At 33.1% G+C, this 72,089-nt stretch overlaps 3 protein-coding genes across 4 annotated transcripts in view; 1 reads left to right on the top strand and 2 right to left on the bottom strand.

Annotated features, from left to right (window-relative positions):
• The window catches only part of LOC134692360 (acetylcholine receptor subunit alpha-like 2), a 1,164-nt gene extending 628 nt beyond the window's left edge, over positions 1-536 (bottom strand). Inside the window, exon 1 of the mRNA XM_063552815.1 lies at positions 1-536. This exon is cut by the window's left edge and continues 628 nt beyond it. Coding sequence (XP_063408885.1) covers positions 1-536 — 536 coding nt within the window.
• A 30,947-nt stretch (positions 537-31,483) lies between these two features.
• Positions 31,484-41,411, top strand: LOC134693807 (putative nuclease HARBI1). 2 transcript variants are annotated; one of them, XM_063554722.1, is made up of 4 exons: positions 31,484-31,885; positions 37,247-37,577; positions 38,016-38,339; positions 41,233-41,393. In XM_063554722.1, exons 1-4 carry the CDS (start codon positions 31,673-31,675, stop codon positions 41,391-41,393), a joined length of 1,029 nt encoding a protein of 342 aa, XP_063410792.1. In that variant the 5' UTR covers positions 31,484-31,672. The 2 variants fall into 2 exon arrangements, 1 of the variants encoding a protein (XP_063410792.1); XR_010102480.1 differs by lacking the exons at positions 31,484-31,885; positions 37,247-37,577; positions 38,016-38,339 and adding an exon at positions 39,197-39,405 and having other exon boundaries at positions 41,233-41,411.
• LOC134693809 (uncharacterized) lies at positions 41,401-45,854 on the bottom strand. Its single transcript, XM_063554724.1, has 3 exons — positions 45,396-45,854; positions 43,608-43,803; positions 41,401-42,568 (listed from the first exon to the last, which is right to left on the bottom strand). Exons 1-3 carry the CDS (start codon positions 45,823-45,825, stop codon positions 42,421-42,423), a joined length of 774 nt encoding a protein of 257 aa, XP_063410794.1. The 5' UTR covers positions 45,826-45,854; the 3' UTR covers positions 41,401-42,420.
• Between the last annotated feature and the right edge of the window lie 26,235 nt (positions 45,855-72,089).

The following is a 72,089-nucleotide window of genomic DNA, read 5'->3' as shown; positions in this document are numbered from 1 at the left end:
ACTTGTGATGATGACATACCCCAGGGAATAATTATTAATGTACAGGTTTGAGTATCAAATGGAAATTTCGAAACGTCCGTTGGACATTTTGCTGAAATTAGGCCACCAGGAGGATGTATCACCATTCCCGTATAAAACACAGTACATGGATATTTTGCATCACTGCCAATTGTATTCAAGTTTTCTGCACTATTTAACAAGAAGATTAATGGTGTCCATATATTGATCGAATCAAGGGTTGTCGACGTAATGTTTCCATATGAAGCAGGGTCCCAAACTAAAGAAGGATCTTTCCATGTAAGTGTTGTTCCCATTGTTAGAGATATTGTTTCGTCAACCTGGTTGAATGAATTAAATGAAGTTAAATAAAATGTCACATTTACATGTAACGATTCTGATTGGTTAAGAACTGGTCGGACACTTGGTTTGTAGTCCTTCAACAGATCGGAATGTAATAGTTTCGCCTCCTCTAAGTTTTGTCCTGTGATTGTAAAGACACACATTGTCAGGTAAACAGCTGCTGATTTTAGGTTCATCGCAAATTTTCGCTTAATCTACTAAGATGAGCTGTATCGAAATCAACGTGTTAATATTGCTATATGACTTTACAACAACAAAAATTTACGGAAACATGTGTGTTGAATTAAAAACGACTGAAATGATAACATAACATCTAGAAGCAAACATATCCTTATTCAAAGTGAAGGGAAACTCAACATTTCTTTCATGAAAAATATTAAATTTATCTTTTAAGTGCATTTCAATTTATAGTATTTGCATTCATTTACATAAGAGAATACTACTAATGCAAAAATATTGATTCAGCGCTTTTAATAAAGAAAAATATTGATTCATTAAGAGAAACGTTAAAAAAAAAGATTGTTATAATGACATTTTGATCACAATGTATGTTGATTGCTGAGTCAGGAACGCCCCAACTCATTACAATTACGAAGCTATGGCATTTGACTATCTAAATAAACTCATCATAGATACCAGGACTTAATTTAGTATATACGCCAGACGCGCGCTTCGTCTACAAAATACTCATCAGTGACGCTCGAATCCAAAAAGATTTAAAAGGCCAAATAAAGTACGAAGTTGCTAATGATTCATCTTTTATTATTGTAACATGTATAATAACATGTATCAGTATAAAAATAACAGTGTTTAACACAAGTATAAAACAACCCTTCGAAAACGGTATTGTATCTACACATTTGTTATTCACTAGGACGCAACATTGATAAATAATTCAACTGTCATACTTGGTCAAATGTGATAGGAGTAGAACATAACTGTCGGGTTCCAACTCAATTTCAATTTTTGACAGGCGACCGATTATTGCACATGAACTTCTTAAATTTCGCAGCCACTGAGGCCACCAAAAGGTTTAATGAGATTATGTTTTGCTATTATAAAAAATATTAACACAAATATTATATTTTGAAAGAAATGTGTACAAAACATATCGAAACAAACTTATACGTTTCCCCATTTCATTTATGGGTTCATACAATATTGATTTTTTTCAATTGTAATCTTAGGTCAATTTATTAGTTTGGTTAATTGCAACAAAGCATATTTACTATTACTTACGTATATGAGATACTTGTATTGTGATACAATTGATTTCTATTTTTTATTTAACATCAGACAGACCATTGACTATGACTGTAAAATTGATTTGAACAACAATGCCTTTTTTATTACATCATTTTCTAGGAGGACGCTTTTTTGTCCCATCTACAAAAGGTTCCATTGTTTCCCTTTTGAATTAGATTGCTATCAATATAAATGTTTACAGATTTTTTTTCCCTGTTGATTATTATTACTATAAGATTGTTGTTTATCTTATATTTTTATTGTTCCAAAGTATCAGGTAATAAAGTGTGGTTTGACATATCTGTGTTAAGTATAAATACTAGCTGATCAATGTTTTTTTTTTATTATTATTAATTTATGGGTTATGGCGTCTGGCGTATTAAATTATAATCCTGGTACCTTTGATAACTATTTAAAGGCGTTTTCGTATTGCATAATCTTTTGGTTACGGTATATATATAGGGTACCAGCTATTACTCGACTTATAATTGAAACATTCAGCTATCAAAAAAAGGGGCATGGGAGATAAAACCAATGAGACAGCATCATCATGATAAAATAACCTTAAAATGTTCAGCTGTTTGATCGAAGATGTAACATATCAATATTGGTTAATTTGATTTATGTTAAAAAAATGGAATTCCATATATTGTATGTTGTTAATGAGATAGATAGATTATAATGTATGTTTTGAATGATTATAGCCAGCGTGTTATACAAGGTATTTTGTAAACTCGCTCGATAAAATACTACAAAAATTGTGTTCAAACACCAAACAATTTGCTATGCATGTCTCACACACTAGTTTTAAAGAACAGTATATAGTACAAACTAATCATAAGAGTATCATATGACGTTGCACATTATAATTACTAACTGTAAACCAACTTTTTTTAACATATCCTTTAATACATGTAGGCGTAACGCCCTTACCGACCCATTTCACGATTCTCAACCTTGTTTGATGTAGTAAATATAAGAAAAGATCCAAGTTTTACATATTCGCGACGATTAAAATCTCGATATTTTAAATAAATTAAGTCGCATGCAAATTTTTTTTGGTTTAAAGTATTGGTGTAAATAAATGAGCAGGACCTGTCGACTCTGCTATTTCACATTAGTGACCGTCGTATTTAAAGGTGTTTACGTGTATTTTAATCTTATGATCTCGGTTGGACAATATGTGACTGAACTGACACTCGAAATTTGCTTATTTTGCTCTTATTATATAAAATCTCACAGCAACCCATAACAATATAAGGAGATGTTGTATGATTACCAATGAGAAAACTATTCACCAAATATTGTTTGCTTAGATACTTCTACTGTCAGATGAAACCAGAAAAAGTCTCTTTATGTTTTATCTACAAGAAGGATAAACAGAAACAAAATGAACAGAATTAATTAGAAGTTCAAACTAACATTAACCGCCAAACTCATTCGTTTCATAGACTCGTTATTTGCCACGCTATTACAAGAGAAGGTCCAATTCCACAATTATTTAGTAGTACATAAATTAAAATTAAAAAAATATCATTTGCATTTCCTGAATTTAAGTTTTACAGTGTATTGTACTTTAGGACAAATTATATCACAACTATAAACAACTTCATTGGCTCTAACTCAAAATAAGGAAAATTTTATGTAAAGGGGTCTTGAAATCTTTTGACAGCTTTCGAAGTGCTAATTTTTAATATTTTACAACTAGACCATATCACTACTTTACTCTAAAATTCATGAGCTAATTTTTTTTACAGTGTCATTTCATACATGGACATACTTTTTGTTGCATAACACATGGACAAATACATTTGGAGGGACTATATTAAGGGAAAGCAAGGAACGACAATTGTGGTCTCGGACCAGAAACATTATATAAACATAGTACCACCAATTCGGAAATTTTGAAATGTATCCCCAGTAATTTAATATTGAATTCAATGAAAGGAATTGTAAGAAGAAATTATTATATAATTATGTTATTGTTTTTTCTACAAAATGTGTTTTCAAAATATATTATCTATTACTTGCTATCTGTCAAGTTGGCCTATTTGTAAATTTCTTAAATTGCAAATTTATGTCTTTATTAAATGTTTTAAATTCATATCTGATTTGTCTTTAGAAATCACCCCCAAGGGAACTGGGGTATAGAAATATGGTCATTTGGTCTTCTCCCGACCGGCAGTAAAATGCTTGCCGAAGTGGGGCGTCCGTTTGGCTCTGCGAGATGTATCAAGTTCGCAGTCACGTCCATTAAGATTGGGGACGTTAAATCCGATGTCTCGTGTAAAGAGATTGCCACGTTCTTTGCACGTTAAGAACCCTTGACACAACTCTTTGAGGGGTCCGTATGTGGCCTGTTGCAAGGCAAAATTTCTGTCTCTATCCAATATACCCTCATTTTCCAGTGGGAGTCCAAATTTCCCCGACCATCAATCTAGATGGCCTCTATTACAACAACCTACCTAATGTATTGTATTTATTGTTAACTTGTTCTGATCCTGAATATGCATGAAATATTTGCCACTGGACGTTAAGCAATCAATCAATCTTTAGAAATCCTAATCTTTCATATATTAATCATTTAAGTACAATTGTAGCCCATCAACAATGAAAAACTTAAGGTCATGTGGCATTGTTTGAACTGTTTACAAACACAGTAGATTAGCACTTAATTTCTATACTGACCGCAAATACTTTCCAACTATGTAGTAAAGAAATTGCGTGCATTTAGCATTCGTTTTTTAAACTCTAGTTTTGATCCATCTATCACATTTCTTTTTACTACAAACATTATCTACCAATCCGAAGAGCACAGACATTCAAGTCTTATACAGAAAGTTCTCTTAATATGCGCAGTCTCTGATAAAGCATATGTATTTAATGAATTTACCCCTATAGCTCTTGTATTGAAGGTCACTTTAACTGTTTAAAGTTTATATCTATCAATTAAAGTATTTGAAAAAGTATAGAAATCCTTATGAAGAGTTGGTTGGTAAGTAGTGATATCTTGACCTATTTATAGATCTTATAGTGACAAACATTTGCTATTTCCTGTTCCTCTTTATATATAATATATATTGTAAATACAGGCAATAGTAGTATACCGTTTTTCAAAACTCATAAATCGATAGAAAAAAAATAATCAGGGTCAAAAACCAAAACCGAGGGAAACACATTAGACAAAATCCGATGAGAATAGCAAATATATGAAATCAAAACTTAATACATGAATTTGGGAAAGAAAAGTTTCACGTCTTATAATAATGAGAATTCACACTTAAATATAAGAGGAAACAAACGACACAAAAGAAACACACCGGTAAAATGTAACACAATCAGAAACGAACTTTAAAATAACACTGACCATACTCCTGACTTGGTGCAGGTAATTTTTATACAAAAAAACGTTTATAATGGGTACAAATTATCTTTGAGTGGCAATAACTCCTATTTTGGGTCAATTAACGCTTTTAATTAACATTAACTTACTTGAAGATTTTATTTTATTGAGAACAGAACTCCTCAAACAATTCATCCCAATCTATTACAGTTTCTGCAAAGAAATTCATATAATACAATGTAGGTCAATTCGGCAATGAAAACACACATTTGCCATAAAAGAGTAAACTTATAACATAAACGGTTTTAATTTGCTTGCAACAGCTTGACATTGTGTCTTGACAACAGATGTGTCTTGATTGATGGCCTACTATATAGTATATTATACATATAATTCATTGAAAAATTGTGATTAATTAACAAGAACATTAAACTAAATAGACGGTTAATAAAAAATACTTAGAATGCTATCAATATGTAAATGTCCATTGCGGTTTATTTGTTAACATAATTACATTTTATAATTTGGCGTAGTAAATACTGTAAAATATTTCCAGAAGATTTTAGGATAAACAAATACTTTTTGCTGATAATGGGAATCTTCAAAGACGCTTTAATGTATCAGTACAGATATGTTAGTTTATCTTTGAATGTATATATTTGCTTTTACTTAAATTATACTATAAAGTTATGGTATAGTGTTGGTAATCACCTTTAAAAATTGCATTGTTTTTCTTGTACCTAACCAAACATTAAGGCCGTACCTTGACCTTTAAAGGAGCGACGAAAGATACCAGAGACAAAGCCAAACTCATTAATAAACTAACAACGCCATGGCTAAAAATGACAAAAAAAGTACACTGATACAACAGTGTGCTGTATATCTTGACCTATAACGGTTAACTTTTATTAATTAATACTTGAACAGGGAGTGGTCTCATCATTGGCACTCAAACCACATCTTCCTATATCTATGATTATGTATTGGATGTATAATGGAATTCTATATACCCAGGCGAGAACGGATATTATCTTTTAATGTCAAATTTTTATATTACGTCATATTGTCATAATTTTAACCCTTTTTATATCTGTATAATTGTTAAATGCATAATATATTTGTCTGCAAGTATCATATGTTTATAATAAACGTGTATGTCATGCATGGAACTGATGAAGCATTTATAGTTGCTGCTCACAAGGAAGCTATTAAACCAAATGGTTGAAGTTGAAATCATCCCTTCGTAAATTTTACGGACGCCATCATGAGTTGGTTGACCGTTATGGAATAACCATTCCACAAATGATATCGTATAACGTTCCTAACGTCGTAATTGTATACAAGCTAAATGTGACATACCGAATTAGACTATTTACCGAATTGTTATAATATGAGCAACACGACGGAGTCACATGTGGAGCAGGATTTGTTTACCCTTCCGAAGCACCTGAGAAACACCCCTAGTTTTTGTGGGGTTAATGTTGCTTATATTTTAGTTGTCTATGTTATGTCATGTGTAATTTTGCTTGTCTGTTTGTGTTTTTCATTTTTAGCCATGGTGTTGTCAGTTTATTTTCGATGTATGAGTTTGACTGTTTCTCTGGTATCTTTTGTCCCTCTTTTAAGTAACTATTATACAATACTATAAATCATGTGACATAAAAGCATCTCACTATAAAGAATTTAAACATTGTTTCATTCCACTAGAAACTGAAATCAGATTTTATACTAGTTATATCCTGCAAAAGGTATGAAGATAATGTATGACACGCTCTACCTTGGAAGTATGTACTAATGACAAAACAAACATACACAATGTAATATCTTAAAAAAAGTTGAACATAATAGGTCCACTCCTTTGTTCTTAAGCACCAATATAGTGAAAAATAAAATGTACCTCGTTTAGAAAAGAATTCATTTTATGTTAGTAAGTATCATTAATTGTTATATTTTAAGAATGCATATGTTCATGATGGTGTAATAAACATAAACCGCTCTCTGAAAAGCAGAACCTTTTGTTAGATAAGATTCTTCAATTAATTATTGATTTTTTAATCCCGCATACAAGTGTATGTACAATTGTATATTGCTTTACATGTATGACCGCAAACGTCTCATTCTTTTTGTTAGGTTACGAAAACCAAATGCTTTTTTTTGTGTAATGAATTGATTTTTTTCTCCACCGTTTATTGTTTTAACATAATACAAGGAATACCGGTGCACATCCAATAATGCTTGTATAGTAGAATGGTGTAATGGTATCCCATTTAAACTATGGTATGATAGGTTCCTCTGGTCATGCTGGTTGAGTACCATCTCAAGTTCATTCATAGAAAGAGTAGAAAGTGAGGTTGAAATCATTCCTTCGATGATGTTTAGATGTATGATAATCCTCTGTCTTAGTTCAAACTTTTTTTTATGATTTATAAACATAGGATTCCCAAACACGCAACAAGTGTTGCCTGTCTTAATATGTATATGAACAACATACTCTATATATAAAATCTACTTTTATTGATTCTAAGATGCATTACAATATCAACAATGCATGTCGAACCGACTATTTAACACTGCATAGTTCTAAAAATCGGACATTCAAAATACATTACAATTCTATAGAAATATATGGTGTTTCAATTACATAGAAACACCATATGGTGACATTCAATACCAATGTGTTAACTTTTTGAAAATTTATCTTTGATAGGTTAAATGCAGAAATTTTGCCTTTTCTTTATTTACTAGACAAAAATATCGAAAATCGATGTTGACTAACATTTCTAATTGTATTTTTTTGTTAATTCAAAGTTTATTTAAAGGAATTTAATATGTGAAATGAATTCAAAAAATGCAACCCTTCTCATAACATAAGTTATTCACTATGTTCGAACAACTTAAAGATTAATTTAAAACGTGAAAACATGGAAAACAAAACTGCTCGTCCGGCTATGTAAACGATTAAATACAATCCTCACATCATGTTAACAAATTTAATTACAAAGTTCTGATTAGTCTTGCATTTTACATACATTTTTTTGGACCTAAGTCTACATGGCTGGTAACACAAACATCCATTTAGTGAGTAAATCTGGTTCTCTTCAACAAGTAAAATCACAAAAATACTGAACTCAGAGGAAAATCAATTTGGAAAGTCCATAATCACATGGCAAAATCAAATAACAAAACGCATCAAAAACGAATGGACAAGAACTGTCATATTCCTGACTTGGTACAGGCAATTTCAGATATAGAAAATGGTGGATTCAACCTAGTTCTATAGTGCTAAAATCTCACTTTAATAACAGTCTCATCAAATTCCGCTACATTTACATGATGCGTTAAATAAACAGTCACAATTAATCAAATAGTCAAAATATGGGTACATCAGTCATCATCGTATAACAGTTTTAAAAAGAACAATTTAACAGTCAAATTAAACAGTTGGTTAAGCGAAGACTGGTATCATAAGTGCGGTTTTTCGAATTTTAAATCAATTGGTGATGTTTAGTGATCAGCAAAGCTTTGTGGTTAGAGTTATGTAGTGACTAGTAATACGTATTTGAATTACATTTGTTATATTGTATTTGTCTAGCGCGAGACGTCCTACTTAAGGTAAATACATTTTGATCTTCACTAATGAGTTTCTTACAATCACAATTAAAGATTCATGGTCGTTATTATATAAACATAGGAATTTTGATTTATAAAAGTAAACCATAATAGGTCAAGGTACGGCGTTCAACACGGAGCCTGTGTTTATATATTAATCTTACCTCCCATACATTTCTAGGAATATGATAGGTTAAAAGCGTCCTCGTGGAAACCGTGTATATTTAATATTAGGTTAGTTGGAAGGCGGGACTTATTTCAAACACGGCTAGTAGTGGAGCTACGTCCCTTTATATTCCATATAAAGTAATTAGGAGGCGGGACTTATTTCATACACCGTTAGTAGTGGTGTTACGTCCCTTTAGCAAAACAGTACTGAGAAAATTTTTAAAGGTTTTGGCAGACGAAGAAAGTGATGATAAAGTCAAATAAATTCATAAAACATTTTTAAATATAAAAAGTTGTCATTGTTGGCATCTGTTTTGTTGGATCAAAGGAAGAAGTTTCTAAATCATGTTAATGCTAACTGTAATGAAGACTTGCTCATTTTGATAGGTCACTAGTCTAAATGTTACACATAAAGATAGTCGGTAAGATAAATTCGTTACATAGTGTGCTAGTGACGTAATACTGTTTATATGGGTCAGTAAATTCCATACGGGTATTCGAGCTTCGCTCTCACTCCATGTGGAATTTACTGACTCCATATATACCGTATTAGGTCATTATCACACTATGTAACTAATAATACACTGACTACCAATGTGAGGAATTCAAAAGTAGGTGATCAGACAAATGGAGTGAAAAGGAATTTTACAATAGCTAGTAGAGAGCATATACCAAACATATATTTCAAAATAATGCACAGTGTAAGCAATCTCTTTTTTTAAGACTAGGGATGAGTTTTACTTGTTGTGTTTAAAATTAAAGTCATAGCTTTGTTGAAGTGTGTTTCAAACATGTTGATATAATTGTGGACATATAAAGGATTTAATATTCCTCGTGTAAAAGTTTACCAATCCTGTACATTAAACCGTTATAGGTTGAAGGAATAAATGAATAGTTGCTGTATATGACATCTTTCTCGTGAATCTCAACAAGACGATATTTTCCACACTATGAACGATAACTCTTTTGAGTAATAAGACTAGGCACCGACGTGGGGCTTGGTTTTTGTGAATTGAGAAGACATTGTTTTTGCGGAATATTTGACTTTATGATTGTGCATCGTATTGTTAACAAAACTAAAGATTATTGGATATTTAAATTCGTGGTAAAGATATTATCATTACCTCTACGTAAATAAATAACCAACGAATAATATTGATTTTTTTAGTAAATCAAAAATGTGTATCAGGACAATAGTAGTCTTCAACCTAAGTCATCTTCAAACGAACGAAGATAATGTCGCTAATATAAAACTAATACCAGCGTGAACATGTATTTTTAATAGTGAACATGCTTACATCAACACTTGTTTATCACAGGACTGAATATAAAATTCATAAACATTTCATTAAATAACAAACTGCAACATGTATGTCCTCAAATTGATGTATTCAATTCAATTTAGTTTTGTATTAGTTTTTCCCCATCTTGACGATTGTATAATTAATAAGCAGATTACTACATTGTTTTCTTCGGTTATTGAAGTTTGTTTTTTTAATGTGGCTAGCAAAGGATTTTTTGCTATTTCTTCTAGTCGGGTGTTGTGAATCAGTATTGAAGGTGACACCAGAAACGAAGAAGACTGTCAAATATGAATGATTAATTCTTATAAATGTGATGTCGAGGTACAACAAAAAATACGAATTTCAAAGTAATGCGATTAATCAAATCTATTAAATACCTATTCATATAATCGAATAATAATTTACAATATGAGTCTTTTCCTGTATCCTCCGAATGTTCATTTAACCATTAACCTTGTTTATGTTGTTTTATGACACATCCGTAAAAAAACCACGTTGCTCATAAAAAAGTGTTCTCGCTACATTGAAGACCCATTGGTTGCCTTCGGCTGTTGTTTACTCTATGGTCGGGTGGTTGTCGCTTTGATATATTCACCATTACCTTTCTCAATTTTATTACTTTGCTATGGCATAATAATTTCACATAAATATCTTGGCCTCCGTCTGCTGTTGCAGTTGAAATCGGACAAAACAAAATTACTTGTAGAATCAAATCTAACACAATCTGCCTCGGGGTCACTTGCATATAAAGCATCATAATAATTTAGCTGTAAGTTAACTCCATATATATTCTCAAATGTTTGATTTGTCATCCACTGTTCTCCTTTCAAGCCAATCCACATGCCTGGCTTACCTGAAATTGTACAGCACTTTCTATTTTGTAAATACCAATACGAGTAGCAGTACCAATTATTTCGTTTTGTAAGAGATGTTTTACACACATACAAGTCAAATGTTATAATACTATTAAAAAAATAAAAAAAGATTTGGATTGCAGGGTCCCTTCTAGATCCTCATAATTATTAAATATCCACATCGCCAAATAAGTAGGTAGAATAAATGCTGATTGGCACGTGATAGACCATGCAAGCAATAGAACTAAAGATTATATGTAGTGTACACTTGGATACATAATTAGGATTTTTCAGTATATACTGCCCAAATTTAAACCAATTCATTTAATACACTGTTATTATTTTGGGTCAATCTTACATTATTCAAACGATACCGTTAACATAGAAAACGTATTGCACAAATGACAACTTGTATGCTACATAAAAATTGGGAGAACAGACATACCATATAAATAAATTGAATTGAATTGGACCATATATATATTTGTACTTACAGCTCGTAAAATTTAATGCAAAATCCCATTTCTCCTTTGATGTTAAACTAATCAAATCACCGCCATTATCTTGACAGTGTTGTCTAGCTTCATATGATGTTTTTGGCTTACTCTGATACTCATACATTTTCAAACATGTATTGACGTTTGGATCATAGTAATATCCTTTATTTGTACAACCTAAAATCAGATAATGGGTTAATAACAATACACAGTACTGAATGTGGAGACCTGTATTTTTGTCTTTTTCGTAATTATACCCCCGCTTTCAAAAAAAGGGGGATATACTGTTTTACCTCTGTCTGTCAGTCCGTCCGTCCGTCAGTCAATTCGTTCCATGAGACTTTCGTCACATTTTTCTCAGGAACTACACATCCACCCTTTCTGTAATTTGGTATCAACATTTATATATGTCAGCCATACCGTGTGATGCATTTTCAGATTCATCATTCATCTACTTCCTGTTTACCGAACACTTGTATGATTTTACACATGATAGCCAAGTTGAAAATTTTCGTCACATTTTTCTCAGGAACTACAATACAAGGATTTCTGAAATTTGGTTTCAGGATTTATATAAGTCAGTTATACCGTGTGATGCGTTTTCAGATTCATCACTCGACAACTTCCTGTTTATCGAACACTTGCATATTTTTATACTGTTTATTAATATTATCCACTTGCGGCGGGGGTATCATCAGTGAGCAGTAGCTCGCAGTTTCACTTGTTTACATTTAATTGTTCATTTGTTTTATTTTGAAATTATTTAGAAACTCGGGTTTTATCTACATTGTTGTACCTCAGGCAAATTGACCGATTGTTTGGCTATGATTTTGTCATATAGCTCTTTAACTGTTGCGGGTCAAATACATCATTGTTTTTCGAATATTCGACTTTGAGCTGTTCTTGGAAAGATCAGTACAAAATAAAAGCTCTGTATGTACATACGAAATTTAAAAAGGGTTGTTTTCCTTTTTCAAATACATTCGTAAATGTAATAATTTAAAAAAAAACATATCGTTTTCCCTATTGATTTCAGTCCAACCTAAAACTTGTTATCCTACTGGAGGAATACGCTTTTTACGTTTTAAAATGTTATTTTACAGGCATCTTTTAGTCTAATTGCATAAAGAAAAATGCTGCCATGTCAGATGTTGTTTTTTACACAAATGTGGGATGTTAACCTCATGGTACAAAACTTAATAAATACCAGCCACATCTTATTCAATAAACCAGATTTTTACCAGTACTGTTTGTTTTTCAGATATTTTGTCTTGAAAACGTATAATGCAAAAGTATTTGATACATCACATCGCTTAAGATTTTATCGTTTTGTATATCAAGACTACAAGTTGACATATGACGTCAAAAATACGCAGTATTTAAAAATAAAATATATAGGGTCAATAAACCACAAAAACAGAGAAGGTTTGTTTGAATAGCAAATTTATTGAGGACAGACTTTTTATTTGGAACTGAAAAATGCAAATCTTTGAAAATCTTCATTTGTTTGTCTGATATCAAGGGTTTCCAATCATCAACTACTGAACAGTTTTAGTTTAAACACATTTATTTATAGTGGATTGGAAAACAAGTTTTGCAACTTATATTACATGTATTATTCCCTTTCCATTTAGCGGGTACGAGTGCTGCCTTGTGGCGGCATTAGCTTACTCTTTTTCGAAATCTACAAGGGTGTCTTTAACGTGCAAGAGATATAGCTCTCTCTTAACACGGGTCAGTCATTTATCGTCCCCATCCGACGGACTATCATCGTTTCCTTTAAGACCATACTCGCAGATGGTAAATATCTACTGAACAGGTTTTGTCTGTCTTTCCACGAAATATTTATTAAAATTTGTTTTTAAATGTTTATGGATTTTCATGCTCTGTGAAAACTTGCGCAAACAATGTTAAATTTGCATTAAAAATCGAATAGGCACATGAATACAATGAAATAGGGATTACATAATACTACTTCTAGATAATAGCCAAAGTCTCTTATAATGCTCACTCATCTTCGTCATTGCTTAAGATAGCTGGTAAATAAGTTTAAAATATTCTAAAACTGAAGCTCTCAAACAATGCAGAACTAATGGAGTCATATTAGGTGATACACAGCTATAAACAGAAAAAAGAAAAAGTAAATAGAACATCTAAAAAAGAAGATGTAGTATAATTGGCAATGAGACAACTCTTCACAAGAAACCAAATGATACAGAAATCTACAACTATAGGTAAACGCACGGTCTTCAACAATGAGCAAAGTCCATTACGAATAGTCAGCTATAAAAGGCCCCGAAATTATAGATGTGAAACAATTGTAACGACCTAACTAACGGCCTAATTAATGCACAAAAATTGATAGAAAAACAAATATGTAATACATCAACATACGAAAACGACTGAATTACAGAAGTCTACTTACCTTCTTTGTTTACATTGTAAATTTCAACTTCAGATGTCATGGCATCAACACTTCTACGTATTCCTCCAAAAGTCATACATGTTTTACCTATTCTGTTCCAGATGAATGTGTTGCAAGGTTCACCTATATTAGATATGCAGTGTCTAGCACAGCGTGTGTCAGATTGAACATATATTTTCTCCATTTCAGGATTCGGAAGACACAGTGGATACATGCTTGAAAATTTTATATTTACCGCATTTACTTTTCGTTGTAAGGAATTCGCGTACGTAGAACTAAAGATTAAAAGTAACTCTATAACAAGGTTCATGTTTTGACCTTGTTAATGTAATATTTTGGTTGTATGCCCTTCCAACTCAGTACCGTCAATGTTAAGGACTTGCACTATTCATAAAGTGTTCATCTTAGGTAATTTACTATTTTCTGAGATGTTGTTATCAATTTGCAAGCTATGCAAAAATTATAATGTGATGTGGTATGGTTATTGATTCGCAAGCCTTCGATATACTAATGTCTTCACTTTGAAGAAGAGTCAGCTGATAAAGACAATTGAGCATTGTCAGGATACTTAATCCTTTTTACGACGTCCGACCTCAGTGGTGTATTATTACTTATCCCTTGGATTCAAAAAGCATCCTTTTTAAATTTTCCTCGGAGGTAAGTATTTTTGTGTTTTTACTTTTTACATACATTTATAAAGCGTGTTCACAAAGGTATAGAAGTGTGAAGCATCTTGACTGTCAATGACTAAAATTGGAATGAAGGATGCATAACATTTTGAGCTATATTTGCCCTGGATTTATAGCAAACAACTATAAAGCATAATTGACTATGCGAATATAAGGTTTCAACATACTTTATTGGAGGAATGACTTAAATATATGGTTTACGAAGAAATAACATAAAAAATGTAGTGTACAATAAATAACCCGCATGTTATTTCGAATTGAGAGAAAATAATAATATTAAAGTAATTCCTTGTAATTTTAAGCCGTAATAAATCATGAAAAAAACGTCTCGGTCACATGAAGACGCGTTATATATACTATTAAAAAAGGAACATCTCACCAATTGTATAGTAATTACACTGAGGTTTTCAACACTGTTGTTTTTACTTCAAATTAACCTGAACAAATATACAATGACATAAATGACAAAGGCCGTCGTAGAAAATGACAAAAAAGTAAAAATATACTATAAGAAAATTCCAATGTAGTTTGTGGGATCTTAGTTTAAATCGATACATTTTTTCAAAATTTACAAACATGTAGTAAATAAGGAGATTTTTCACATTATTATAATACATAATATGAGTTAGATGTGCTTTTAGTCAAGCATCAGCTTGTTAAGTCCTGTCAGATTAAATTTTGTTTGTTTGATAAAAAAAATATAATCAAACAATAATGTTGAGCTGAAGTATTAAAATATAGCTAATGTGTTTTTATGACAGGTATGGTTGTGTCAGGACTTTTATATTTGATAATCTCCTTATATGGCCAGGTGGAAAAAAAGTGCGTGTTTAATTTAATTCAAATAAACACATTAATAAAAATACAGCAACATAAATATTGTTATCGCTTAGTTGAAATACCTTACACATAAATGACGATTTTTTTCACAAAATTTGCAGTTTTAATGAGGATCTACACTGGTTGTGTTCTGAAACATTCAAAGATGCTAGTAATTAAACGTACCTGAAATTTGGAAAATCTTACAAAAATGTTTACAAAATTTGTTCAGACGTGATCAAAGTAATCATCAATGTAATTTTTAATTTTGTAATCGAAGTCATCTACAAAGAACCATTTTTTCTAACTTATGTAAATAAAATAATCCTTTAAAATGTAGCTAGTCTTCCATAATGCTTTAATGATAGGACTTTTAACTCTGTTAACTCAAATGTTTTAATTTGATGTGTTCATGCGATTCATCCTTTCATCCAAAAGATTTGCATCTAACTAATAGATTTTTTCATTTTATCAAATACATAAGGCTGGCATATTATGGAAATTTGAAACATCTTTAATATTTTAAGAGCCCGCGTCCTTCAATAGCAATTTTGCAGAAAAAAACTGTCCTAAAGTACACTTACCTTGAATGTGTTTGATCATTGTATTTACTATATAACCAAAAAAAAACATTATTTGACTATTTTTGGTTGTTGTGTTGCTGTTGTTCAATAACTAAATTATGTAAATCCAAAGGGCTTCTGTTTAGATATTTATCTATCTTGTATGTTTATGCTCTAATGGACGATAAAATAAAATTGAACTATATATATATATATATAAGTACGTCTGAGTAACAATAACATCTTCATGCCTTATATATCATGTACTGTAGTACGCCGCTAGATTCAAACTGACGTGGAAAGGTAACACATGCCCACCGAAAGCTCTTTTTTGAGAGCCCAGGTGGTCGTGTGGTCTAGCGGGACGGCTGCAGTGCAGGCGATTTGGTGTCACGATATCACAGTAGCATGGGTTCGAATCCCGGCGAGGGAAGAACCAAAAATTTGCGAAAGCAAACTTACAGATCTAACATTGTTGGGTTGATGTTTAGACGAGTTGTATATATATATATATATATATATATATCTATTAAGCATTGAATTTAAAAACAGAGACTACAGTACTATATAATATAAATGTATGTTACAATGGGATTAAATACCTTCCTGTGTTACTGTATTTAGGAAATACACACAACTAGTTGCAGTATAATGTTTTGCCGTAGACAGCATATATGCATATGTATACTTTGTTCGTGTTACTCGTGCGTATCATATTTAAAAAAGACGCCGCTCTTGGTTGATTTGCTTCATTAATTGTGATGGAGGTGTATACAAATTTGGTGAATTTTTATTTTTATTTCTATCGAAAATAATGAAAAGTATTACATTTTGTTCTGAAAGAGTGATAACTCAAAGAAGATCGACTACAAATGCGCTTCTTACTTTTCAAAGTCGACAAATTCAAAGTAATGTTTTTTTTCTATTTTCCTTGAATAATATATTAATCGTATACATAGAAAATATTTTGATTAGAAATATTCTACCGAGTCTCACATCACCTTGTATATGTAAATGTTTAACATGACAGTTAAGGATTTGTAGTGGGATCCTAATTTGTATCATGTTGTTCTCTGGATGTCATAGTATACAACCCTCCGTAAAGTTTATTGTGATGAAAAAAATATTTGATAACTAATTACATGTATATATAATGTAGCCTTAATAAACATGATAAATAATCGTAAAAAAAAACCTATACGTATATGTGTCTGATTTTAGCCCCCAAAAATTAATTTAATAACAAAAATAGTTTTATTATAATACGTTTACTTTGCACTATGCAGCTTATAATCTGTAATCACGTATTTTCACTTGAAGAATTTCACAAACGTAACACATTAAGAGGGCTCTGTTTAAGTGATACAAACCTTTTTCCTTTTACCGTTTTCCTTTTGTAGACACGACTGTTGATATTTCCTTTCATGTCTATCTTCTTAATGAAGCTGCAATTTGAACCTGCATTTCCCGGCAACTTTCTATCATATAGATGATTTACCGTATAGCGGGTTATATTCGCGGGTTGTAAATTTTCGCTTATTTTCGCGGATAGAAAAAAAACGCTAAAAGGAATTCCGCGAATTTAGAGGTTTCATTCAAAGGTATTTATACAAGTTTTCAATCCGCACAAAATAATAACCGCCAAAATATTTCGTTTACCTAATTCAATAAAAAAAATCCCGAAATTTTACACCCGCAAAAATAAACCGCTATACGGTATTATTTTTTTGTTTTGTTAAATCGTTCATTAAGGTTAATAATTTTATGGTAAATTTAATACATGTGTATGTGTATACATTTATATTTCTGTCCATTTATTAAAACACAACAGACATTTCCGTATCAGCACACTAATTACTTGAATTATATGGCTAAATTAACTTGAAAATCATGGAACTTTTAGAAAGATTATTTGATTTTCTCCGAAAAGAAATTTGTGTTCTTTTTTTGGCTTAAATGTTCAGTTTATAAGCATTTTGATTCCCTTAATATTTATTAAGAAAGTGGCCACTGAAACATCAAGTCACTAGGGAAGGCTGGCATATTATGGAAATTTGAAACATCTTTAATATTTTAAAAGCCCGCGTCCTTCTATAGCAATTTTGTAGAAAAAACTGTCCTAAGGAACACTTACCTTGAATGTAATTGATCATTGTATTTACAATATAACAAAATAAACATTATTTGACTATTTTTGGTTGTTGTGTTGCTGTTGTTCAATAACTAATCTAAATTCAAAGGGCTTCTGTTTAGATATTTATCTATCTTGTATGTTTATGCTCTATGGACGATAAAATAAAATACCAGATTAGAAGATGGGGTATAAACTCATCATAGATACTGATTTGTTGTATTTTTGGATATGATTGTTGATAAGCCAACTACCCATCGGTTACAAATGTAGTGAAGAAGAATATTTCATAACACCGGTACCATATAGTAAGAACATAGTGTATAGTTAACGTTATCACTTAAATTTATTTTCGCAGGCAGGTTACTTACATATAATATGCACGATCGTTTACAGTTTTTCTCAAATACTTGACACGATAGGTTGTATCGATCGATTGATTAATTGATTGGTGTGTAACGCCATTTTCAACACCATTGTGCCATTTCGTGGCTGTCAGTTTTTATCAATGGAGGAAGCCCGGATAGAACCACTGACCTTCGGTTAGAAAACTGACATTCATAATCAATTAAGATTGGAGTCGAGTGCACCAGCCAAGTTCGGGATTAGAACTCAAAACGTCAGTGCTCACAGGCTTTATAATTAGCTAGTGAAACATTAGTTCGACTACTTTTTTCTCCTAACTACTCAGTTCAAATGACCAATAAGGCCGAACTATATCTATTTAATCATTGCATTTAAAAACAGAGACTACAGTATCATAATATAAATGTATGTAACATTGGTGTTTAATACCTTCCATAGTGACTTAATGTTTCAGTAGCCACTTTCTTAGTAAATATTCAGGGGATCAAAATACTAATAACGTGCACATTCAAGCCAAAAAGAGAACACAAATTTCTTTTAGGAGAAAAATCAAATAATATTTCTCAAATCCCTGATTTTCTAGTTAATTCAGCCATATAATTTAAGTAGTTATTGTGCTGGTACAGAAATGTCTGTTGTGTTATAATAAATGGACAGACATATAAATGTATACACATACACATGTGATAAATTTTCCATAAAAATATTAACCTTAATGAACGATTTAACAAATAAAATGATACTGTCTACGTAACTAGGTTTCATAATACCGTATATCGGGTTATTTGTGTGGGTGCAAAATTTCGGGATTTACATTGAATAAGGTATACGAAATATTTTGGCGGTATTATTTTTGGCGGATTCAGAATTTTTATCAATACCTTTGAATAAACCTTTAAATTGGCTGAATTGCAATTAGCGATTTTGTTCTATGCGCGAAAAAAAAAGCGAAAATGTACACCCCGCGAATATAACCTGCTATACGGTATATCGTTTATATGATACAAAGTTTGCGGGAAACGAAGCTTCAAACTGCAGCGCTAGCTAGCTTCATTAAGAAAATAAACATGAAAGGAAAACTCAACAGTCGTGTCTTCAAAAGGAAAACGGTACATGAAAAAAAAGTTGTATCACTTAAACATAGCCATCTTAATGTGTTAAATATGTCAAATTCTTCAAGTGATAATATGTGATTACAGACTATAAGCTGCAAAGTGCTATAGTGCAAAGTAAACGTATTATAATAAAACTATTTTTTGTTATTCCATTATTTTTTAGGGGGTTAAATCAGACACATAAAGAGGGTTTTCCCGATTATTTATTAAGGCTACTTAATATATTCGTGTCATCGCATAAAACTTTACGGAGTGTTGTATACTGTAACGGTTATTGGGTTCGGGATTGTGAACTTGTTTTTATGTTGTTCGTTCTATAAATAAAGTTTGAGTACTGCAGACCCCTTTTTGTCACAGCCAAGCTTTTGTAGATCTCTCCTATTTGTACCAAATAGAACCCACGTTGCTTGAGAAGTGTTTCAGGCATCACACTGGTGTCAGAAGTGTCGACTATTGTGAATTTATTCGACTGAGAAGTTTGGAAATTCATCAAAAGTCGCCAGTTTGGAAAACCACGGGAGTCGACGATTGGGCAATCCAGAATCGGATCCCCGTCAATCACAACCCAAACATAATTACTCCGGTGAGATCGTATGAATTGTATACTTTAAATACTTTAAATTGGTTTAATTTTACAAAAAAATTAGCTGACGAAAATTTGTAATTGAGAAAAAAAAAATTCCGGTGGCTCCGACCTCGTCACCAAATTACCGGACATACAAAAAAATTAAATTATTTTTTTAATATTTTTTTTATTCAAAATTTGCATTTTGTATCATTATTATTTGCATATTATTGGATTGTTTCATGTAATACGTGTTTTTTTAAGTATTACAGATCGAAATTACAAAATAAAGGACTTATGAGTGAAACTGGTCTACACATCTATCTCAGGGCTAATCCACTCGTCATCCCACAGCGTGAGAGTGACCTGTTTGCTGTACTTCTGTCCGATAGTCAAGGAACTAAATTGGAGAAGGTCAATACAGACAACATATTAATTTTCACCTGCTAAGAGACGGGCTTCATCCGAAAAGAATATTGGCACAAAAGTTGTTGAGAAGGTTACAACTTGACATATGCCAAGAGTTGGTTAGATAGGGAATCATTTTCATTACACGTCGATCCACAGGAATTACAATCTTTATAAATTGCAATTGAATAATAAACATGAATGACGATACAGTAGTAGAGACGGGTTCTGATCGAACAGTCAGCGAAGATTCCCCGCTAAATGGTGATCAGTTAGGCATAAAAATGCTAAACGTGTTAGAAAGAATGGGTAACGATACGGGAACTTTGACTGACACCATGACTAATATGTTTGGAAAGCAGGAGGAGGTTTCTGCCAATACAATGCAGCTACTCTACCAACAAAGTAGAAGAATTGAACAGTACCTGTTTACAGAACCGGGATATATTGAAATTCGACATTAAGAGCACAGGAACTAATACTTCCGGTTACACAGATGACGATTTTTCTGGGTCTTCTATTTGTCGAAAGTATGGATTATATGATGGAAATAATGAACACCTAGACCCTGAGTTAGGTGAAAACAAACCAGTGGACAGTTTCAAGGTTGGCAAAGAGAACAGTCACAGACCATCTACGTTCGATCAAGATAGCAAGCCGAAATCGGATATACAGTTCGGTCGTGGGAACAGTCCCAGACCACCTTCATTTAGTTTAGATAATCAACAAATAGGATATTTGCAGTTCGGTCGAGAGAACAGTTCCAGGCCATCGTCCCAGAATTCAGATGATGACAGACAGACGGAAGTTTGCAGTTTGGTCGCAGGAATAGTCCCAAACTAAATGCTAATTCACACACAGCATTGTCATCAACAACAAGGGATACAACAACACAGAATTTAGATGATGACAGACAGACCGGGAGTTTGCAGTTTGGTCGTGGGAACAGTCCCAGACCAAATGCAAATTCACACACACCATTGTCATCAACACCAAGGGATACAACAACACTCCCCCCTTTTAGACCGGTGTTAAGCACTATAGAAAGATGGGAGTCTAGGGCGAGTCCCTCGGGGGGGGGGGGGGGGGGGGGCACTTCCTATGTAATAACTGGTAGGGATGAGCCGCTGGAATAGGTCACTATTTTATGCTTTATGATATATGAAAAGGGTGAGAAAATCAGATTAAATATATCAATAGGTTGATATTATCACTTGCTGGATTATATCATAAGTATCTGAATCTAATCAAATGTTCGTATTTATTTTTGATGCGGTTAAACCACAGTCGTAAATGCATTAGCTATTTGTCAACCCAATTAAACTCTATTTATACAATGTGGTATTTCCACTGAGGTTAGTTATAGATGCAATAAATCCAATCATTTTGACATTTCCACCTAATTAACATTGAAAAGTTTGTATACATGAAACATTTAAAGAAATTCCATAAAATAGTGTCAGCGTCCTTCAAGAGGGAACGGCAAATGTGACTTTTTATCAGTTTTTAAGTAATGTTAATCTCAGTAAAAGTGATACTATGTGAAGTGCTACTACGTTTATCTGACAAAACATATTTTATTGTCTTTTGAAATTGAAAATAAAAGATAAAAAAGGGGCAAATAGAGGAAAGTGTTTAAGATGTAACGAATTCATTGGAAAAGCAAGGTGTGATTATTGTGACTGTGTTGCTTCTAAACAAGAACGTAAAATGAGCGGGACCTAAACATTTATGCATATACTAATGTACAAGAAGATGAAAAATATCCAAATATGTGTATAGGTCTGTTTTTTGTTCATTAATATATGATAAGGTATATATTTTTAATAAACAAAATATATGAAAAGGGTGGGGTACTTGATGTCTCAGCTGCTCACCCCTACCAAAAAAAGTTTGAAGTGGCCCCCTGAGGCGAGTCCCATGAACACAAATAATAGACAAGATTTGATAAGAAACATACAACCTTCGTTTTCTAGTGATATTGAAGCTAGGCACAGTAGTAACAATACACAGCAGACAAGACAAAAAGTAACAAAGAGTGACGTTCCCCATCAAAAACTTCCAACATTTGACGGAAAAGATGATTATGAAGGGTTTATTATCCCATTCAACAGAGCAGCTAGGAGAAACGAATGGACAGAGGAGGAAAAGATAGATACATTGAATGCCTGCGAGGACAGGCGAGTAAATTTATGACAGCAATTCCTCGACAGGAAAGAGATAGTTTTGAATCCCTGTCGCGTCACCTGGAAAACAGGTTTAACCGAAAGAGCCCATCCTCTGCACGAAAAAAACTATCTGATTTAAGACAACACAATGAAAAGAATGAAGAGTTTGCTGAAGAAGTAAGACGATTAGTCTCAAGAGCATACCCAACAAGTAGTATCGAGTTACAAGAGGAACTTGCAGCGGAACACTTTTTGAAGGGCCACAAGAACGCCAAACTTGCATATGAAGCTTTAAACCGACAACCGAAGACTGTATCTTCAGCACTAGATATTGTTGTACAACTACAACACAATTATCATGCTACGTTGGGCAGGGGTGTTGATTATAATACAAAACAAAGGGCCAGACGCGTTACGTGGAAAGATGAAGAGGAAAACAGTAATGACCAATATGAAGGGATGGCCAGCGTTAGGCAGTAGGTAAATTCATTTCGGAAACCAGATAATCAAACATTACAGAATGAAATCAAAGCACTAAGATATCTTTTGGAAAGGGCCATGCTGCATAATTCAAAACCAGCTACCTTGACAGCACAGTCAATGGGATGTTATTTTTCTGGCGATAAAAGCCATTTCAAACGTGATTGTCCAAAAAGATCACGATCCCCCAGCCCTATAAGAAGACAAGATACTGGTGCTGATTGTGAAAGGAGATCTGTTTATCAAATTGGCCAAGAGGACAAGATTTACTCATCCCAATTCAAGTCAATGGCAATAAGGTCGATGCTATAGTCGATACAGGAGCAGATGTAATGGTACTTTCACGATCCTTTGCAAATTGTTTTGGTTTGAGCGGTACTACCGGTATAAAAGCTTGCTTATTGAATGCAGAAAATGGGAAATAATGGAGGCCGACATGAATATAGTTGCAAAGCTTCAACTGGGTAAAAAGGAGATACTTTGGAAAGTATGTATTGCTCCCATAAGAGATGATATTTTAATTGGAATAGACTTACTGAAAGAAGTAGATGGTATCATAATGGCCAGACAAGGTGATCTGCTGATAAATAATGAGCTGATACCAGGACGGTATCGAAAAGAAAATGATTGCCAAATATCAAGAGTGACGGCTGAAATGGAAACCACTTTATATACTTTAAAGCCCATGGACGAGAAAGATGTATTTGGAGGAGTTGATAGTCTAAAAGAAAGTATTGTTGATGTTTTAGACCCAGCTTCCTTACAAGACAACACTGGATCGGTTTTAGTGGAAACTCGCCTACAGGATAATCTTGAAAAAGATCATGTTTCATACATGGACGAGGTAAGTGCGATTGGTTCAAATGTACCACATGAGCCGAGGACACAGGCTCCAGACTCAGGTGGATTTGAGAACAAGAATATTAAGATATCGCAAGAATTTGTTGTCGACATTTCAGATGCTTATGATGCGGTTAACGACGATAAATCTGATAGTTCAAATAAAGAGAATTCACTATTTGAAGACTATATCATATGTTCATTAGAACAGACTATACAAAGTTTGGATTCGGGCAAGAATGCTACCGAAAATACGAATTCAACCAAACAAGATGATGAATCAGAACAGAAGGAGATTATATCACGTGATTCGGGGACACTGAGTCCAGTCTCAAGTGGTAGTAAGACCCATGCAAACGTAACCAAGAAGATAGGGTCTCTCAATGATGCCTTAAATCCAAAGATTTCACCCAAGATGGATGACAGTTCAGATTCCAGTGAGTCGAGGACACAGGCTCAAGACTTACCTGGGAATCATCAGATGACGAAAGAAAAGCACCCGCCAAAAATCAGTCGATATGGACGCAAAATAAAGCAACCCTTACGTTTCAAAGATTGACAAAAACATTTGTGCAAAAAAATAAGAGATATTCTTATTGAGAACTGTCTGTTTATAAAGAAAAGGGGAATAGTGTAACGGTTATTGGGTTCGGGATTGTGAACTTGTTTTTATGTTGTTCGTTCTATAAATAAAGTTTGAGTACTGCAGACGCCTTTTTGTCACAGACAAGTTTTTGTAGATCTCTGCTATTTGTGGTGCCAAATAGCACCCACGTTGCTTGAGAAGTGTTTCAGGCATCACAATACTATCACATCCAGAAAACATGATAAAAATTAGGATCCCAGTTAAAACCTTAACTGCCATGTTAAACATTTACATAAACAAGGTGATGTGAGACTCTGTACAATATTTCTAATTAAAATATCTTCTATGTATACGTTTTATATATAACTCAAGGAAAATAGAAAAAAAAACGTTATTTTTAATTTGTCGACTTTGAAAAGTAATAAGCGCATTTGTAGTCGATCTTTATTGAGTTATCGCTCTTTCAGTATTAAATGTAATACTTGTCATTATTTTCGATAGAAACCAAAATAATAATGCACCAAATTTGTATACACCTCCATCACAATTAATGAAGCAAATCAACCAAGAGCGGCTTCTTTTTTATTTAGATATGATACGCACGATTCACATGAACTAAGTAAACATACGCATCTATGCTGTCTATTGCAAACACTTTATACTGCAACTAGTTGTGTTTATTTCCTGAATACAGTAACACAGCTATATTTTGTGCAATGTCAATTTCTACATGGATCCCTTTTCCCACAATTAGGAATTCCTTAAAGAATGAAAATGAGCGTGAAATTAGTTTTACAATTTGAATATCTATCAATGTATTAATTTAAGTTGCAGTATAAAAACAACAGTCTTGACAGTAAATCAATGTCAGAAAAATATAAACTTTTTTGTATTCGGCTTGAGAAGGGTCCGATAGAACCTCGCCCTTCTCCAGTTTCCCAGCCTCATACTAAAAATATTTTTTGTGTTTATACATTGACCTAATATTGTATATGTATGATGCCCTCTAGATGTTATCTAGTTTGATTGTTTTATGTTTCCTTTTGGTTTCTCAGCCTAATACTAAACTTTTTTTTCTTTTTTGACATTGACCTAACATTGTATAATATGTATGCTGCCCTCTAGATGTTATCTAGTTTGATTGTTTTTTGTTTCCTTTTGGTTTCTTTGAGGGTATACCCTACATCTATTTTATATCAAAAAATATTACCTTTTAAATCCAATGCTACATAATACGAAATGGAAGAGGTACACAATGGTGTAGGTATGAAATGACTTTCTTCTAATGTTACTTGATAATCAAATAAAAAAAACTTCTCGAGTAAATGATAGTATTTAGTTACCAACTATATCATGCGTCTATATTGTCAAATTATCATTTTAACATTAGTTCAACGTTTTGCTTTAGCTTTTTGCCCTGACATTGTCATTTTTGGTTATCTTTTGACATTTTCAATATTTGTTCAGCACATTTCAGTCTTTCAGATTCATACTCCCTTTGAATTTTACTAAGCAAATAAAATATACAAAAGATCAATGAAATGGAGATGAGATTTTCGGCAACAAATAAAAAAAATCAGCAAACACCTTCAAAAACTGGTACAAGTAATGTTGCCGAGATTCAGAGAGATGATGCCTTTAAGGCTGTTGTCAATGAGTTAAAAACCGATGATAGATCCGTTCCTACTGTAATTCGTAATTATCCTTGACCAATTGAGGACCAGAAGGAAGCCATGGGCGAGATATAGGAAGATGCTGTCTTCTGACATCAGACTCGGACTTCCCTTGAACTGAATTTTAATGTGCGTATTGTTATGCGTTTACTTTTCTACATTGGTTAGAGGTATAGGGGGAGGGTTGAGATCTCACAAACATGTTTAATCCCGCCACATTTTTGCGCCTGTCCCAAGTCAGGAGCCTCTGGCCTTTGTTAGTCTTGTATTATTTTAATTTTAGTTTCTTGTGTACAATTTGGAAATTAGTGTGGCGTTCATTATCACTGAACTAGTATATATTTGTTTAGGGGCTAGCTGAAGGACGCCGCCAGGTGCGGGAACTTCTCGCTACATTGAAGACCTGTTGGTGACCTTCTGCTGTTATTTTTTTATTTGGTCAGGCTGTTGTCTCTTTGACACATTCACCATTTCCATTCTCAATTTTATCTATGGCCTTAGTCAACCTGTTCAAAATCAAGGATAGATCTGTGCCTACTGAAATTCGAGATGATCCTTGACCAATTGACCAGGAAGCCCTGGTCGAGATCTAGGAAGATGGTGTCCTGATGGCTGTAGTCAATGTGTTGAAAACTGAGGATAGATCTATGCCTACTGAAATTCGAGATGATCCTAGTCCAAATTGAGGACAAGCAGGAAGTCGACGTAAATCTAGCTGACGATCAGTATAACAGAACTACTATAATGTTGATAGTCCTAAGTATAAAGCTTTATTACAACTGTCACATAAACTTAACATTAACCAAGATATAAAACTAAATAAAGACCAATGAACCATGAGAAATTTCAGGACCAGCAGAAAGCCGACGTAAATCTAGCTGACGATCAGTATAACAGAACTACCATGCACATCAGCTTCCAAGAAAGAGGACAAATGTATAAGAGCAAAGCTTGTAAAGAACATTTCGTCATCTAGCTTATAGGTAACCACAGCAGAACCACACAAAATGAATAAAGAAAACTGGGAGAAGAAAAAATGCGACAATGGAATTGGACAGGCAAAACCAATTAGCCTATTAAAGATTTATAAATTAAAAGATGCCCAAAATTTTAAAGGCCATTGGTATTGAGTCAGATAGTAGTTATTCTGCTAAAAAAATAAGCTACTTCTATATCTGTTTCCAATTTTGTGTCAACCGAAGTTTTATAAATTAGCAGAATAACTCAGATGAAGCTTTTGCAAGAGCTACGGCAATCCTTTGAATGGCCAGAAAATAATAATAAATAAATAAAAGAACAAAACTAGAAAGTAAAGCTGAACAATATAAAAGAAAAATTAACATGTCCTGTAATCTAAAAAATATAATGAAAATTAGAAGAAACAAATAATAGATTAAATCATTTACCGTTCGTCATTCATTTATCATCAACCGAAAAATTAAATTATCTGATGAAGCTGAATTTCATTTTCAGTCGTGTGTTCATTTTTGTCATGACAACCAATGAAATATAAATCCAACAGATACAACATATCTGTCACGATCCAGATGAATTTTATAGAGTTATCCACATATTTTTTCAGTCAAACTTGTATAAAGATAACGATTTGTGAAATCGTCGTTATGATCAAAGAATTGCACTTGCAGTCTTTGAGCAGAATGCCTTTTTTCACAGGTTATTTTATACATAGTTTTAACATACGCTTTAATGTATATATTTCCGTTTGGCCTAACTTTGGTTCACCTGTGTTTAAACGCACACTGATTAGACTTTGACCTATTTACACACCTGTTGACTATTTTTAAATTGTGGTCAATCGAGTTCTTCCGACAGGTTTTGCTATTTTTAAACAGTGGTCAGATGAGTTCTTAGGACACGTTGTCATTTTATTTCTGCTTTGGATTTTCGTGTGGAAGGATGCCACACTCGTTAGAGCATTTCATATTTGACATCTAAATTTAACCTACAATAGTTCTATTGTATATAGTGCATCAATTCCGAGGTAAGTGTTTTATTCTCACATATATTTATACTGTTCTGTGTTTTTCTTTTTGTTATCAAATTTCCGAAACTTTCAGACTTCTGCAGACAATTTTCCGTTGTGTTATAAATTGTTCAATTGATAATGCTTTGTAAACGGATTTAAAGATATGAAAACAATGTTTTATATTAAGATATTTGCGGTAACCGTTTTACTAGTAAACAAGAACAAGATTGTTAATTACGGTTACAAATTGAATGTACGTGATATTTATGTGTACAAGGTTCTGAATTTCCTTATGTACGTGAAACTATCATGCAAATTATGATATTTATTACATTATGACACATTTTGCTCCATATAAAATGTTTGTTCGTATTTATCTTCGTAAGTTAATAGAATGCATATGTTCATTTTATGAATGTGAGATTATAGAGTTCATGTTTATGTTGCATGAACGTGCAAGTAAATGCATATCTAAATTGATAACCGTACTAAAGAGTTTGTACAATTATCTTATTATTAGGTTCCAGCTTACACCAGAGTAATACAATGCTGCGGTGTTAAGGATTGAACGCATTCATACATAATTCATCAAACAACATATCTACGTATTATAGTGGAACTGTCGTGCACGATACCATAATCGTCATAACGATACATAGGGAAGAAATCTGGATATACAAACTTCTGAAGCTGTTGGACTATTTGTTTGGTTTGTTCTAATCGTTGATTCTTTAGTCAATATTGTAAAAATAGCACTGAAAGACTTATCCATCCGTCCGTCCGTGACAATATCGATGATGAAAACAACTACTGTGGATTCATCAATATTCGTTGGATACCAATTTTTGTGGATTTCGTGGGTACAGGGGAACCACGAATTTAAATGTTCAACGAAATACTGATTTTCTAAGGGAATGTATGCATAATTTGCAAAAACAACGAATTTACATATCCACGAATATGGAAGTTTTCATCAATCCACGAAAATTGGTACCCACGAAAATAAAGGAATCCACAGTATGATAGATAACCGTGCGACTGTCAACACATTACAAAACCCCAGAATGCAAATTAAAGCAATCCATAACAGCACCAAAATTAAAAGACTGAGTATAAATCATTTCAAGCGAGTTAACAAAGCGAACGGACTGATGGACAGCAGTAATAAACAGACACAAGTGTTTCCTTTCTTTTTCGATATTCTAATTTGAACAATAATATTCGAAGTCTAAAAGAAGGACAAAAGATACCAGAGGGACAGGCAAACTAGAAAATAAACTGACAAATACCCACATGGCTAACAATTAAAAGACAAAAATACAAATAGAAGAACAGAAGACACATCATAGAAAACTAAAGACTAAGCAACACGAACACAACCAACCACTTGGGGTAATCTCAGGTGCTCCGGAAGGGAAAGCAGATCCTGATCGACATGTGGCACCCGTCGAGTTTATAATGTTATTAAAATCCGGTAAATAATCTTAATTTGGTAGGTAACATTCGTGAAAAGGGAAAGGTTATTGTAGTAACGATATCAGGAACTTATCCGATATCATCTGTGAAACGGTTATTTCCTAACGGTAAGTTGTAACAGCACAACACAATTAAAAACTTTAAAAAAAATTACCATTTGGAAATGGCTTGACTCATTTTAATGGCTGGAAGCACACAAACAACTAACATATAGACAGAAGACACGAATGATTAATGTTAGAGTTCTCGCAGTGACTGATAGCTCAAAGTCATTTTAAAATGGTTTCCGTGTGTATAAATCGGTTTTGATATATTTATGTGATATCAATGACTTTGAGCTAGCTTTCAGTAAATGTGACTTTTATAATCTATTAATAAAAAAAGTATGATTGTATAGGCACAGTTATTCAGTTAAGGATGGGTAAAACGAGATAACGGATTATCAATCTGAAATCACAATCAGCTATCCGATATTACGGATTGTAAATATCAGGGATCACGGATTACTAGTCCAATCTAACGAATTAAAAATCCGAGATCAAATAAGCAATCTGAAATATCGCATTTTCAATCCCAGTCACGAAAGCCGTAGGGTCCGAGGGGTGATATTGGTCGTTTTGTGATACAGCATGCGGTACGAATTTCGCCATGTACATGTACTGACCTGTTTATCATATATATTTACAAAATCATATATATGATATGTTAGGGGACATTAATTTGATTTAAGGGCGTGGACCTGACACCTTTCAAAACAAATATTCAGGCCCTCATTTAGATGACAGTTTGTATTTATAATACATAAATAATAAATATTCTGGTCCCAAGTACATTTTTGTATCCATTTACCCTGCAAATATATCCGATAGAAACAGAAAATACGGAAAGAAGTATTATCAATTGTTTTGAGTAATATTAATGAATATTCGCCCTCCTTTCACCTAAATAATTATAACTTCGTTCCTGATATCTAGAAATGTGTATTATAAAATGACTCGGATATAAGTAATCAGGTAAAATATATGTTACTTCATGATGTAGTTTACCATGATAGAGTTAATTTGTAAACAATGTTTAATATGTTTACAATGGTCAAGTATGACAAATTGTGTTACACGTGACGGTTCTGTACGTCTAATACAAATTATTAGAGATACATATCTTATCTGAATTGTTATTCACCCCTAGCTATTTATCACGTTAATATATCCAATTAGTAGTTCAGCTGCATATTTTTGTTTGAGGATTATCCCTTAATAAGCATTGGTATTACCAATTGGAGGTCGTTAATTGCGAATAATCCAATTGTCAATCATGTGGGTATGTCTTGGATTTAAAGAAAAATAATTGATGCTTTAAACTAATGAATAAATTCTTTAATTATCTTTTAATTGGTTCATACAATTGAAAATGGAAATGGGGAATGTGTCAAAGAGACAACAACCCGACTACAGAAAAAACAACAGCAGCAGGTCATCAACAGGTCTTCAATGTAGCGAGTAATTCCCGCACCCGGAGGCGTCCTTCAGCTGGCACCTAAACAAATATATACTAGTTCAGTGATAATGAACGTCATTTTAATTTCCAAATTGTACACTAGAAACTAAAATTAAAATATTACAGGACTAACAAAGGCCAGAGGTTCTTGTATCTTGTATAAATTTGAAATCTTGTAATTATCGCCTTATATCGTCTTATGAAATGTGAACGACTTGACGTGTACAATTTGGACTAAATAAATAAAAGATATAAGAAAAGTGAATAAAATGGTTGAGTTACAAATCTGAAAGTTCAGTGATTAGAAGTCAGCAGCCGGTTGTACGAACGTTTCATTAAAGTTAACGGCTCATTAAAGTGTCATTAGCGCATCATTAACTAATGTGTCATTAAATCTGTTGTACAAATATTTTAATGAAGTAAAAGTTCATTAAACTGTCATTAAAAATCAAATTATTTAATGATGCCCATGGGGCATCATTAAGCGTTCATTAGCAATTAAAGATGGCAGCCAATGTTTTATTTGACCAACTCGGACGCCAGCGAAATGACCGTGTGTACAGGGAAAGGATTGATCACTTAGATCAAATGCGCGACGAGGAAGTTAGGAAAAGATACAGATTCAACAAAGAAAGTATCAGGTTCATTTGTAACTTACTTAGAGACAAACTGCAGCAACCCACTAAGAGATCACAGGCTCTCTCTGTAGAGCTCCAGGTAAATTATGAAACAGTTTTCGCATACAAACACATTTCCACCTGTCAAAATACTGTTTACTAAATGACGTCATATATCTATAACATTGGGAGCGATAACGGGCACTATTTTGGTTCCCGATCCGGTTTCTTCCATCAAATAGTAAACCTAATTGTTACACCTGTACCCGATTATAAAAGTAAATAAACATATTGAATCAAATTCCAGGTATAACAAGATCACCATCTCCAAGAAGGGTGTTATAAAATTACTGGACAAGATTAATCCTAATAAAGCAACTGGTCCAGATCAAATTTGCGGAACAGTACTTAAAGAACTTAGTAGCGACATTTCAACTGCAATCACCTACATCTTCCAAAAACCACTCGACTCAGGAAAAATCCCAAAAGATTGGAAACATGCAAATGTCTGTCCTGTTTTTAAAAAAGGTGATAAACACAACGCAATAAATTATAGACCCATATCTCTCACATGCATACTTTGTAAGATCATGGAACATATAATAGCCAGTAGTATGATGGACCACCTAGAAAATAACAATATTTTGTACGACCTTCAACACGGATTTCGAGCAAATAGAACATGCGAAACCCAACTAGTATCATTCATCCAAGAACTAGCAAAAAATAACAACAGTAACATCCAAACCGACATAATTGTGATGGACTTTGCCAAAGCCTTTGACAAAGTTCCTCACAAAAGACTTCTCTACAAACTGAAACATTATGGCATTGATGACAACACCTTACAATGGATAGAAGATTTTCTCACATCTCGGACACAAACAGTGATTATTGATGGTGTTCAGTCAGACAAAATAAACGTAACATCTGGTGTTCCCCAAGGAACAGTTTTGGGTCCGATCCTTTTCCTTGTATACATAAATGACTTTAACGAATACATCAAACACAGTACCCTCAGATTATTTGCAGATGATAGTGTAACGGAGGGGGTCGGTGACGACACCTTCCGGGTCGTGTAGCGGCCAGTACTTCGCCCCTATTCGACCATTGGGATACCTGATATCAGATTATGGCTGAACAATAGACAATGAATCAAACGAAACTATGTTTTATTCACAAATGTACAATAATTGCATGTATTAAACAAAGTCGGAATTAAACAGGAGTCAGAAAACTTTCTAAACTGAAGTTCAAAAATAGAGTAATTTCAAAGGTAAAATGAAAAATGAATTGTTCCCAGAGTTAGTCCTAAAAGTAAAGTAAGTTTTCTTCGCGTTGTGTTTTAAAGTAGTAAAATTTGCACCATAAAGGGGTGACTAACTCTGGCGAACTGCACCGAAGTGGTGGCTAACTCTAAACTCAAGTGAACTGATACAGTCCGGCGAGTATTGGGAGGCCTGTGCGAGGCCGACTCCGACTGAATATCAAATGATATTCTAAACTTGTCATTAAACAGGGTAACTTTAACTAAAACGGTACTGAAGAAAAGTTGAATAAATAAATATTCATAAAACATTATAAAAACATCGAAAGTTAAATACTAAAACAGTTAAATTAACAATCCTTACTTTTATCTTATTGTGTTTAAATAAAATTGAACTTAAAATAACCATTTAAATACTAAATAATTAATCTGTCCAAATTAAGGGGAATTAACCTAGGCAAATCAAGGCACATCTATTACATTCCTCCCCCCTTAGGACAAATATTAAAGAAATTAATATTTGGGAAAAAAATATTTAAAATAGATGTGTTGAAAACAATAAATAATATAAAACAATGCAAATAAAATGTCAATTAATGTCACAAAAATGTCAAATAAACACACGGCCCAACCATCGGGAAAGTTCCACACGGTATAAACGTCCAGGAATAGGCGGTAAACACAGTTTATAAAGTACAATAATCCATAGCATATATATCCAACGGTAAATGGCCACAGCATATGTACAGCATTCCACAAATAGTCCTTCAAACGGAAACGGAATGTAAATACGGCTAATCTGCATGGTTCAAGTTGTACCAGGTATAGTCCACCAATTGTTGATCTCACAAAAAACACTTTTAACATGTGTTTTCGGGTTCTTAAAGTCCATCGTTGTACCAGGTTTAGTCCACCATTGTAGATCTCACAGAATCACATTAAACATATGATTCCGGGTTCAAGATGATCAAACGTTGTACCAAAAGTAAGAAAGGTGTTCTCGATACAAGAACGGCTTACTATATCAGCTGGTTGTCTTCACACATAAACTAACTGCCACTCAATAGATTTCTGCCATGACTTTAAAAAGTCACAAAAGGAATACCATAACCCAATGAAACAAATTCAAAACAATAAAACTTGTTCAGAGAGGTTAAAAATCCAAATAAATGAGCAAACTCATAAATAAAACTATTCCAACAAGAAACTACTCTACAATCTAAACAAACCAACATCTAAAGAAAACACAATCTAATCAAACAACGTTTTTGAGGGTGGTTTCGATAACAAAACCGGCTCATTAACGTGACCAAGAAAAACAACAATTGTCAAATCCAAAAACTTTGAAACCATACCTTCTAAACAATAATATAAACTGACAAAATAAGTAAAATACTAAATATACAAATTAAAACAAATAAAACATATTATATGAAAACTTTAACTGGCTTATCCTTCCAACAAGAAAAATCATCCATGCTAGAAATCAAATAATCAGATAAAGAACTACATGTATGCAAATCAGTTGGAAATAAACTTTGAACTCTTTTGACAACTCTACATGATTTTTTCACATTCTTATTACATGTTTTAACTGAAGTAGAAACTGGTTTTTCTGGTTCAACAACATGAACAGAATTGACACTTTTACAAACTTTATTGGGACACTTAGCTCTGATATGTCCAACTACCGAACAATTAAAACATTTTCTAACTTTAAACTTCCTACAAACCAGTTTCTTAAGAACTTTGACAATTTGATCAAAACCAGACTTCAAACAACTTAAATCTAAACTTTCTTCCCTTTCCTCAATTTCACATTCAACAGGTTCAACTGTCAACTTAAAAGACTCAAACTCTGTAGCCAAAAATATAGCATCATCAAAAGTTGCAGGATGCTTAAAACGAACAAACTCTCCCATTTCCTTCTCTAATTTGTCAATGAAAATGTCCATACCAAAAGGTTCCATACTATGGAAATTATCTGGATATGCACGATGGCATAAAAGTTTTAATCTATGTCCAAAATCAAACACAGATTCATCTGGCAAAATTGTACAATTTTTCAGTTGAAATTTATTAAAAAGTATCCTTTCCTTAGGATTAAAGCGTTGAATTAACAAACTTTTCAAAAAACTGTAGCTTTGCAACTTAACAGGAGTAAGAAGACGTAAAATAGTTCGTGCTTCTTCTCTTAAATTTATTACTAACTGAAGAGCCATTTCAGAAAAATTCCAGTTATTCCAAAAACTAACTGCTTCAAATTGAATAAAATAATCTTGTACATCAGCACTAACACCATCAAAAGTACAAGGTTTCTGTTCAAACTTTATCATTTTAAAAATCAAAAATTTAAACAAAATCAAAAATAAATGTAATTAAGATATTCAAACCAAAACCTGAGGGATCAGATATCCTGGTCACGGCACCATTTGTAACGGAGGGGGTCGGTGACGACACCTCCCGGGACGTGTAGCGGCCAGTACTTCGCCCCTATTCGACCATTGGGATACCTGATATCAGATTATGGCTGAACAATAGACAATGAATCAAACGAAACTATGTTTTATTCACAAATGTACAATAATTGCATGTATTAAACAAAGTCGGAATTAAACAGGAGTCAGAAAACTTTCTAAACTGAAGTTCAAAAATAGAGTAATTTCAAAGGTAAAATGAAAAATGAATTGTTCCCAGAGTTAGTCCTAAAAGTAAAGTAAGTTTTCTTCGCGTTGTGTTTTAAAGTAGTAAAATTTGCACCATAAAGGGGTGACTAACTCTGGCGAACTGCACCGAAGTGGTGGCTAACTCTAAACTCAAGTGAACTGATACAGTCCGGCGAGTATTGGGAGGCCTGTGCGAGGCCGACTCCGACTGAATATCAAATGATATTCTAAACTTGTCATTAAACAGGGTAACTTTAACTAAAACGGTACTGAAGAAAAGTTGAATAAATAAATATTCATAAAACATTATAAAAACATCGAAAGTTAAATACTAAAACAGTTAAATTAACAATCCTTACTTTTATCTTATTGTGTTTAAATAAAATTGAACTTAAAATAACCATTTAAATACTAAATAATTAATCTGTCCAAATTAAGGGGAATTAACCTAGGCAAATCAAGGCACATCTATTACAATAGCATAATTTATAAAACAATACGAAACAAAGAAGACACAAAAAAAATTGGGCAACACATGAGAAAATGCGAATTAGAACCCGCATCATTTTCTTCTACAAATTATACATCATCTTGTTGCCATATATCCGACAGACCTACTTACACAATCTGATACAAGAACACGACAGCATTCACATATTTACTCTTTCAGACCCATACAAACCACTAAAGACTCATACAAGTACTCATTCTACCCTAGAACAATCTTGCAATGGAACCTTCTCCCAGTAGCTGCAGTTCAATGTACTACTCTTGAAAGCTTCCGAGAACAGATTCCAATATCTGTTCTAAAAAAATTTAAACATTTAAATAAATTCCACAATGTATATAGTTTTAACTAAAATGTATAGTACAAAAACAGAAGAAAAAGAAGTTATGTTGAAATTTTTATTTTTATTTTTGTATTATTCACTGTAAATAAAATTTATATCCCACGGTGACGCACGTGCGGCATAGTAAAATCAGTGCCCGGCACGTTATCATCAGTATGTTGATGGAGTGCTGAATTATAAAGAAGAAGAAGATAACACAAATCTGTATATTACAAATGTTAGTCCGAGATTGCTTTGACGTTTGAATGCCCTTTTATGGATTTGCCACGGGAATAAAGAGCACTCCAAAGCAAAAACATAATTGTCCTTGTATTGTTCTTTTCTATCTCGAAATCGGTATTTATTATGTGACACATTTCTAGGAGAGTCCGCTTAACTATATCATAAAGAGAATACATGAATACTTGGATAAAACTTGGTTCGGGTACGCTCTAAAAATAACAAAGAGAAAAAAAGCTGGATTTGTTTACGCTATCCAGAATGAATTTAGGGGAGGGGGAGGGGTAGTATAATTCTTGATAACTATGAATATTATCAAAGACAGGTGAAAATTAAAATGACTTTAAGTGTATAATTATGAATTGACTTTCCGTAAACAAAGATGCAATAAAGATGAAAAATAAAATCTGTTAATGTACAAGTCTGTACGACATTTAAAACATTTCTTTTAAATATAGGTCTTGATAGCATTACGTTTCTATGCTACTGGCAACTTTCTGCAAGTGTTGGGAGATACTGTGGGAATAGATAAGGGAACTGCATCTCGAGTCGTAAGAAAGGTATCCCTTGCCTTGTCAGAGCTCCTCCCAGTTTATGTAAAATGGCCTTCCGAGGACGAGAAGAGAGAAATAAAGAATGATTTCTACAAAATGGCTGGCTTCCCTGGAGTAATTGGCTGTATTGATGGGACACATGTTCGGATACAGCGCCCGTCTGAAAATGAACCTGCCTTTATAAACAGAAAAGGGTACCCTTCCATCAATGTACAGGCTGTTTGTGACAGCAAAGGTATGTACTGCAAGTATAAAATAAATCTTTCTGTCAAACCAAGAGTACATGCCATTCAATCGCTTGTCATGTTACTAATTAAACGCTAGGTTGGTAGCCGAATCACAATTCAAGTATAAACTGAAGACTTAATTCTGTAGTCAGAGTTTTAAAAATATGTGATTCCCTTTATGGGCCCTGTAATTTGGGATATAAAAATATTCTATCTTATTCTGTTCTTAGTATTCTATACTACAAACCCCGTATTAATTTATGTGAATTACAACGTTAACACTGGAATATCTCCAATACATGCGGAAACGACTCTGTTAAAATTTTAAATCGCTTCCCCTTTAAAAAAAAAAAAGAGAAAAAAACATCGCCTGATACTCGAATATAATTTAATTTAGTTGAAGTTATATTTGGTTTAATTCATATAGTAAAATCTCTTTATTCTAGGAAGGTTCACAAATCTAGTAGCAAGATGGCCAGGCAGTACCCACGACAGCCATATGCTAAGAACCAGCAACCTAAGAACCGTTTTAGAGAGGGACAACAACGGTTTGCAAAATGGTATTCTTCTTGGTGACAGTGGTTATGCCTGCAAACCATATTTAGTAACACCATACTTGAGACCATCTGACCAGAGCCAAGAAAGATACAATGGTTCACATTGCAGAACAAGAGTTACAATAGAAAGAGCTTTTGGTTGGTGGAAAAGACGTTTCCACTGTCTACATGGAGAACTTAGGATGCACCCTGAGAGAGTCTGCACAATAATTGGTATGCTATCTTTAAAACCCGATAAGTATAGTGTCTAAAATATATATAAAATATAATATACGGGAGTTTTTTTCATTAATCAATATTTTCGACTGACAGTGAAATACTGTATTCATTTAGTGACTAACTATTTTTTACCTGGGAAAGGGGCTGGTCAGTTTGAAATCAAACTCACAAAGTTTTCTTGACCCCCCCCTGTAATATTTCACTTTTTTTATTTGATCCCCCTCTACCGTTGCCTATTAAACATACCAAAATTTTGTTCACAAAAATATTGCAAACAATAAATATCCTCAGTGGATTGAGTCCAAAACCATATTTTGCCTTGAAATAGGGCTCTCAAGAATATTAGTTGATAGATCGGCAAGCCAGTACTTTGAACTTTTTTTCTGACTTTTTTCGGATTTCCTGTATACTGTACTATATTTTTTTTTAATTGTATTACTAAACAAGTTAATCACAACATTTATAGCTGACCATGCAATATGGGCTGTGCTCATTGTTGAAGGCGGTATGGTGACTTGTAGTTGTTAATTTCTGTTTCATTTTTGGCTCCTTTAGACGTTTGTCTCATTGGCAATCGTACCATATATTCATTTAACATTTGATTTGTGAATGCAGGAGAGAGTGGTGTCGCTCCCTTTTAATATATTTTTAAAAATTTGGTTGATGATATCGGAAGAGATTATTCAAACATGACGACAGCGCCACCCCCTTTTTTCCATATGTTAGTTTATACATTGTAAACTGCCTTCTTACATTTTCTTTCATGAAACCAGAGACATAAAATACAATTGTATTATATGTCTCTGATGAAATCACAAATATCTGAACCCCGTTAAATAAATGTTAGGTATACCTTTAATATATATTTGGGATAAAGATGTATCTAAGAGGCCATATTACCCTTTGTGAGCCTCAATATGGCTTCTTTGTAGACATGCGCATATGTGATTGTTGAATACACATCTGCAATGGAATGCCGACCAACAGGTGCCCGTAAACATTGAAAAATAGTCTATCGGACAACAGCTTGCACACAATGATGCACTACATTGCTTTAAAGGTAGGAAGAAAACAAAGCTTGTCAACTTTTATCCCCGGGGACATCTGCCAGGCTCATAAAAAAGTAATTAATTCCAAGTTATCCGTCGTCAAGTATAATATTGTGCCAGCCGACTCGACCCATAAAACATTTGAGACAACTCGGACCCTCAGAGCTCGGAACATCTATGACTATGCAGACGATTGAGTGATGCTCCCTTTTTTTTTTTAAATTTCTCTACGATTTTGTCTTAGTTATTAAAGATGCCAATTATAATACATAAACATTTTTCTATAAATGCCCGGGTCCTCCACCATATTACAGACTAGGGGAATAGCTCCGGTAGCATGGATGGAGGCGATTATATACGGACACATAAAAACACATCTTCTCCATTTTCTACATTTTAATCAGACATAGATGACGTCACAAACATAAATTACAAAATACTGACAAAAGGGGAACAACTCTCTCTCACATACAGAAACATAATCTGACCATACATACTGCTATATAACAAATAGAGGGTGGTCAAAGGGGGTTCTGAAAACTGAAAAACATGAAATAAAAATTACAAAATAGTTGCATATTTTAGCAACCATATAAGTTGCATCTGAATTGAAAAGAATGATATTAAATTATTATTTTTTTTATTCTCTACCAAGCACATCAATCCAACGTTTTAATTATTGCAGACAAAATAGCATTATTTTCTATTTTGCCAGTGCCTTTCAAATAGCCACTGCCTATAATTAATTTCATGGACTTTATCTCCTATACCATACATGTACACATACAATATCTGTGCCAACTTTCAATAAATAAAGTTTACTGTTGGAATCAAATGCAGGACAAGCACATGCTTGTAAGGATAAGCACAAGAAATATAGAGAGTACTGACAAGAAACCACGAAAAAACAATCATTCCATATACCAAATTATAGTTGATTTATGCATTAACTTATGATAGAAACTAAGTAACATTAAGGGTATACATGTACATACTAAGTACAAATGTATGAAGCATCCAGGTCTTGGACCTTTTAAATTAAGCTTTTAAGAAGTTAGCCAACACTGCAGCCAGATCACTTTCCCTATTTCAAGTTAATTGCAATGAAAGTCTCAAGTTTAACAACAAGACATTTATGGTCAAAATACATGTTGTTGAAAGGCAGAAAAAGTTGTAGGAAAATAAGCCTTTACCATCCTCCAGATATAACACAAATCATCTTTTAATGCTTTGTCTTAAGTTAGCATAATTGACTGTTGAATTTGCATTTCACTTATTTTCAACCTTAAATTCATCTATTTGATTTCACATTATATGTTATTTAGGTCTCAGACATTCCTGGCTTGAGTTTATATTCCTTGAGCAGAATACATATATTGAAAAAATCAACCTGATATGTTCGGTATACATTCAGGATTTGCTGTGAATTTTTTGTATCGTGTACATGTATGTAATAATTGATAATAACACTTTTAACATTAAATTTAAGTATTCCAAGTGTAAATTGGATGATTTTGTAATGAAAATGTATAATGGATTGATACACGTCATTGTTTTCCCTCTGTAAGCCTCTGACATTCCTTAGTGTTCTGTAAAGCTTTTGACTACTAGTACCTCACATAGTAACTGGTGATATGATGACACCCCCTGGTTTTCCTGAATATATACTAACATCTCTGTGTTGTTATCTAATCACAAACCTTGACACATTTGTAATCTGTAATATTAGTTTATATTTGCAGAATTGAACATCCTGTAGTTTATTTTTTTTCAGGATCAATACATTGAAATACAACAATTTATATAGTTCACTATTGCTTTATTTTTTATTGAAATAGGTGCTTGTGCAGTCTTGCACAATTTGGCAATTCTTTTAAGAGAGCCACAATTGGACCAGGACCAAGATGTTGACATTGGGGAGATTAATGGACAAAACAATGGCCAAGAAGATGGAAATGGTGTAAGAAACTACATTACAAGAACCTTTTTTAGCCAATAATTAAATATATATATGCAGGTAAGTTGCTACACAGTACAAACAATTTAAGCATTCAAAATCATGAAATTCACACTAAGTAAACAAGTTATTAAGCAATGAGAATTTTTGGACATATAAATGATATTAAATGACCCCTACTGAAAAATACCAAAAATTTTAGATATAATTAAAGTGAAAAGGGTCCTTGTTTGATCATGTTCTGTATAAGACCAGAACAAACTGCAACCTTTAATTGCTTAAGGTGGCTCGGGCCTAATCGAAGTTTCTATCAGGAGTGCCATATTTTGGGTTATTTTACTCTTTCCAGAAAATCAATCAAATCAAATTGGTCGAAAAAAATAGGGGGTCACAAACTATTTAAGCTCAAAATTTTACTTTTAAACAGGTATGTAAAAGGACCATTTTTCAATGAAATGATCGGGAAAATAGAGGTGTTGACATATTTTTATCAGAATATCAAAAAAACGTTCTCTGATAATTGCTCCAAAAACTGTTATATGAAAAGCTAGAATATAGCTTCAAAGAATGAGCCAATAAAAAAAATAGGTCACCGATAAGTGAAACAAATATTTTTCCTTAAAACCCAAGTTTTGACGGGAAAATGGTGAAAATTGAAATGTCATTTTGACCCTTTAACAAATACAGATAATAACGAAAATATTCTATTAGTCACATAGCTACAATGATTCAACATTTCTAATCAATCAAAATATTCAAAAAAATCATATTGAATTTACCACAAATACTTTTGTAACTCATGCGTGAAATTATGCACAGTCGAAAAGTCCTGAGCCACCTTAATTCAACTTCATTGTGTCTTGGATGATGGGCTGTCCCATAAGCAGTCATACTAAATCTACATCTTTTAAATTGATATTCAGGCCATTGTGCTAAAAAAATATACTGAAACTAATGGTTAAAACAATATTATGCATCTAACCAGTGTGAAAAATATGTTAAGATAACAAACAAATATTCTCTTAAAACCAAAGTCGATATATGTAATCACAATAATCAAATAATTTAATCAATCTTCAATGTCTAGATGTATTTTAAGCTTCTTATTCATTAGTTCATAATATAGTGTTTGCTGAATTAATTTTTTCTTTTGTTCAACCAGCACCTCATATTGCATTCTTGTCACATCTTCAGGTTTTATTTTCCTCTTCTTGGTTCTGAAAGCATAGAAAAGTTTATTAAAAGCATTTTATTTGAGCAGTCATACAGTACATATAATTTTGTTTCCGAGGTTGAAGATAAGTCGCTGAGTGTTATTTACTGCTTTTAAAAAAAGACCTTTATCTCTGCTATTAATTTCTCCCTGTTCAAAGTGTTTGTCAGGATTGTTTTTATCCAAACAATTTATTGAAGAAAAAAACAAATATTTGTTGAGTCTTAGAGGCATGATTTTTTTATTAGTTGTTAATGGCTTTATACTAGCTGTCAGATAACTGTGAGTACTCTCAGATCTGTTCCTTGTGTCTTTTTGTGTCGGAATGTATAAGTACCCGGTTATGTCCACTTGTATTTTTTGTCTATCTGATGAGTTCAGCCTTTTTCAACTGATTTTTATAGTTCATTCTTAGGTAGTACTGTTTTACTACTCTCCAAGGTTAGGGGAGGGTTTGGATCCCGCTAACATGTTTAACCCTGCCACATTATTTATGTATGTGCCTGTCCCAAGTCAGGAGCCTGTAATTCAGTGGTAATCGTTTGTTCATGTGTTACATATTTGTTTTTCTTTCATTTTTTTACATAAATAATACCGTTAGTTTTCTCGTTTGAATTGTTTTACATTGTCTTATCAGGGCTTTTTATAGCTGACTTTATGGTATGGGCTTTGCTCATTGTTGAAGGCTGTATGGTGACTTATAATTGTTAATGTTTGTGTCATTTTGGTCTTTTGTGGATAGTTTTCTCATTGGCAATCATACCCCATCTTCTTTTTTATAGGTTGCTTAGAATACATATACTAGTATATGTAAAATTTAATTACTTAATTAATAATGTTTTAAAGGACAGACGAGAACAATTTTAACTAACATGGCCTCTGAGTCATGTATTTAACTAATAGTTTATTTCTGTATAAATAAATATCCTAGTTTGTATTATTATGTGAACCTTGTATAAAGGCTTTCACTTAAAATATTTTGCTAGAACAGCTTATGTCTCCATATATGATGTTATTTTAAAGTAATACAGGTAAATATATACTTTTCAGATGTTAAATGCACATCAATGATCTGCACATCTTCTGTTGATGCTGCAGGTGCTCTCTCTTCACACTCAATTGATGGACTGGGATGGCTTGTGGATACAGAATTAGCAGATCCTTCTTTGAATTGATCAACAAACTTTGATAGTAAATTCATTGATTGTGGCGTACTAACAATTTCAACTGCCTCATGACCTTAAAGACATAAAGAAAACTTTTCAAGCTTATCATAATAAATCAATGATTTGAAGTAATAAATAGTCTATTGATATATATTTTATAAGAAGATGTGGTATAATAGCCAAGGAGACAACTCTCCACCCAAGTCACCATGTATTTAAGGAATGACCGTTAAAAAAAATCTATGTTGAAATAACATCAAAAATATGGTGCACAATGAATAACCCGTGTTGCTTCTTTTTTTAAATTGTGCTTCACTATTCTTATTTTATTTCTAAAAAGACAGATAAAATATAACAGTTACCGGTAAGTTAATCGAAAGTGTGATCCCCAATGAAATATGAATACAGTAATATGATGCAGGTGCCTACAAAACAGACAAGTTACATGTTAAAATAATAATATTTTATTGTGTTGTACCTCTATCAAGTTCTTGTTGAAACTATTTTGGAAGCTAGGAGCTATCATGGAACTAAAGAAAACTTGTGTGAAGTTCACCAGGATAATGGTTAACAACATCGGGGGATATGGGTTAGCAACACCAAGGAGCTTTTTTAGGTTTTGTAACGACGTGCGTTAACCAATTAAAATCCTAGAAATATACTAAGCTGGGGATAATTAATTTTCACTCAAAACTTAAAACCAATAAAAAAAGTAAGAAGGTAACATTTTACATAAATATCTTAAATGATATAGCATACATAACCATGATAGTTGGCTTAAAATTTAATGTTCACATACACTGAAGTAACATAATATATGAACAGAGATATCATGTAATGATGAGAAAAAAATAGATCATATGGTAATTGTGTTTTTATATGTTTGACTGTTTTGTCTAAATGTTTGTATCATTAGTATTCAATAAAGAGTACATGTATATACATTGCAATGATGAATCATAAACATTTTGTATGAAGTACACAGCAGAAATAGTAGTATATAGGTAAGGCAGAAACCTGTAGGTAAATTTACATTAATGTATCAAAGAGTACCAGGTATATAGTGTCATTGACTCTTCTAAAATGAAAAAGGAACAGGGATACACTTTCTTGCAGTTGAAATCTCTCACTTAATCAGTCTTGCACTTATCAGTTATACAGCTTTGAGTTGTAAATTCCAGAACTTATATTATGGTGAAACAATTTGTCATCATGTGATGATTGAATACTATAATAGTACATCTACATATAATGCTTCTTAACTTTAATATGAATCAAATTATGAGAATTCTATAGAAGGCCCAATATCAGGTTTTTAAATTATGAATGCTGTATGTCTGAAGAATAATAATCCAAATATGGAAGTATGTACACTATACATTTATATATATATAGATTAGTTTAAATCTCAAAAGGGAAAAAAAAACACAAATAAAAACGTTTCATATGAAATTGTCGTTTTTTTAGGGGGAGGGGCATGACCTTTATCGGGATTACAGGATTGATGCTTTCGGGATGTCGGGATTTAGATTTTTTTAAATTCGGGACCTCTGGATTTCATTTGTTAAGCACGGGATCAGGACCCTTTCTACCCCATCTAATATCTATATTGATGACATAAAGTACATTTAAAATTAAATGTAAGCAAAACAAAACATATTGTACCTGTTGTTGTGAGACTGGAATCTTCAATTGGTGACTCCACCCCCTGCAATCCCGTAAAACTGGGGCAATCTTTGTATATGTCAACAATCCTCTCCTGTGCCTCTGTCAAAGGTTTTGGTGGTGGACCACCGCCAGTTCTCTGGTGGTCACGGGCCTTCTCTGAGTAGGCTTTTTTGGCCTCTTGATGCAAATTTGACCACTTATTTTTAATTTCTTTTGTGGATCTGGGGCACACACCTAAAGAGTTGACCCTTTCGGTTATGTGCTCCCAGATCAACTTTTTTTTTTCACTGGTCACGGAACTGGTGCCCTGACTTGAATTAAATTTATCACTGATAATGGATATGTTCTGTTGCACCAGTTCCGTGATCAATGTTATTTCAGACGATTCGAAGTTTTTTGAACGATTTCTCTGCGTCTTTTTCTCCATGTCTCTATAGTTTGGGCGTTGTTAGCAGACGACGGATGTTTACAACTTAGGGAATTGTGGGAAATATTTAGGGGAAAACCAATATTTAATGATAGTTTAATGACGCACCCTTCATTAAATGTTCATTAGTTAATAAGCAACAAAAGTGTGCTTCGTACAACACATTGACGTTGCGCACGATATTGGTGTCACTTTGGAAATATGGGTTAGATGGCGGGTAATTCGAATTCAAGCGCTTATCCTATACAATAGATAGCCATGTTATGCATATCATTCGAAAGGAAATAAACCATAGAAATCAATAATATAGATGAATTTGTGCTTTGTCTATTTTTTTATGAAAAAAAATGCTCATTTCGATGCATGTAACGTCATTTTAAGGGTGTCCCGCTGTTACAATTTTGTTTTATGTGCGTCTTTGAAATCCCAGTGTGGATTCATTAGTAAGTAGAATGGTTTAAAATTTTACAACTATATTGTATACATTTAACGTTAAATGAAGTAATAGACGTTTTTAACTATAAGAGTAGGAAGATCGTTAGAAAAGTTTAAATAAAAAAGAGAAAAAATGTCCCAATTTACTGCTCAACCCGTAAAAACACTTTCTGTCTTCAATTTCATAATATATAACATACGAAAATGGATTTTGGTAATATCAGAAAAATTATACATGTTCCGAAGAAGCTATCTGAAGTCATCATTATGTAACTGCGGTCTTATTTTAAAAACATCGTCATTTTCCCCGTGTCCAATAAAATGTCCCGATGGACAAAATAACACAAAGAATAATTCAGAGGCTTTTTATCAAACGAAATTCTACTTTATCTCAAATTTTTATCACCTGTTAACTGATATGAATGGAAAATACATTTAATTTCCTTTAAAATGATATGATATGTACTTTTGTTTGAGTTGCAGGTAGAAAATCCGAAACGATCTAAGATGTCCAATGAAATGTCCCCGTAACCGTAATTTGACGTTCGCGTTATAATAACTTTAAACTGTATACGACTTTTCTTGCATATTTGGAATAACATAATTTCATGAAATGGTCTGATCTATATAAAATAAAGTTCTCGTTTAATTATCATTAAAATGAAGATCTGCATTGTTGCAAGGATATAAGATGTCGAAATATTTAACTTGGATACTCCATGAAGACAAGGCCCCGGAGCTATAACAAAGAGAAAACTTACTAATGACCACACACCAACTTTATAAAAGCAAGATACATTGAAGAAGGAAATGCAAACAAAATTGAGATCTTCATCATTATCCTCCTCAGTCCAAAAAAATTAGGCAGTTAGTTTTCTCGTCTTAATTGTTTTACGTTGTCATTTCGGTGCCTTTTATGGCAGACTATGGAATATGGGCTTTGCTTTTGAAGGCCGTACAGTGACCTATAGTTGATAATTTCTGTGTCATTTTGGTCTATAGTACAGAGTTGTCTCATTGGCAATCATACCACATCTTCTTTTTTATATATACATGTATATTTCAATCATTCAACAAGAAATCAAAATTGATTGTTGTTTTGTTTTATATATTGTTGCATCTATAATTCTTATATCAAAATATCAAAATATGTTTCTGTAATTTAAATTTTGCTCAAATTCAATTGAATTTTGTATTTGCACCGGCTTGAAAAAATAGAAACATTTAAAAGAAGCAACTTCGAAAATCTCTGTACTTTAAGTGGCATTTCACATGAGTAGAATATAAGGTCAACGATTGAAACTTTCCGTAGAACAACGTCAAAATCGTTGTACATATTATTAGGAACGTCGTGTAACGCTAAGTGGCATCAATACCGTGCGTAACGTCATTTTAATGGACTCATTAACTAATGTTACATTAACAACTTAATGCATCATTAAGCCTTAATGACTCATTAAGCTAATGACACTTTCGTACAACCGGCTGCTGATAATCCTGTTCTAATCACAAGACATTAAAATATTTACAGTATACAAATTGCTTTAAGGTTCATCATTACAAACGGTAAAATAAGGCTGTATTTACATGCCAAAAGCACTCTGAATACAGAGTTACTTGTGAATTTGGAAAAATTTTGAAGCCTGGCATGCACTAGATATATCAACGTTAAATGTATTTTGCGTTTCAGAGAGATTTTTTTTTTTTATTTTGATGGGCATTTTTTTTCTTCATGCATAAGGTGTCAAAATTTACTAAATGTGGTACAACTTTGAGATACTCCCTCAGGTAAAAACTAGTTTGTATTGTTTTGATTTGACTTCATTGACATAGACAAGAGGTATCTTCACAACTATAGTTGAGTTAAAGAGTTTATCTAAGTGGACAGTATCAAAGTAATTCAGGTGTTTGTTTATTAACTCCCTCTGTAGAAAGGAAAATAAATTTTAATCAAAAACCAAGAAAGATTTTATAACAAATGAACAAATATGGCCGTACTTTCACCTCAAAAACTACTCTGTGTACATACTTACCTGTGCTGTTTGGAACGTTTTCAGGCCTAACATCCACAAGATATATAAAAGTTAAATGCATTTTTTGTTTAAGATTTTATCTTTCTTAGTTGTCCATTTGACTTCTATATATTTGCAGAAAAAAATTCTTAAAAATTCATTTTTTACGATTAATATTTTTTCCTCCATGTATATTAATATATGATACAGCCCTTGAATGGTGTAAACTTCCCCAAAAACGTGTATGGTGTATGGTGCAATGGTGTAAGGTGTATGGTGATATGGTGTAAGGGGAGTGATGAAATGGTGTTTGAGGAATGGTGTGAATGATGGTGTACGACATTTCATTGGTTGAAGTTCTTTTTGTTTTATTTTTTCGAATTGGTTACATAAACAATAATAATCTTAATACTTGATGTTTAATAGCATTATGGGTTATTTCGGATCGTGTAGATAGAATAGGGAATGGTGTATGGTGTTATGTGTAAGGTGTATGGTACAAAGGTGTAATGGTGTATAGTGTTAGTGGGAAGTTCACACCATCCAAGGACTGTATATACGAAATCTGACTATTAATTCATACTCTTGGGTCTATAATTAAAAAAAGTTAAAGCTTAGGTCTTACTGTTAATTTTATTTTTTGAAGAGTTGATTATATGAGTGAGCAAGTATAAGTGGTGTAACAGCCTTCCAATCAAAACAAAAAACAACATGCATGTGCTGTTAATGTTTGTTTATTTGTACCATGTGACTTTGTATATTTAAATATTAAAAAAAAACCAATGAAAATGATCATCACTTTATAGTTTTGATTATTTTTTGTTTTAATCATTTTATAAGTAAACTTACTATGTATACACAAGTGTTCATGCTTTTAGCATGGTGAGTTCCATATAACCAATACAAAGAGGCTCTAAATACTAGTAGTTTTATTTTAAAATGGACTAGACTTACTATAGATTTAGTTATTTTTCAATTTGCAAAATGCATATCTTGGAAGTAAACAATTTAAGAAAATAATAAAATATGTTTTTTTTTTAAAAAGAAAAAAGAAACTTCATATTTTCGAAGTAGCAAATTGTTACATTTAATAAAAACCTTTGTGGGTGAGGAAAATCTTTCAGATTTTTATTGTTAACATTTGTCTCCCCTACTAAAATGAAAAGAAAGGAATTATAATGCCACCCAAAATTTCAAAAGACAAAAAAAATAATTTCTTAAAGTGTATAATTATTTTGATGCAGAATCAAAGCGAGGAGCTCCTTTTCATTCCTGGAAAAAAAATCACAAAAGAACTGCTAAATGTTTAAAGATGAGTGAAAGTTTTAGTAACAAATTAATTAATAGGCCAGGAGAAAATCGAAATTCAAAAATTGCACCAAAAAATGAAAACCCTTGACCAGTTTGACAAAGACATAGTAAAAACTATTGTTCATAAGCAATTTAGAAAAAATGAATGTGTTACATTAATAAAACTGAAAAATATATTGGAGAAAGATCATAATCTTGTTTTATCGAAGTATAAGCTCTGAAAAAACCCAAACGGATTGGGATTCAAATATAAAAAATCGATAAAAATAGGAAAGGTCTTGTCGAAAGGAAAGACATCATAAACCAGCATATACAATTTTTAAGAACACTTAAAAAAAAGTAAAAAAGGATTTTTCCCCTTTTTTTTAGGTGAGACATGGGTGGACACCAATCATACTACTTCACATCAATGGCCCGGTCCAGATGAATCGCAAAATAGAAAAATTCCTCTAGGTAAAGGGCAAAAATTCGTTGTGTTACATGCTGGTTGTGAAACTTTTTTTTTTAAAAGGATGCGATTTAGTGTCTTAAGACATGAGCACCGATGGAAGAGATTACTACACAGAAATGAATGGCAAAGTATTTGAACAATAGGTTGAGAAACAGCTAGTTCCCGCTTTGCCACCAAAAAGTATTATAGTAATAGACAATGCATCCTATCACAGTGTCCGTGTTGATGGAACAAAAGCTCCAACATCTAACTCCCAAAAAGTCGATATGAAAGACTTTTTAAATAACATGGTCGCGAATTTGATAGCAAGTTTACAAAACCAAAGTTATATGAAATGATAAAATCTAAGAAAATTCCCCTGTATATAAAGTAGACGAATTCCATAAAAAGAAAGGACATGATGTACTTAGACTCACCCTTACAATTGTGATTTGAACCCTACTGAACTTATATGGGGAGATTTGAAAGAATTTGTTGGCAAAGAAAATTCAACATTTAAACTGAATGATGTTAAATCACCAAAGAGGATTTGAACAAAGTGATAGTACTAAGTGGTTAAAATCATGTAATCACGTTAAAAATATCACTGAACCGAGCTATAAGAAAAATTATGCTATCCAGGAAGAAATTCAAAAAATTGATATACATATTCAATCTGATTCTGACTCTGAGAGTGAAATGGATGATTCTAGTGATGGAGATGAGACTGAGGATTATGAATGGCCGTAAAAATAAAATTGATGTAAGTAATGTTTTTATTCCATGCCATAAAATTAAAAATAAAAAGTTGATAAATCCTGTCATAACTCATGTCCACCAACATAACATATATATATATAAGAATGGTTTATGATAGGGGTATGGGTGATTTGCATGATTTGAATGATCCCATGTCGATTTATTAGGTGTAAGATATGAAAAGATGAGTTGCCGTTCTTGGAATGTTTAGGCTTACTGAGATAGCTCTCCCGAACGACAACTGAAAATGTAGAAGCCTTGTGTAGAAAAATGACAAATGATAGATTCAAGAGTTTGATTGATGTAGACGCAGAATATAACAGTGAACTTAAAACTCAAAATAAAAAAAAAGAAAAAATGGCGTCCTAAGGTGAAGCACTGTCTGGAAAAAATAATAACATAGAACAAAACAATGACTACGATGTCAACACAAATGATACAAATGACAATCAACCCAACTCAACTTCAGCTTCAAATTCAAGTAATTGTGTAAAACACATATTTCTTAAAGATAGTGACGTTCATGGTTCTATAAAACCGGAGCGGTCTATGTGGATAACAAATGTTGAAATTTATAAAGCTGTCGGAGAAAAGGTCCCCGCGGAATGTAATGAAGGCATCCAATGCATTAGAGAAATGTGGCGTATCAACATGGATAATGAAGAAGACAAACTGTCGCTGTTAGTGCAAGGTATAAGCCTCCGTGGCAGGCAGGTCACCTTGCATTCACAAAATCTTCATAATCCATCTTAATTATTACAACCTGATCATATACGCATAAAGTGAAAAACGTTCCCCCTTCAGCGGATGATGGACAGATTCATCGTGCTTTAACTTTACAGGGGTGTAATATTCAGGCTTTTTCTCGAGAAAGACTGAGGATTGATGAAACAGTAAGAAATTGTGAAACAGGAGATAGGTTAGTGATAAGTAAATTACTGGAAAAATCCATTCCAAGAAATCTTCAGATTGGGAAGTACTTAGCACGATTTTTTCATTTCATTCAGATCAACCCGATTTTAAGGGAAGGTCAAATTTAGTGAGCCATGATTGTGTCAAAAAGTTTCAAACCAGATCATGTAATGTACAATTGTTCAAATGATTGGGTCTGTAGAATATGTTACATAAGTGGACACAAAATAAGATAGACTGTCCAACGGCACTACATACTCATAATGGCAAGGAACAAGAAGTCAATGATAAACATGAAGAGACAAATACAGAACAAGTAAACGAACACAGCAAAATGATGAACACTCAGAGGTTAATGAAGAAGAAGCTGTAACAGAAAAACAAAGTAGAAGCATAACACATGGAAATTGGGCTCTAAGAAAAGTGGATTAGAAACAAACGATGATAATACTGGAAGGTCACGACAATCTATTGACAAATTCATGAGAACTCAAAACAACCAGAGAGGTCTTGGTTCTAGAACTCGGTCATACACCTCCAACACCACCAGAGGCACTTTATGATAGAAAAAGGGACAGTCATGAACCAAAGAAAGCAAAAGCAAATTAAAAAAAAAGTGTGTTTAACATCGAAACAATCTAAAAGTATTTCTACACATACTACATTGAAAACAACTGTTTCTTGCTTGAATATCTACTTTGACACGTGTTTTCCTTATAAACATAGAACATCTTTAAATATAATACATACAGTAAATATATTTTTTTCTTCTAAATATAATAGATGAATAATCTTTAAAGTGTTGATTTTGTTTTACTTTATAGAACTTTGGTTAATTTATCTCTTGTTTTACATAAATCTATGATGTTACAAGCTTTCCTGCAATGTACTATCTCTTTTAAAAGTACACTACATGTTAAAAGAAAAAACTTAAGAATACACTTTTGATCCATTGTACAACACAGAACAAATAAATGATAATGTATCAAGTAGTTATAAGTGGAATATTTAATAGGATGCATCAAGAAGAGCTGGGGTTATTTGTGTTAAAATGTAACAAGCATATTTGATGAATAAATATATAATGTTGTTAAAAAAAGGTTTAAAAAAAGAGGGACGAAAGATACCACAGGGACAGTCAAACTCATAAATCTAAAACAAACTGACAACGCAATGGCTAAATATGAAAAAAGACAAACAGAAAAACAATAGTACATATGACACAACATAGAAAACTAAAGAATAAACAACACGAACCCCACCAAAAACTAAGGGTGATCTCAGCTCCGGAAGGGTAAGCAAATCCTGATAACGATCCAAATGGGTATACTTTCTAATGTTCAGTGGTTGTCGTTTGTTTTTGTGGTTTAAAAGTGTTACTCGCGTCTCATTTCTAATATAGATTAGACCGTTGGTTTTCCCGTTTGAATGGTTTTACACTATTAATTTTTGGGGCTCTTTATAGCTTGTTCTTTCGGTGTTAGCCAAGGCTTCGTGTTGAAGAATGTATCTTGACCTATAATGGTTTACTTTTATAAATGTTGACTTGAATGGAGCACTTACACCACATATTCCTATATCTAAAACATAACGCGAAATTCTCACCATTCCTATACTCACAGCGGCAATGATTGCCTTTCCTTGTAATGGATACGTGTATTATATTGTAGAGCTACAAGTGCAGCTACTTCGAAGTGTTAAATCTATCGGTGGCCAAGTGGTCTAATAGTACGGTGACCAACTCAGGAACAGTCCTTATTTAAGGAGTTTAATTGTCATTTGTACTATATGGCTATAAGTCACAGTATAAGTAGATCAAATTTTAAACATTTTACATTTTGACTTGTAAAACAATCGTACAATGCAGTTTTTGTAAAATGGACTTCGAAGTACGTCAGTTGACTTCAAAGAAAAATCGACTTTGAAAAGTTTTTAGGTCCTCATTCTAAAAGAACATTCGTGATATGCTTTCTGTGATTAAATACATTGTTGTTACACATTCATTTAAACGATTTCAAAAAAAGTTTAGCAAAATTATTTCGTTATTGTAGAGTGTTTTTTTTTTTTTAAAGTTTAACACTACGAATATTTTGTATTTAACATGTTTAATAGAGTACGTTTCAATTCCATTTTATAATTTGTTTTCACGCAAAATACAAAATAATAAGAATTTATATGATATGTCATACCCTTATTTAATAACAATGTCAAATTCATTTATCTCAGAAGCATTATTTTGAGTTGTGCATTGAAACAAAATATACACTGAAAATTCGAAGAAACAGGTTTTCCTCCGGGAATTCAACGTGTACCGGACCAATACTTTTATTTTAATCTATGAATGATATTTCGTATCAAGTGCACCGCATACAACGATGTTTCATTGCTAAAATTTGTCCAATTCTATCAATTTTGTTTGTTCATATTCCCATTTGGTGTTGGTTGTTGTGTTTTTAGAGGTTTTTTGAAAAGATTACTTGTTTTCGTTGCTGTCATAAACAAAAGTTATGGTTTTTGATTTGATTTCTTTCGTTTTATATATTTCGAAAGTTAAGAATCAAATCTGGTTTTGGACCTGCAATTATCCGGAAAATGTAAAAATTAGGAAGTCCTTTACGACTAGGTCCTTCTAGTTCAAAAAGGTCACGAGTGTGTTTTAATTTTAAAAAGTGTATCGTTTGCCAGAAAAGCAGCAATGAATCAGTCACTAGATTTACTGTTAAGAGTAAATGAAGCTTCTTTAGTTCACTTGAAAGACGTTATGATGAAATCTGCCAGCTATTTGTTGAAAAGTATGGGTCATTTGCTGAAATCCCTAGGGACTCTTTGAATATGGTGTACCACAGAAGTTGCTGTAAATCATATACAAGTAAACACAAAGTTTCTGTATATGTTGAAAATAAGTCTAACGAGGCGCCTCGTTGGACGAGGAAACAAAAAAATAGAGTCCATAGTGCACGTACTCGTTCACAATCAATTATAATCGATTGGAACGCATGCATTATTTGTAACAACAAAAGTTACAAAAAAGATAAGAAACTCATCAAAATCGAGTCAGATGACAGAGGATGTCATATACTGAGTGCTGCCCACCACTACTCTGATTTTCATTTGATTAGTAAAATCAGTCGGGGAGACTTTTTACCACATCCAGTGTATTACTACATATCTAGTAGGGTTAAAAGAGGTTGATGAGGAACCATGTGCAGAACACATTTCTGACTACCAAACTGCTTTTTCAAACCTCATTTCACAAATTAGGAAAGATTTATTGGAGAACAAGAAAGCTTTTCTATTATCATCATTATTGGAAATGTTCTTCTCTTATTTTCCGGAAAATGTGGCAAACAATTTTACAACTCGCAGACTTCAACGCTGGTTGGAAAATCATTATGGCAGTTCTGTCGTCATTCAAACACAAGGTCAGGGCATGTCAAACATTATGTTTAGCAGCTCGATCACAATTGGAGACGCTGTTAAAGCAGCTGCTAATCTTAAAGTTGAATCAAAATGGTCCCAAGAACAACATTCTGTGAGTGAACAAAAAGAGCCAACAGAAGAGCAACTTATTTATTCCGTTGCCAAAATCATTTGTAGTGAAATTGAAAATATTGAACTTTCAATTGAGCAGTATCCTACTTCAATTGTGGCCTCTCTTGCTCATTCATACGTGTCAATGCCTCATTCTTTAGTAAAGCTTCTCTACTGGCTTGTTGATGAAAAGGGTTCTACAAATTGGGTAAATCCGTCTGATATACAAGCTGCCAGCTTGAAAAAATGTTTGGCATTAATAGAATGCATTGTTGCTATTAATAGGAATACGTTTACACCTTTTCATCTTGGATTAGCTGTACAAGTATATCACGAGTTTGGCTCAAAGCGTCTTGGTGAAATTCTAAACGCTCATGGATTTTGTGCCACTTACACTGAACTGCGCAGATATCTTACAAGTGTACACGAGATTAGCCAAATCAATGGTGACCGCTACATTCCTGGAGGCATTCGTTCTGTTTTTCAAGGAGGTGGTCTGATTCAGGAGGACTCAGATAACATCGACATAAACACAGAAACTATAGATGGTAACAACACTTTCCACTCTTTAGCTGGAGCCGTGTTTCAAACAAAGTCCTTAAACGATCCTCTTGAAAATTTGACACAAATCAAACGCGGTCAAGACAGATCTCTTTCTATGGATGACACTACAGCCTCTCTGACAAACACTTTGTCCTTCTATAAACCAAAGGTAAGAGCAGAACCGCCTCGTCGTATAACCCCATTGGACCAACTTCAGACGTGTGTAAATGGCAAAGTCAATGCTGTCGATGATATTTGGGTGTTTTTAAGACTTCTGTCGAGAGATATTATGGACTTTCAAGTCCATAACCAAGTAACAGGACAAACAGTTCCTTTCTGGACAGGTTTAAATTGTGTGTTGTCTGAAAAAAGTACTGACGTTACAGTTGTAACATATCCCCCAATACTAGATGCTAAACCCACTGATATGTCTACAGTATTTACTGCTATGAAGAAGTGTCTTGGTATGTCGAATGAAGCAGGCCAGACACATGCCATTCAAACATTTGATTAGCAGCTCTATGCGATTGCACAGCAGGTAAAATGGTCAAGATAGGATATTTTTGAATCTCATATTCTAAGAATAGGTGGTTTTCATACACTATCGTGTTTCATAACATCATAAGGGAAATTATGGGCAGATGGAGGTCTTCGAGATTTGTTGGTTGATTTGGGTGTTTATGCTGGTAGTACAGCTGAACAAATGTTGACCGGGAAGCAATTTAACAGGGCTGTCAAGGGTTTCACAATAGTATTTGAAGCTTTAAAAATATTGTTTGTTACTTCATTAATACACTGGTGTAGGACCGCTGATCACTTTGATAACATTCCAGATGTTTTTTGGGATGTTTTGTTGGAGTTTCACAGGGGTATTTCCAAAAATTCAAGCCAGACACAAGACCTAACGCATAGAAGCTGTAGAAATTATGCTGTCAAATGTAAGGGCAGAACGAGAGGGTAATTGATCACTTCATTTGAGATCGTCATTTCAAATGTTACCTTATTTCTTAGTAACCAACCGTACCAATTACTCAAGGTGGATGCCAGTTTACATTCTCGATAAGCTTCAGCTTCCTGAGAATATTCCATCAGCTTTTATAGATGATGACTTTGCTATTAGACTCCATTTTAATGGTATATGGACCGACATGGCAACAGAAAAGACCGTTATAAAAGACTCAAAGGGATCAGGTTGCATTGTAGGCATAACAAATCAAAAGTCTGCTCTCGTTAGATGGACACTTACCAGGCATTTTCTAGCATCCTTTAGTCATGTAATGCTGGAAAGGACTGGAATTGCTACAAATAATGCAAACTCACACGAGGAAACAAGACCAACAGCAATGAAGAGAGACGAAGAACATGGTATTGCCATTGTGAACCATCTGAATGAAACCATGACTGATCCCTTTGATGTTGAATCCCATCCTCCATGTCTAATAAATAATCTTCTGGCATGCATGCTACAAGAGATATTCAAGATGCTTTGCTCACAGCTGTTGAGGAAGGCTTGAATAAGTCTAGACATTTCATCACCAGTGCTCTTTCTGTAGGTTAGTCGAGGAGTTTTTATAGTCCAATAGCAAAGTCAAAGCTAAAAACGTTTGAAAACATGACCTCAAAAACAAACCTCAAATGTAAATGGGGAGAAATGATTTCAGGTCAAATAAATCCCGAACTTGTATTTAGACGGGCACTGATTTTGGCAAACTGTAGGGATGATGTTACAATAGAAAATGTGTTGTCGCACCCTGTAGGTCACAATTCAGTGTCCCTTTTTCAAGATGACGGTACCAAGAGAAAGTCATGTAAGTCTGATTTGGTGAAGCAATTCAAATCTGAAGTCGATTGTGCACTCTAAAACATTCGGTGACCACGCAGCTGACTATTATAAACTAATGTCCCAATGCTTTTTTTCTAGCACACACAGTTGCTGATGTTTTTGACCGCTACGACATAAACAAATCTATAAATTCTGCTGAAAGGGAACGCCGCACGAAAACTACAACTTCCACCAAAGTGTATCAGATCATTGAAGGGAAAAGTATTCCTGACTGGAAGAAGTTTCTTGCAGTAAAAACAACCAGGCTCCCCTTATAATCTTTGGCACTTTTATTCTTCAAAACTTTAACAAATCCCCCTTAATTTCATCTGATTTTGAACTTTACTTAGCCGGAACGTTTTTAAATCCCGAAATTGTCAAAGTTATTTCAACCAACACTGTTAATGACTGCGGTAAGTTGTTTAGCACTCAGAAGGAGGCCGATACTCGCATGATCCTCCATGCCCTATACTTTGACACGAAGTTTAGAGACAAAGGAAAGAGCGGCAGAGCAATCATACGAACCTCTGATACGGATGTGATTGTTCTGTGTGTTCACTACTATCCACAGATGACACATACAAGCGAGTTGTGGGTGCAAATGGGGAACATTAGCAGTGTGAAGGATGGGCGAAGATTTTTACTCATACAACAACTGTGTGCCTGCCTTTCCCCAACAATTTGTAGACTGCTGCCTGCTGTGCATGCTCTGTCCGGATGCGACACAACTTCGTCTCTGTTTGGAGTAGGTAAGAAAACTGTGTACAAGATTTTGAAAGACAAGCACGACTGTTTCAGTGGTTTGCAGAGCTTTGGCAGTAATGAAAAAGACGAAGCCCTCGTTTGGGCAACAACGTTAGTATCAAAGCTTTATGATAAAAAAACATCTTTAAATCATCCCATCATGATATGAATAAAATGCGCGTCAAGCTTGCCACAAATAAAGATGTAAGTTTAGTAAGCTTACCGCCTTGTGACACAGCACTGAAACAACATGTTTTACGTGCTTCGTTTCAAACTAAAATTTGGACATCATCACATATTGCAAAACCCCCTATTCCGTCAGCTTTGGAATACGGCTGGCGAGAGTCAAATAATTCATTACACCCCGTGTATTTTGAAGGGCATACGTCAGCAGAATTCTTGCAGGATCTTGTGTGTTCATGTAAGGGGAAATCTCCATGTAAAAAGTCATGTGTTTGTTCACAACAAAACCTTACCTGTACGGAGCTCTTGTCAAGGGTCAGAATTGTGTAGAAATTCCCAATCATGTTCCTTGACAGATGAACAAGAAGATATTGCTGCCTGAATTCTGTTGTGTAGAACTTTTTTATTAGATTTTTTAATTGAAATTGTTTCTAGGTATTATGTGTTGCTTTGTTTAATTTACCGAGTTACATGTCTGAGCTTTTGTGTTCAGGATATTAGGCGTGAAGTAAAAACAATGTTTATTTATTGCTGAGGTGGAATATCACCCGGCAAGGTAAATACTGTAATTTTGACGGAAAATCTATTGAACTTGTAACATAGAAAAGTGTTTGAAAAAAACAATTTTCAGAATAAATCGACTAACAAATTTTTTATGTAATACATATATTTTCGAGATAATGCGTTTATTGATTAAGAAAATATGTCTGTTTATAAAATTTTACATAATTATAAATTGTTGCATATATCTTTAAATTTTGAAAATTAAGAAGAAAAAAACAATAAAACAGAATTTGATCTTTGACCTCATTTTGTGCAAAACTGTTACCACATTTCTTTTTGACGACATCGATATTTCAAAAGTACACATTTTTTCCGAATCCAATGATATATAATATGGTCATATAGTATATTTGACGATTAAATCTAAAAAATATTGTGTCTGGTCATCGTACTATAAGTAGTTACTACTGTAATCCCTAGCTAGTTAACACCGAGGTTGTGAGTTTGAACCCCGCTCGTGCGAGTGCACTCGACTTCTATCTTAATTGACTAATATTTCAAGTTTTCCTATCGAAAGTCGGTGGTTTTCTCCGGGCTTCCTCCACCATTTAAAACTGACCGCAACGAAATATCCCAAAATAGGTGCTTAAAAGTGACTCAAATCTCTGCTGATAACATTCTTATTAACAAGCAATAGAACAATAACATAACACGGTAAAATGCTTAATCCTAAACTGACATGGCTAGGATGATTATGTAAATATTTGTTTTAATTATTCGAAATATTTCTCTAATGTATCCTTCTTTCTACATGAATTACCATTTCTATTAAAATACAATTGCTTTTCCAGTTCTGCTGGCTTTCAGCTATTGAAATTAGGTGATGTGTTTATCTGTCAAATGTGTTGCATAGCATGTTATTATAAAGCGTAAATTAGTAATTAAAATATAAGGAAGGTTATCATATTTATAATAGATTGAGTACATTGCGGTTACATGCACAAAACTTTTTATATGTAGGGTGATTGCATAAACAGTCTTCATTTTTTCCAATACTTTGGAAGAATAATAAATACAACAAAAATAGGGAAAGTAGATTGAAGTCCGGTGGGAAATATATCTTGCATGTATGTACCCTTCTGTGGATTAAATGCAAACCATATGGAAATTTTATGGAAAATCCAGTCTTTATCCTTGTACTATCATATTTGGCAATTTGATGACTGATAGATATAGGATAATTGCATGCAGTGCTAGCATTGAATTCCTAAAAACAAGTTTATTAATGTAGTTATTGGTTAAAACAAATAAAAATATGGACAAAATCAAGTACACCTTTTAGGGTGCGATCGACTTTAGTGACTTTGCACGAGGTATTTTGCAATTTACAGGTTGGTTAGAACTCTTGATAAAAAATAAGCACTAGCACATAATGGCAAAGCAAGTTAGTAATTTATGTTTCAAATTTTATAACAAAAATCTCTGTATTAAAGGCTGTAGATTTTCTATAAATATCTAGGGTTATTTGCCACAAAGTACTCTTTCTTTTAATTGCAATGAAACAGTAAATTATGATGCTTTTCATCAAGTTTCCCCCTAGAAAATGTACAATATGGCCTGTCTCTATTATTCATTATAGCTATATTAGTTTTGATACAATTTTTGTTTGAAAAATTCGTACAAAAATGGCTACAGAAGGGCTCATAAACCTTACCAAAGGCAATAGGACGGTATGGAGAGTCAGGCTTACTGATATTGAATGAGTGTGACTGGATAGGGATAGAAACTTGTCTTGCAACATGCCGCCTATAATCCCACCACAAAGTTGTTTCAAGGGTTCGTAGCAAACAAAAAGAGTGATACTAAAAACAAAAGATATCGAATTGAACATCCCCATCCCGGGGCTACGTACTTGTACAGCGAAACAGAATAGTCCTAAGTGACCATATTTCTATCCGTCAATATGCCCTAAGTATTAAATGCACTGAACTCCTTGCACTTGTGAGTAAAGACTAGTCCTCTCCCCACCCTTGTACCTATAAATGTATAACAGCGTCCAAATTGGGGGGATGGGGGTTAACCTTGATAAAAAAAGTAGTATAATGATGCGTATCATTGCATGTGTAAAAGACATTGTTTTAAATACCAGTCATTATGTTTTATGTGATTAGTTTTCCTTTGACTTATTTTAAAGGTTTTTCATCAATATAATCAACAAGTACAGTACACGAACCATCATCCTAATAAATTAACTGCCATATACTTAAACATTTCTGTTACGTGTAATTCATCAATATTTCATTTTTAAAAGCGAATGATAGCGTTTTTTAGTTTTTAAGGAAATACTCATGGTTTTAGTGTTCTTTTAGTTGAATTTGACATGGTTTTAGTGTTCTTTTAGTTGAATTTGACAAGTCATTTCTTTGAAATATGCTTATTTCTTTTTCAAATAGCGATTACTGGATTTGCAACAATTTAATTCATGTATTTACTGGTTCACTTAAAATCAAATTTAATTGGGGCTTTGATATCAGTGCCTTTTCATTAATGAGTAATAAAACAGAAGAGGACCTAATACCAAACCTTGTAGGACTCCATTCAGAACTTGAAACATGTCTTTATATCCTTTGAGACCTTGGATTCAAATAATTTTCAATCCATGTCAGTGTCCAGTGGCGTATCCAGAAATTTTTATAAGTGGAGGCCCACTGACTGCCTAAGAGGGGACCCTCTCCGGTTACGCTTCAGTAATTCCCTATGTGATCAACCAAATTTTTCCGAGAAAAGAGGGGCCCGGGTTCCCCTTAAATTGTGTCTGAGTACCATATATATGTAATTTATTAAAAAAAACATCACTGCTAACCACTATTAAATTTCGTACTCATATAGAAAAAAATTACTTTACTCGACATAACCGACCTAATTCAACGTATTTCGTCGTCCTGTTGCATTGATGCATGAAGGAGGGGACCATACACTGCATGTTTTTTTTTTTGCTCTTTGAAAACACATTTTTTGTTGGAACAGACTTGAAGTATTAAACAAACGCAACTACTTTTTTAATCTTCGAATATTATGGATTAAAATTTGAATGATTGTATTGACAAAAAATATGATAATGGAATAAGTCAGCAGGCAATATGTAAACACACCGACCATTTCTTGTCATTTCACTTGACCCATATTCCAGTTCCTCTCAAACTGGGACTTTTAAAAACTGTAAAGCCAAAATTTGGCATGAAAATATTAAAATAATGAAATCCGAGGGGATACGGTAAGCTCAATTTTGGTTTTTAAAGGTTTTCACGTTAAAAAATAGGATTTCATCACACCGAAATGTAAAAAAGGTGTACGCGACTTACTTTTATTTTAATTATTTCAGGATAATTTGACGTGGGCAGATTTAATATAATTGTGAATTTGATACATATATCAAATAATACTTTTTCGTCTTTAGTTATAATAATGCATGGGACGAGTTTTTTAGATTGTGCATTCGGGGCGTACTCAATTCCCTCTTAAGATTGTAAAATAATTTTGAAAATCTCATGTTCTCTACGTTATCTTTACATTTTTTTAGTATAAATTCGTTCAATTTTTTTTTAATCACTACGCTCGGCAGTGTAAATTTAACAATCGGAACTTCACAGTACACCTTTTTTTCAAATATTTAAACTTGGATGCGGCCAAAATCAACGATTGTTTTGCACAAACAAATGTATTTTCGTTCAAATTTATTAAATCTGTTGAAAAACAACACTGTTCGAACATTGAAATGTAAAGTCTACGTAACTATGCATACTGATGTACAGTAGTTGTCGTTTGTTTATGTAATTTATGCGTGTTTCTCGTTTCTCATTTTTTTTTATAGTTTAGACCGTTGGTTTTCCTGTTTGAATGGTTTTACACTAGTAATTTTGGGGCCCTTTATAGCTTGTTGTTCGGTGTGAGCCATGGCTCTGTGTTGAAGGTAATGGTTTACTTTTTTTTTTATAAATTGTTATTTGGATGGAGAGTTGTCTCATTGGCACTCACACCAAATCTTCCTATATCTATGAATTGTTTTTTTCCTGGATTTAGTAGCTCATTTAACACGGACATATGATACTGACGTGTAATCCAATGGACACATATTCTTGTTTCTGATATAAGTTGATTTTCAAGATACATTGTATATCGTTCAGAAGCTGTGAATACACTTAGATCTGTATATTAGTTAATTTGGAAAAACTATTACATTTAATTTGCTGTTTTTGTGCTTCGTTTCTGTTGGACGAGTCGATCCCTTTCTTACTATTTTAATTATTAGTAGACATGACATTTGATAAACATTCTTATGTTCTTGTTCGTCAACTCAAACGAACATAACATATTTATATATAAAAAACCAAACACTATTTGGGATATCAGCTCGCCTGGACAGTACAGTTAAGCATAATTATTCATTTTATTTACAATATAAAAAAATATGAATATTAGTCTGCACGCTCGTAGCCGCTGCTTCAACATATCATTTTCCAATTATACACAATCTACAAAAGAAATATCTTTGTTAACAATCTTTTCAAGCATGTATAATCTTAAAAATCCTCCGCATCAATCATAAGCATGAATACCTCAATTTACAATATTGACAAAATAAAAGTGGGTGGGGTCAAATGACCAGACTGAACTGTCCGAAATGCAAGCGTCGAATGACAAATAACTACACACAGATTAAACGTTACAATTCTTCCCACTTATATTAGCTCGTGAAATACTCATTACTCTAGAGTATACCTTATACCGGTATATCTTGTCATGTGACAAATGTCACAACAAATACACGTGTTCTTTATAACATTGATAAATATAGATTCTTACATTGATACCAGTGGATTATCGGATTTATCCAATCGAGATAGTTAAATTATCAATTTTAAAGTTCGAGCCGCCTCGGCGAGTCCACGAGTAACTATGTAAGAATCTGTTTCTCTAATGATTAAAAAGACATTTTCTTTTTTTGTTTCCCGAAAATCCCCTTCGAGTGCCTTTCACATTACGCGAAGTTGTCAATTTCATTAACATTTTGGTTCATCCAGTCAGCCAAAAAGGTCATGACCCATAAAATCATCCAATGATCTTCTGAGATCACCAGCAACCACACGTTGATTAAATTTTTTTATACAATGGGTTCGAAAAGGGATAAATTTCCATAGAATTAGAGAAATACATTTCTATGATCTCGTTTGGCTTTAACTTGGACATTTGCAAAGAGATGTATGCATACATTAAGTTCTCGAAATATATTAGCTAAAATATGAACTTAGTATTATGCCTCCTGCTATAATACTTTAGACGAATATTTAGGCCTCAAGCTATAATATTAATGATGATACTGATGTATGTTTTGTATCCAGCGACAAATATAACATATATGTTATGGATGATGAAAATTTATGATAAAGATAAATGAATATACCTTTTTGTACATGACTAACACTTACAGTAGCATTATACATGTTATATATGCTACGAGAAAGCGTACTCGCGACAAAGACAGACTTTTCTTTCGTCGAGTAAACCAATACCTGCTCGGACTCGTGAATGCATCATGCTTGCTTTAAAAGCCAAAAAAAAAAATCCAGTCTTGCAGTCATTCGAGACTAGCCTGCTACCAGTGAACCCCATTTTTATTATAAACCTGTTTGAATAGTTTATGCTTTATGGAAATGGGTGGGCAATGTGTCAAAGAGACAAGCCAAAGAGCAAATACATAATGTAACAGTCGATGGCCACCAATGGATCCTCAATCCATTTAGAAAATTCCGCAACCAGAGGCGTGCTTCAACTGGTCCCTTTATGTTTATAATATTATATTATTATTCTAGCAACATTTTTGTCATTTGTGGCCTTTTGTGTACCTTTTGTGTACTCTCAAATCGTATTTTCTAGTTAATTCGACCTGTTGATACTGTTTATAATGCTTTTTTGTTATTTTATTTTAATATGGAACTTGTCTACATACCAGCTTTGTTTGTTTGGAATATCTTCTAATTTTCACTTACCACATTTGTATAAACTTCAAGATTTACCTGTTTTATTGAAACCGCTGGTCGTTTTTAAATGTGAAGATTTTCGAAGGGTTGAATATTTCGCAGTGGTGTCTTGTCATGACTTTGTTAGGACTTGTTTGTTTGCTTTTTGGCCTTGAATGTTTATCCCTAATATTTTATTATTTGTGCATTTACATTCAGATATCGCAGATCTAATTTATTCGTTCATAGTGTATTCATTCACGTTTTTTATGGAGTTAAGCCTGCAGATTGATATTTTATTGTGAGTTTTGCTTATGTTGTGATGTTATGCTATTGTTTCAGAAAAAGGCAGAAGGTTTTGAAACGTTTAAATCCGCTGCAAATGTTTGAACCTGTCCCAAGTCAGGAATCTGATGTACAGTTGTTGTCGTTTGTTTATGTAATATATACGTGTTTGTCGTTTCTCGTTTTTTATACAGAGTAGACCGTTGGTTTTCCCGTTTGAAAGGTTTATAACTAGTAATTTTGGGGCCCTTTATAATAGCTTGTTGTTCGATGTGAGCCAAGGCTCCGTGTTGAAGGCCGTACATTGACCTATAATGGTTTACCTTTTTAAAATTGTTATTTGGATGGAGGGTTGTCTCAATGGCACTCACATCACATCTTCCTTTATCTATTTCACAGCTTCCATTGTCCTTGTGAATCGCTATTATTCTAAATAGTATAAAATATTTTAACAATTAAAGATTATCCCTTTTTGAAATAGTGTCTAAGATACATGTACACTGAAAAAATATTGTCTGCCAGTCTCTCTCCGTAAAACAAATATTTTCAATTTTCTCATCAACAGCTTTATTATGATAAGCATGTATTATTTGTACGATTGATCCTGGATCTGAGTTCATAGTACAGAGTAAATTCATATCCTGACCATAAACAAATGGGACGCACTACCTAATGTTTTGGTAAGACTGTCGCTAAACAAGTATGTATGTATGTATGTTGTTCAATAGTTGTAGTTTGTATGTGTGGTTTAATTGGGTTTCTCAAATCTATATTTTGATATATTTGCATTCCTTTTTACTTCTTGGAATATAGTCTGTTTAATTAATATCTGAACGAATTGTCTACATCTAAATAAAACTCCAAACAAGATAACATATATTTCTTGCAAAGGTCGACTAAATGATTTTCAAAAGTTGGAGAGAAGTAGCCACACTTATACAAATGTATATTAAATGACAAGAAAATATTTTAAATTAATGTATTTTAATAATTCATGTGCTGACTTCTGTCATATTTTGAAGCTTCTTCTAATTTAAAGAAAAACAAAGTTATATTCTGTGCATAACTAATAAATCAAATTATTTTATTCCAAACAAACAGATCTAATTAGCAATATGAAATTAAAACTTATAATTAATTACTGCAGATCGCATGTCTAACAATGTGTCCATTTCTCTCATCTTTTCTGGCTCTAGTGGCCTTCCACGATCCGAATCGTCAGGGTAGCGTTCATTTGCTTCCCCTACATGTTCTATGGTTGATTTCCAAATTTTTTCTTGATTTTTAGTATTTTCCCGATTGCCAGGTTCTTCGGGTCTAACAACTTCTTCGTCGCCTACATTCTCTTTCTCTGAATCTTCCTTATCCTCCTCAACCACCTCATCTTCTACAGCTGGCTCATCCACATCCGCGGCCACAGATTGATGACAGCCTGACGAATGTCTTAGAAATATATGATTTTGATAAAATGTATTAGGAATGTTTTATAGTTTATGAAAACTTACTTGTAGTTAAAACTTGAGTGACGCATTAAAAAACAATAATAGGTTAGCAATAACCGGTACCGTTGCGTGCGTACGTCGAGTTAGCTATAAGCACTTATGCCATTTCGTTTGAAATCTCTTAATACCACAAATTGTGTGCTAGTGTTTATTGTCTACAAAAGTCAACATTCTTTACGACCCAAAAAAACCTCGTGCTGCATCACTCAGACGAACACACCCTAAGAATTTACTAAATATGCTCATTTTATACTTGTTTTATTGAGGGTGCCACTGGTATAATGTTATTTTCGTGTTTTGACGTTTTATTTTTATTTCTCTGATGTTTGGCTCGGTTTGCGCTCTTTGTGTTTCCCCATACTTATTTTCTGTGTTGCGTGTCGGTCCTTTGAATTTCTCGTTTGACTCGTGCTTATTAAGAAGTCAGTGTGTTATAATATCTTCAGAAATTTGTTTAGCCTAATAGTAATTGATGTATGTTGACGTTACCATTCTACAATTTTATAAAATGTATGGTATCAATGAAGTCCATCAAATTACTATGAATATTTTTTTGGTAAATAAGATGCAAGTGGAGGACGCTATAAGTTGTCCGCAAGGTCGCCATGTGCATTAAGAAAGGTTGCATGATCTCCAAGAACGACCGAGTAAAAACTTCTGGTACTTATTTCCTTAATATATACGATTTTATTCCTCGTGTTTCGTTTTTCCCGATTTTTAGTTTTCGTGCAACGTTTTGCGATTTTTATTTCACGTATATTTCCGTGTTCAGTACCCCCCCCCCCTCCTTAACAAGAATCTATTTATATTCTTGTCTAATATTAACCATTGCATGTAATACGCATCTACATATTAAGCATACAATATGGAGAATGTAGGAGAGCCAGGGAAAAAGCGGTCGATTTTAAACTGTTTAGACTAGACTAGAGATTAAGTCCATTTTGTGTTTATACGAACATTGTCCATCATTAAAGTTTGATTTCGTAGATCCGAGATACAGTTTGCAACATCGGCATATTCAATGATAAGGGGTCCAAAAACGATATACAATTCTTTCTATTAAATGTGTGATTTGTTTTTTCTTTAATACAATGAAGTCTTTTGTAAGATATCTGTACAAAAAAAACAACATGTACATTCCATGAACTTTTTTGGTAAAATTAACTTCGAGCTGCTAGTGCTTTTGGACTATACGTTATTCATCGTTTTTGATTATTAAAGGTGAAAGATAATGTTTTGCTTTATCTTAGGATAATTTATAAGCATGGTTTCAGATGTCTTTGTATTGAAATATTACAAGGAGTTTCTGGCCATTCGTGAATTGTGTTTCAATCGCCTAAAGAGTTTTAGCAGCTCTTACTGGATATGCAACAGTTCAATATATTATAATCAAGTCGTTAGTATACAGCTTTATTAGGGCTTTGAAATCTGTGCTTAGGAAATTAAGAGATATAAAAAACAAGAGGACATGATCACGAACCTTGTGGAACACCAGCATTTAATTTGATTGACAACCATTAAGAAATTGACCCATGAATAAACTACCCTTTGAGACATTTCATTCAAATTCATTAAGTTAGTATTACATTAAATTTTGTTAACAGTTTATTTATTATTATGAACATATCAATGATAACTCAGAAGTGCTGACTACTGGGCTGAATTGGTGATACTCTCGGGTAGGTGGGGTATTCACCCGCAGTGGCATCAACATATTTTTTGACAATATTTAAAGCTTTCCCGAAACCATTCCATATATCTTTTAGCTTATTTACAGTCTCATCTACAGAAGCCAGACCGATGTTGTGGTAGATATTTATTGATATGTAATACTTTATAAATACAGCGTTCAATACACTTTAATAAGACATTAGGAAGAAATAATCGTCGGTCATATATACCATCATATGGTGAAATATTCGTAAGGAGAGGTACATGTAGGGTATTCGTTTTTTCATCCCACGGTTTCGGAAATTCAGCTTTCCTTACAGACATATTAAATAAATTAGACGAAATATAAGTACTCAGGAAGCTTCTTTTAATAACTTTGGATCTAAGATGTCAAAATCAGTTTTGGAAGGCTAGATAATATGCACGGTATCCTCTATTCCTATTGCATTAAGTTCAATTTTGTTACGTGTCAACCTATTGTTATGAACATGATTGGACTTTTCTCAAAGGCGTGTGATCGATAAGAACCCATACTGTAAATATAAAAAAGAAGATTATGATTGCGAATGAGACAACTATCATCAAGAGACCAAAATGACACAGAAATTAACCACTAAAGGTCACCGGTTAAACCGTTTAAAACAATTCAATCGAGAAAACTAAAGGCCTTCTTTATTTCCAAAAAAATAACTAAAAACATATATGTAACACATGTCCAAACGACAACCTCTAAATTACAGGCTCCAGACTTGGGACAGGCACATACATTCATAATGTGGCGTGGTTAAACATGTTAGCGGGATCTCAACCCTCCCCTAACCTGGGCTAGTGGAATAATAGTACCACATATTAAGAACGAAAGTTGAAAAAGGCTCGACTTATCAGATGAACAAAAATGCAAGTGGACGTGGCCAAGTACTTGTACATCCAAGCAACAAAAAGTCAGGTATAAAATGTGAAACAATTCAATCAAGAAAAACTAGCCCTATGTTATTATGTTAGTATAAGTAGCTGTTTTCGTTAAATTTCTACTTTTAATTGGTTTTTCATACCTTTCTTCATATAATCATCAATGCTTATTAGAAATCCGTAGAAATTTACTGCAATTATTAAAAGAAGCCGACAAAAGTATTGCCAGTTTCTTTCTAATTACATTTCTAAGTAATACTAACTAAAACAAGATCAACAAAGTCTTAACAGGATGTTTGAATTGATCCCATTTGTTTTGTTATTATATAAAAGCGTATTAATATCAGTTCATTTAAATTGATATAATGTTTAAAGTACGTCTTCCATGTTGAAGTTTGTCTGTAACATCATTATCAAAGCAGGAATCTGTTAATTGCATTTATCGCCGTTTGAGAAAGATAAACATTTCTTTCCTACATTTTTTTTCTTTCGAGAACACTTCGATTGTGCTATGGTTATACAACGGAAGATACAATTCGTTTATCTATATTGTATTAAAGAACAAATTAATATAATCATTATAATAACATCAGTAAATAGATTTAATGTATACAGATCTGTCAACATATATTTGTTCTACCTAACAGCAGTTCAAACGGAAACTGTTATAAACATGGTCATAATATGTATTCCTGTTGGAACAAATATTCTATACCATTTATTCCGTTTAGAACATATACTGTTATATATATTCCTGTGGAAATAATATTCCTTTTGGAACTTTATTAAGGAACTTCTATTATGTGACAGATCTACTGTTTCGGTAGCCTGTGTGACTATAGGTCACCGTATTTGCTTAAACCAATTAGGTAAAACCATAACAAATATCCAAAGGCCAGACATAAAAAACAAAGCAATTCAAACGAGAAAACCAAAGGCTGACCAATGTTTATGTAATATATTGTTGGTTGTTGTAGGCAGTGTGTGTTAAAAAAAGTTGTTTATTCCTACATAATTTAGCTATATTTAGAAGACATATTTGGTTTTAGGGAATCAATAAATCATGAATGGAGCATCCCCCCGACCATTGGGTCCCCCTTAAAAAAAACGTCTAAATCCGCAACTGTAATTCAACAAGTATAAATGATATCGGGGGGGGGGGGGGAAATAGATATAATATTAGTGCAAATGAGGAAACTCTCCACAAGAGACCAAATGGACACAGAAATTATCAGCTATAGGTTACCGTACGGCCTTCAACTATACCCAAAGCCCATACTGCATTGCCGGATTTAAATTGCCCGAAGTGACAATGTGAAACCATTCAATCATAAAACCTAACGGCCTTAATTATATATTATATAAAAAAACAAATAAGTAACACATAATCAAATGGCAACTACTAAATTACAGGCGCCTGATTTTGGACAGGCACATACATACAGAATATGTTGGCGGGATCCAAACCCTAACCTAACCTAACCTGGGACAGATATATAGCAATACATTATAAGAACGAACTATAAAAATCGGTTGAAAAATCATAACTCATCAGATCGATAAAATTACAAGTGAATGTGGGTCGGTTCTTATACATTTGTGTACATTCCAACAACAAAAAAGACACTAGGTACATATGTTATGTCGTAACGAAAATTCACTTCCCTTTTCAACACAAATTTGTCCTACCTATTTAAGACTATTTATCGTGTTTGTAAATATTGATGACCATTCATGTGTTTGTTATGTAAACGTCTAAAAAGTGTACCAAACAACACTAATAACTAACAAAAAAATATTAAATATTAGTGATTTACATGAATAAATATTTTTGCTTAAACTATAACAATCTTGAAATCTGTACAATAAATAAGTCGTGGGTAATATATAGCTTTTTTCAACAAAAACCGCATAGTCGAAAGAAATTATGTGAGATATGAACTGAACAATATGTGCAATAAAGAATCAATAAGAGTGATAAAAAAAGGAGATATGAACTGTAACATTTCAAAGGTGACGACAGTTTTAATGTGAAAACTCATTCCCAAGTAATAGCACAGACCGATCTAAGCTCGTATAATATGAGAATATGCAACCTAAATTGTGTTTGTGTTCTTTTTTTATTTGTTCATGAACATTAATAATGTGTTAATTGTTGATATGTATAATCTTTTTCTTCTCCGCTGTGAATACCACTGTGACAGTCACTCTAATATAATTATAATCAATTTAACAAGTTTCAGTTTTTTGTCTTAATGTTGTATGCATTAACCATTTAATGTAAATTTGTATGTGCTTATAAATTTTGTCTATTGTCTATAATATTTCAAATTTGACAACGGAAAGAGTAATTAAAACATAGGGAGCATATTTACGCATTCCAAATAGATAGCTGTTGGTTAATGATAAAAACATATTTATTTAATAATTTGACTAAATCGACGACCGTGACTGCGTACTTGTCCATCCCTCTCAAATGAATAGAACCCTGCAATCAAATATGTAATACAACCAACAAAAAAAGCACTACTCGAATTCGAACTTCATATTTTCATTAATACAATTAGGTTCTTAGATTTTCCATTGTCATTTCAGATTGAGTCTTCCCTCCCTAGCTATAATTATTATGGTCAGTCGATGGATATCTGCTTTAGTGTGGCTAAGGGTTCTCAAATGTCGACTGAGAAGAAGGTC

The sequence above is a fragment of the Mytilus trossulus genome, chromosome 12, assembly GCF_036588685.1.
Source record: "Mytilus trossulus isolate FHL-02 chromosome 12, PNRI_Mtr1.1.1.hap1, whole genome shotgun sequence".
NCBI lineage: Eukaryota > Metazoa > Mollusca > Bivalvia > Mytilida > Mytilidae > Mytilus > Mytilus trossulus.
Note: the sequence above shows the minus strand (reverse complement) of the source record. Positions and strands in the feature narration are given on the sequence as shown.

Excerpts from the sequence above, each read along its gene's own strand:
- LOC134693807 (XM_063554722.1), top strand. The coding sequence starts at position 31,673 with ATGGCAGCCAATGTTTTATTTGACCAACTCGGACGCCAGCGAAATGAC. Across the intron at positions 37,578-38,015 it reads GGCTGTTTGTGACAGCAAAG|GAAGGTTCACAAATCTAGTA; the intron begins GTATGTACTGCA and ends TCTTTATTCTAG. Across the intron at positions 38,340-41,232 it reads GAGAGTCTGCACAATAATTG|GTGCTTGTGCAGTCTTGCAC; the intron begins GTATGCTATCTT and ends TTATTGAAATAG.
- LOC134693809 (XM_063554724.1), bottom strand. The coding sequence starts at position 45,825 with ATGGAGAAAAAGACGCAGAGAAATCGTTCAAAAAACTTCGAATCGTCT. Across the intron at positions 43,804-45,395 it reads TTCCAGTCTCACAACAACAG|GTCATGAGGCAGTTGAAATT; the intron begins GTACAATATGTT and ends TATGTCTTTAAG. Across the intron at positions 42,569-43,607 it reads GTGCATTTAACATCTGAAAA|AACCAAGAAGAGGAAAATAA; the intron begins GTATATATTTAC and ends CTATGCTTTCAG.